Source organism: Zootoca vivipara, chromosome 12 (assembly GCF_965207765.1).
Source record: "Zootoca vivipara chromosome 12, rZooViv2.hap1.1, whole genome shotgun sequence".
In the NCBI taxonomy this organism is placed as follows: Eukaryota; Metazoa; Chordata; class Lepidosauria; order Squamata; family Lacertidae; genus Zootoca; species Zootoca vivipara.
The window spans coordinates 28,131,254-28,202,460 of NC_142595.1; the positions used below are offsets into that span (position 1 = coordinate 28,131,254).

Sequence of the window (71,207 nt, forward strand, 5' to 3'; positions counted from 1 at the left end):
TAATAATCAGTAGTAGTAATAATAGTAGTAGTAGTAGTAGTAGTAGTAATAATAATAATAATAATAATAATAATAATAAATATTTAATATAGAAAATAAATAAAATTCTATCAATAATAAATTATATTCTTCAAATCTCCAGTAAATTGTCAAGATTACTAAATGACCTTTGGCCTAATTACTTAACCTAATCTTAGACCTGTTCCACAGTGAAGATAGCCTGCTTTGCATGCAGAAGGTCCCTGGCATCTCTAGGTAGGATTGGGAATCTTCTTTATGAAACTTGTAGGTTCAATCCCCATATGGGACAGCCGCATATTATTGCATTACAGGGGGTTGGACTAGATGACCACTAGGGCCCCCTCAATCTCTGAGGTACTTTTCTGGGCAGAATAGTAGTGCTATTAACACCAAGGTTGCAGGTTCTATCCCCATATGAGAAAGCTGCATATTATTGCATTACAGGGGGTTGGACTAGATGACCCCCAGTGTCCCATCAAAACTTTGAGGTACTATTGCTGGGTTGACAGGATAATAGTGCTGATAACCCCTATGATGCAGGTTCAATCCCCATTTGGGCAAGCTGCATATTATTGGTTGGCAGGATAGTAGTGTTGATAAAGCCAAATTTTTACAGGCCCAATCCCCATATGGGATAGGTGCATGTTCTTGCATTACAGGGGGTGGGGCTAGATGACCACCAGGAGCAGATGTAGCTTGCTGATCGCTTAACACCATAATCTTCAACATTTTCTGAGGGAAAGAGGGGCACCCTGCCATACTCTCCTGCGGTGAAAGTACTCCTTAATTTTCCTACATCTTTAAAATATGTGGTTATTGAATTCAGTTTTGTTCCCGGTGAAGAGTTTGTGTAGCACAGTAGTCTGCTTTAAGCAGTGTACATGGTGGCAGGACTGTATATGCATTACTATAACCACGCAACTGCCGGTTTGTTTAGTCCAGGTACGTAAAAAGGCTGCACCAAACAAACCTCATCATTTTCTTCAAAACCAAGAAAAATGATATTAGTATAAGACATGTAAGTAGAATAGAAATTTTAAAAATATCAAGCAAATAATTGTAATAACTACCGTATAACTACCGTAATAAAACACTGCTATAATTATGTATAATAAAATTTTGGTTTCATTTGCCTTTTCCGTGCTGAAATGTCACAACCTGGATGACCATGGCTCCCCCCCCCCCTAGATTTGTTCCTGGGTACGCCCATGTACTGTATACATGTTTTTCTTATTACTGCACAAGGAAAATAGTTAGGGCTTTATTTCCCTTGACAAAATCTGAATATTCATTAAAGAATATTTCTAAGGAAGGAAGTCCCCCAAGTGCCCCACATCTGAGACTAGGGATGCAAGATTCCCATGTGAGTTTGGCCTAGATTTCAAGCTATTGTTCCCTCTCTGACAATTAGTCCCTATCTCTCAGTATGTTTACCTTTGATTTCTAATAATATATAGAACAATCAGGTAGAGACCGCTTCTTTCTGATAAAGCCTGAGATGAGAAGCATGTGATGGGATGCTAAAATAAATAAAGCAGCTATGGAGAAAGAAACTTCCAATCAAGTCTGTGAGGATGAACATAGAAGAAAACATACTCTACAACTTGCTCCTAAGAACAGCATCTCAGAAATTGCACTCAACACAAACTTCAGCTCCTCATTCCTTCATAATATAGGTATTTGCATTCAGTGCTAATTATCTGCAGGAACTAAAACTTTGCAATTAGTCCTTGGTTGTCAATTCCTCACTTTATTCAGTAGTAAGAAGTATGTGGCCACACTGAATGTTCTCTGTTTTCTTTGGTTGAGAGAGCACTGCTGAAGACTTCTGCGATTGGCTCTTAGGTCCCACTGAAATCCATAGGTTAATTTAGTCATGGGCACTAAATGCAATTCACTTAATCTGGCACCAGTCCATGGTCAAGGGCTGCTTCTGTTTAGTTGTATATTTACAAGCAAAATATCCAACACAGCAACAACAGTTATTCCTACAATAGTAGAAAAACTAAATCCATCAGCCAGCTCAGAATTCAAATCTCCCAGTCTCCTTACTTCTGCCATGATGGGAGCTGCTTATTCCATCTCAGTGCTTATCTGGCATTGCTCAATAAACAAAGCTATATAACCCCCAAATTTACCGAAGTGCATTCAAAATACATGATTTCTCTATCAAATTTTCCAGATGAAACCAATATCAAACATCAATACAGCCAAACTCGTAAGATCACCAGATTTAACTTAATGATACTTGTGAATTTTTCTCTCTCACCTGATTCTCTCTTAGGATTTTGGAGTTCCTTGTGCTATGGTCTTATAAGTTGATTATTTCCGTGTGTCCCCACCCTCTTTTACAATAAAAATGTAATATATTTAAATACTGTACATATTACAACGTATGCATTTTTAAATACATGTTAGCTGGAGATAACAATTTTAATGCCTTCAGGTACTTTTATGATGTTATTTTCATAGCTGAAAATGATATTGTACAATTCAGAAAAATATGAAATCCAAAGAATGTCCTGATCCATGAATTAATTCAGGAAGTGTCGATAAGGATGATCCTCCCACATTCCTAATTTCCCATATTTTTCCTCCATTGTTCAATTGTACAAAGCATTGCATCAAAATTAAATCAAGATTGTATCAAATGGCCTGTTATCCTCTAGTTGCTCTATTTTACCACTGAGTACTCCAACTAAATTCAGCATGCTGCCTTCTTGTTCAAAGTGCAGTCATTCAGATACAAGCAAAAAATGATATAATGAGAGGATACTTGTGATGCTGTGTCCCATTTACTGGTCAGGCACCAGTGTTACTTATGATTTTCTCAGTAAAGTTGTGGCCTGTTTTAAAAATCAACAAAGTTATATTGGTCTCCCTTCCTTCCTTCTTCTTCTTCTTCTTTGGCGATCATGCGTAGCCGAGTATTGTAAGATTGTTTCCATAGACACAGTTTTAAAAGTGAGTTTGTAAGTGACTGTGGAGGACAATTCTGGTTCCACACATCCTTCCACAGTGGGTAAAAAAGTTTCCGGGCGGGAGTTGATAAAGCTGAGAGTTTGCCAAGTGGAGCACTCACAGGCCACTGTTTCCGAGTTGTCAATGTTTATACCACATTTTTTTTTAAGATTTGGCCTGAGAGAGCCTTTCAACCTCTTTTGTTGACCACCAGCATTATGCTTACAATTTTTAAGTTAATAGTAGAGTAGTTCCTTTGGAAAATGATAATCAGGCATCCGCACAACATGACCAGTCCAACAAAGTTGAAGAATCATTGGTGATCTTTGTTTCTTCCAGTACACTGGTATTAGTTTGCCTGTCTTCCAAGGTGATGTGTATTCCCCCCCCCCCCAGAGAGACACGGTTTATGGAATCTTTCTCCCTTCCATTTCTTCACTCAGTGTTATTTAACTATTTTATAATGACCATCACTTTCATATTCCTTTCCAATTATCTTTCAGAATGTAGCATTTGATGACAACCACAATGCAGAGAAACCTGAGTGAAATCACAGAGTTCATCCTTCTGGGGTTTGGGGATCTCCCTCATCTGCACATCTTTCTGTTCCTTCTGTTTCTGGGGATCTACATTTTGACAATTGCTTTCAATATCCTCATGGTCTTTCTCATAGTGACTGATCATCACCTGCACACACCCATGTACTTTTTCCTGGGGAATTTGTCTTTTTTGGAAGCAGTCTACAGCTCAACAACGCAGCCCAGGATGCTAACCAGTCTCCTGACAGGGGACAAAACCATCTCTGTTAAAGGATGCCACATACAATTTTTTGTTGTTGCTCTCCTGATTGGTACAGAATGCTATCTGCTGTCTGTGATGTCTTATGATCGTTTCTTAGCCATATGCAGACCCCTATATTATGCAACTCTTATGAATGGTAAACTCTGCATCCAGCTGGCCTGTTGCTCTTGGATCAACAGCATTGTCTTGGTCACCATATGCTTGGTCTTGATGTGGCAACTCCATTATTGTGGTTCCAATGAAATTGATAATATATTCTGTGAAGCTCTTTCAATTGTTAAAATCTCATGTAGTGACACCGGTCTTGTGAAACAAGTCATTCTAATCCTGGCTTTTGTGTTCAGTTTTCCTCCTTTTCTTTTGACACTGATCTCCTACATATTTATTGTTGCTGCCATTTTAAAAATCCCATCCTCCACTGGGAAGCAAAAGGCCTTTTCCACCTGTTCTTCTCACATCATTGTTGTTTCTATCTTCTATGGGTCAATATTCCTTTCATATTTCACACCAAAAAATGAAAAAATGAGAAACCTTAACAATATATTTCCACTACTTTATATGGTCTTGCCCCCTTTAATTAACCCCCTCATATATAGCCTGAGAAATAAAGATGTCAAAGAGGCTCTGAGAAAGGCTACTGGAAAAATTTGGAATGGAAATTTGTGCCTCTTGGTTCCAAATACTGATGGCTCCTTTCTTCTAAGAAATAAAGCTGTATGGGTGTGGAAGATAAATGTCTGATTGTTCAGGCTCTGATTTTTAACCATGTCTATGCAGAAGTCCAACGCTGCGGGGCTTCTGGCAGTTCCCTCATTGCGAGAAGTGAGGTTACAGGGAACCAGACAGAGGGCTTTCTCGGTAGTGGCACCCGCCCTGTGGAACGCCCTCCAGCAGATGTCAAGGCAATAAGCAACTATTTTACCTTTAAAAGACAATTGACGGAGGCCCTGTTTAGCGACGTTTTTAATGTTTGGTTCTGTATTGTTTTTACTATTCGGTTGGAAGCCGCCCAGAGTGGCTGCAGGGTATGAATAATAAATTATGATCATGATGATGATGATGATGATGATGATGATGATGATGAATGGGACTTACTCCCAAATTAACAGAATTTAGATTACTGCATTAGCTATATAAACCCTCACCCATATCATTATCATGTCAGAACAAGAAATTATAGAAATTAGTTGAGTGTGGAATTTATGGCAGTTGAAAAATTTATAATATGTTGCTTGAAAGTTAATTTCAAGCATTTGTTTCAGTGTAACTGTTTCCTATGACCATATATATTTAAGAAATTACAATAGAGAATTAATCAGGGAAGTGGGACTTTGCTTGTTCTTCTTGGTGTCTCTTCAAATGTTGAAACCAGTGTAATGGTATCCTCCAGGAATGACACGGACTAATTGTAATTGGAGGCATTGTGTTACAGTGGTTTAGGTGCTACATCTGAAGACTAGCATTGACAGAGTGTTTTTCCAGAGGTTCTTTACAATGCATCTGAATATCTCACCTATCAGCATATAGCACCTCTGCTTAGAACATGCACTGCTTGCCAATTTGCTACCAGGCCTCCTTCAAGTTGTAAGTGCATAAAGCTTGGGATAAATTGAACTGTCAGATCACCTTACTCCATCTATGAGCACTTAACTGCATCAGTCTGTGCAACTGGGATTGTTAAAGGTGCCTCAAAAGTCTCATGCACACTTTTAAACTCTCTCCTTATTTACTTAAGGTAGGTCCCTTCACTGTACTCTTTTTTTTGGCACCTACCTGAAACATTTTCCTATAGGCAAGTGTATCACGGCATGTGGAATATTGACATGTATTTTAAATTGGATTTTAGCATACTGCTGCTCTTATTATTTTTAAAAAAGGTTTAAATCATTTTCTGTTTTTACTGATACTTTTTTCACTCTTGCTGAAACCACTCTGAGATTTTAATGCAATCCTGCAATATGTACATCTTATGAAATAAATGAATAAAGTAAAATAAATCCTATGGATGTCTAGGGATGAACTGCCCATTTCACTTCTCTCAGATCCTTATCCCCTCCCCACGATATAGTTGTAGATAGAGATAGATGAATCTGCCAGTTTTGGTTTCTCTTATTTTCTCATTTCCCCCCAATCTTAAATTCAGTTCTTCACATCTGCACCATTTTGGGGGGGGGGGAATAAATCCTAATGGCAGCATTTTGATGCACATTTTTCCAGAGACACACATTGCTGTATGTGAATATACATGGTTTTTTCAAGCATTTTCCCCTAATATTATGCATTCTGTATGTTATTTTCCCCAATATGCATCTTATCTTAGTGTATGCACTTCTGCACAGATGACTTGGCTGTAGAACTGCATTACAAAATTCAGAGAGGAGTGAATTAAGAAGGATGGCTGTGTGTTGGTTCATGTATTGTTCCCGGTTTCAGCTATAAGTTGGTCTGGATCAATGACCACATTCAGTTCAGTGCACTAGAGATGTCAAAAATTCATTTGTCCTTTAGGAAATCAGTATGTGGGTAAAAATTGAAACATAAAAAGGAGGATGCACCGCAATCTCAAAAGGTCTAATGAAACGAAAAGCACATAAGCTCATGGGTAACTGACAATCAAAACAATAAGTCAATACCACATTTATTGCCTTACTTTTCAATTAGGTTTTACGCTGCCTATTGCCCACATGCCCTCCCTGCTCCTTATAATTTAGTAAAAGAAAAAGAGGTAGCCTTTAAAGAAGAATTACTCTGAACGTTTAGGAAAGGAGTGGGAATATTTCTGAATGAGGGGAAACCCCACAGTGCCCTACTTCTGTGATTATGGGCCAGCAGTATCCCCGTGTGGCTTCAGTCTACCTTTGAAACCTACATTCCCTCTCAGATAATTAGTGTATCTCTCAAGATAGTTACCTTTTATGCTTAATAATAAATAACAATCAAACAGAGGCTTCCTCTCTCTTTTTATATATAAAGCCTGAGATGTGAAAAAAGCCATAGCAGACTAAACAGAATTCAGAAATTATGGGAGGGCAAGCTTTGTCCATTGAGATGCTTATGGAAGACAGAATGTAAAACTTGCTCCCAAGACCAACAGCTGCTCACTATTGACCTCACAAGAAACTTCGTTCATGAGAGAGGTAATGACATTCATGGTAAGTTATTTGCAATAACTGAAGCGCCGTGATAAATGTGTGGTTATGAACTGCTTGCTTTGAGTAACAAAGCTGTGACAGCACTGAATGCTTTCATTTTCTTTGCTTGAGAAAGATTTGGAGGCTTTTGGGGTAGGCTCCTCGACTGAAATGCATGGGTCAAACTTTTCATGGCTTCATAAGCCCAGAGATTTCAATGGGAACTACATTCAATTCACTTGATCTCGATCTAACCAATGGCCAGTTGGATCTCTGGCTAGTCAATTCTGTGAATTTTGGCTTCTCTCAATCTTTCATTTTCCCACTTCTAAGTTCAGTTTCCCAAATTTTCACATTGGTTTCTGAAATTTTTTTAAGCCCTCATAAAAGTTCTCTAAGCTTTTAGTTCAAATATCTCAAAATATGCATATATTTGTATGCAAATTTGCCTAAGATACTTCTTTTTTACAAATAAGTTCCCTGTAATGGAACACATTTTTTTGCTTGTTATTTCAAGAATATATGCATTTAAATGTACACTTTCCCCTAGTATACATTTTTTTTGCAATATAACTTGGGTGGAGAACTGTATTTTTGCAATATACACAGAAGTGCAAATTTCAATGGATGGTCGTGCTTTGGTCCATGCATTGTTTCAGAAACTACAAGCCTAGGCTTACCTTTCAATGTCAACTGAATTGATTTTCCCCCATCCCTAATATGACCATTGGTATATTTACATATAGCAGTTCAAAAGCACATCAAAATGCAAGTAGATAAATAGGAACTGCTACAGCGGGAAGGTAAACGGCGTTTCCATGTGCTGCTCTGGTTTGCCAGAAGCGGCTTTGTCATGCTGGCCACATGACCTGGAAGCTATACGCCGGCTCCCTTGGCCAATAATGCGAGATGAGCGCTGCAACCCCAGAGTCGGTCACGACTGGACCTAATGGTCAGGGGTCCCTTTACCTTTACCTTTATATTTACATATATACCATTAGACCACTGAAGGCAACAATAATAATGGCTATTCCTTTGAAACTATATGTTAATATCACATTCATTTGTGTTTAATAACATAATACTGTATGAAAACTTGCAATTAAATACATATACACCACAAAATTCCTTCAGTAGCACCTTAAAGACCAACTAAGTTTATATTTTGGTATGAGCTTTCGTGTGCATGCACACTTCTTCAGATCTGAAGAAGTGTGCATGCACACGAAAGCTCATACCAAAATATAAACTTAGTTGGTCTTTAAGGTGCTACTGAAGGAATTTTTTTATTTTACTTCGACTCAGACCAACACGGCTACCTACCTGTAACTATATACACCACAAGATAAACTTGAAATAGATATTTTAAATGTATGCATTTCTACACATATTTAATACATTTTATATTTTAATGCAGATTGGTATATTCTTTCATTTTCTCTATTACAAAATTCAGTCAATTATGAAATCCAAAGTATACTAATATCCTGAACCCTATTTTAGTCCAGGAACTGTGAATAAGGTTGTTTCTCCTATATTTATAGATTTCATATTTTTCCTCCCTCTCAACCATGATTATATCAGGTTGCCTGCAAGTCTCTATGAGTATTGTACCAGTATACCAATGAGTATTCCTACTAATTGCAACATGCCCCGATTAGATTGGAGTGCAGTAAGGTAAAAGACCCCTGGATGGTTTAGTCCAGTCGAATTTGACTGTGGGGTGTGGTGCTCATCTCTGCTTTCAGACCAAGAAAGCCAGCATAACTTTTCTGGGTCATGTGGCCAGCATGACTAAACCACTTCTGGCACAATGAAACACTGGGGTACCTTTTTATCTATTCATGCTGGTATGATTTTGAACTACTTTTGTTCACTCCACAGGCATTCTAGCATTGCAAGCTTTCAGAAAGGTTATAGCCTGCAAAACATCCCTGAGTCATTCTGCGCTTTCCCCACATCTTCCCTCAGCGGTAACTGCAAAATTCATGACTACAAATACCTTTTACATATCTTATGTTTCAGTTGTATTTCAGGATATGCTAAAACTTGGTTATACACATTTCATGACAACCATAATGCAGAAAAACCAGAGTGAAATTACTGAGTTTATTCTTCTGGGATTTGGGGAACTCCCTAATCTACAGATCGTCCTGTTCCTTGTGTTTCTGGTGATCTACATATTGACAATGACTTTCAATATTCTCACAGTCTTTCTCATAGTGACCGACCATCACTTGCACACCCCCATGTACTTCTTCTTGGGGAATTTGTCTTTTCTGGAGACAGTCTACAGCTCAACCACCCTGCCCAGGATGCTGACCAGTCTCTTGACAGGGGACAAAACCATCTCTTTTAAAGAATGTCATATACAATTATATTTCTTTGATTTCATGATTGGCACAGAATGTTATCTGCTCTCTGTGATGTCTTATGATCGTTTCTTAGCTATATGCAAACCCTTATATTATGCAACTCTTATGAATGGTAAGCTCTGTATCCAGCTGGCCAGTGCCTCTTGGATTAATAGCATGTTGTTTACTTCTATATACTTGATCTTGGTGTTGCAACTACAGTATTGTAATTCCAATGAAATGGATCATTTCTTTTGTGACTCTCTCGCATTGGTCAATATCTCATGCAGTGATACCAGCGTTGTGCAGTATGCCAGTGTAATCCTGACTTTTGTGTTCAGTTTCCCCCCTTTTCTTTTGACCCTAATCTCCTACATATATATTATTGCTGCCATTTTAAAAATTCCATCTGCCACTGGGAGGCAGAAAGCCTTTTCCACTTGTTCTTCTCATGTAATTGTTGTTTCCCTGTTCTATGGGGCATTAATCATTGTATATGTGACACCCAAAACTGAAGCAATGAGAGACCTTAACAAAATATTTTCTCTTTTTTATACGGTCCTTCCTCCTTTAATTAACCCCCTTGTATATAGCTTGAGAAACAAGGATGTCAAGGAATCTTTCAGGAAGGCCACTGGGAAGATTTTAGAAGGCCATTTTGTGAATAAGTGGTTCAAAGCTAAATAGTTATCCAAAGTCTTTTGCCAAGTAACATCGGTTCCAGGCTTTATGGGTATTTGTGTAGGAATTCCCTACTGAAGTTCCTTCCAATAATTCATCCTCTTCCCATGTCACAGTTTTCACTACCCATTGGACTGCTTCTTCCTATGGCACCAACAGGCATCACAACTTTTAAAGAGAGAGGGGATAATGCCTGTGAAGGTTACTCTCCTTCTCCATGCTCTCTCACTACTCACTCAGAGATGGCAGGTGAACAGGCAGCAATATCAGGAGGACAAATTTCAGGGCTAGGAGGATCCAGAGCTTGGCAGTAGGGCATTGCACATTTGCAATGAAGTTTGTATGTGGTGTTTGAGAATATGCACATCTACAAGAGTATGTGCATATGTGTTACTTTTGCATGCTGGTATGTGACCTTAGAGGCTGATTTGTGACCTGTGAAACAGAGCTGAAATTGCCTCCCTCACTTTGCCATATGTACTACTCCATGAACACCAATCTGTTCATGAAAGGAGCCTCCAATCATGAGTTGTACTCCAAGGGAATTTTCCTGTCATCAACATAGCTGAAATTTCTGAATGCACCAAAATGAAATCTTGAAAGAGATCGAAATGTAGGTTGGTCTGGTGTTTCTTACACACCCAACAGTTCAAATGAAGAAAATAATAATAATAATAATAATAATAATAATATAATTTTTTTAAAGAGGTGAATTTCCTTTCATTTCCCAATACATTTCTGATTAAGCAATAAAAAATATCGAAAAGTGAAAAATATTCAGTCTCTCTTACTCTCACCATTTTCCACTCACAGATATCATCTGTCTATAGAATGTGCTGATGTCATAGGCATGTCTTAGACTGTGTGCCCCTAAGAAACAGGATCGTGCAGGAACCTAGGGGGTTTCTAATAAAGTTTACATCTTGTTCTCTGTTGCATAAACTTTTGTTTCATATTCCAGTAAAAAAAAGATAATTTAATAAGTTATAAAATTTGTCCAATGACTCCCTCCCACTTTGATATACCATTTTCAATTCCATTTCTCTTATTTACATTATAACATAATTTCCTTCTCATTTGTTTCACAATTGTCATCTGCTGTAAGAAACTATGGTCAGTAGCCCATTTTGGCTCACCAATCAGTATCATTCTGGAGAGGGGGAGACTGAATTATGTGACTTCAATTGGAGGCCTACAATGTGTCTGCAAATGTGCAGCTGTCTAAATTTCAGGATTCCTAATTGCATGAGTAAAAAGGGTTTTAAAAAAGGGTGAAGGACACCTGAACAGTTAAGTCCAGTCAAATGTGACTATGAGGTTGCAGCGCTCATCTTGCTTTCTGGCTGAGGAAGCCAGTGTTTGTCCACAAACATAATAATAAGAATAAGAATTTTATTATTTATACCCCATCCATCTGGCTGGGTTTCCCCAGCCACTCTAGGCAGCTTACAGCACATAAAAAGTTGTAAAACATTAGAAATAAGGGAAGTTTTTAATTTTTGATGTGTTATCGTGTTTTTAATATTCTACTGGGAGCCACCCAACCAACCAGATGGACAGGGTATAAGAAATTTATTATTATTATTATTATTATTATTATTATTATTATTATTATTATTATTATTCCATTAAAAATTTTCTGGTACAGGGTTCCCTTTAGATGTCTTCTAAAAGCGATATCATTTTTTATTTCCATGACATCTGATGGGAGCTCGTTCCACAGGGCAGGAGCCACTACCCAGAAGGCCCTCTGCCTGGTTCCCTGTAACCTCACTTCTCACAGTGAGGGAATGACCAAAAGGCCCTTGCAGCTGGACCTCAGTGTCTGGGCTGAATGATGGGGGTGGAGATGCTCCTTCACGTATACTGGGCCAAAGCCATTTAGGGCTTTAAAGGTTAGCACCAACACTCTGAATTGTGCTTAAAAATGTACTGGGAGCCAATGTAGGTTTTTCAGGACCAGAATTATATGGTCTCCATGACCAATCCCAATCACCAGTCTAGCTGCAACATTCTTGATTAGTTGTAGTTTCCGGGTCACCTTCAGAGTTAGCCCTATGTAGAGCGCATTGCAGTAGTCCAAACGGGAGATAAATAGAGAATGCACCACTCTGGCGAGACAGTCCGCCGGCAGGTAGGTTTTCAGCCTGCGCACCAGATGGGGCTGATAGACAGCTGCCCTGGACACAGAATTGACCTGCGCATCCATGGACAGCTGTGAGTCCAAAATGACTCCCAGGCTGTGCACCTCGTCCTTCAGGCGAACAGTTACCCCATTCAGGACCAGGGAGTCCCCCATACATGATTGCCCCCTGCCCCCCCAAAGGTACTTCAATACATGCCACCCAAGGCCAACTCAAAGAAATAAAGTAACACCAATCCCACTCAAATAGCCTTACTTTTTAAGCGACCAAATCAACAGCATACTGTATGCATGTTTTTTCTTATTACTGCACAAGGAAAATAGTTAGGGCTTTATTTCCCTTGACAAAATCTGAATATTCATTAAAGAATATTTCTAAGGAAGGAAGTCCCCCAAGTGCCCCACATCTGAGACTAGGGATGCAAGATTCCCATGTGAGTTTGGCCTAGATTTCAAGCTGTTGTTCCCTCTCTGACAATTAGTCCCTATCTCTCAGTATGTTTACCTTTGATTTCTAATAATATATAGAACAATCAGGTAGAGACCGCTTCGTTCTGATAAAGCCTGGGATGAGAAGCATGTCATGGGATGCTAAAATAAATAAAGCAGCTATGGAGAAAGAAACTTCCAATCAAGTCTGTGAAGATGGGCATAGAAGATACTCTCCAACATGCTCCTAAGAACAGCATCTCAGAAATTGCACTCAACACAAACTTCAGCTCCTTAACCATTCATGATAAAGGTATTTGTATTCAGTGCTAATTATCTGCAGCAGGAACTTTGTTGTTGTTTAGTCATTTAGTCGTGTCTGACTCTTCGTGACCCCATGGACCATAGCACGCCAGGCACTCCTGTCTCGCACTGCCTCCCGCAGTTTGGTCAAACTCATGTTCGTAGCTTCGAGAACACTGTCCAACCATCTTGTCCTCTGTCGTTCCCTTCTCCTAGTGCCCTCAATCTTTCCCAACATCAGGGTCTTTTCCAAGGATTCTTCTCTTCTCATGAGGTGGCCAAAGTATTGGAGCCTCAGCTTCACGATCTGTCCTTCCAGGGAGCACTCAGGGCTGATTTCCTTAAGAATGGATAGGTTTGATCTTCTTGCAGTCCATGGGACTCTCAAGAGTCTCCTCCAGCACCATAATTCAAAAGCATCAATTCTTCGGCGATCAGCCTTCTTTATGGTCCAACTCTCACTTCCATACATCACTACTGGGAAAACCATAGCTTTAACTATACGGACCTTTGTCGGGAAGGTGATGTCTCTGCTTTTTAAGATGCTGTCTAGGTTTGTCATTGCTTTTCTCCCAAGAAGCAGGCGTCTTTTAATTTCGTGACTGCTGTCACCATCTGCAGTGATCAAGGAGCCCAAGAAAGTAAAATCTCTCACTGCCTCCATTTCTTCCCCTTCTATTTGCCAGGAGGTGATGGGACCAGTGGCCATGATCTTGGTTTTTTTGATGTTGAGCTTCAGACCATATTTTGCGCTCTCCTCTTTCACCCTCATTAAAAGGTTCTTTAATTCCTCCTCGCTTTCTGCCATCAAGGTTGTGTCATCTGCATATCTGAGGTTGTTGATATTTCTTCCAGCAATCTTAATTCCGGCTTTGGATTCATCTAGTCCAGCCTTTCGCATGATGAATTCTGCATATAAGTTAAATAAGCAGGGAGACAATATACAACCTTGTCGTACTCCTTTCCCAATTTTGAACCAATCAGTTGTTCCATATCCAGTTCTAACTGTAGCTTCTTGTCCCACATAGAGATTTCTCAGGAGACAGATGAGGTGATCAGGCACTCCCATTTCTTTAAGAACTTGCCATAGTTTGCTGTGGTCGACACAGTCAAAGGCTTTTGCATAGTCAATGAAGCAGAAGTAGACGTTTTTCTGGAACTCTCTAGCTTTCTCCATAATCCAGCGCATGTTTGCTATTTGGTCTCTGGTTCCTCTGCCCCTTCGAAATCCAGCTTGCACTTCTGGGAGTTCTCGGTCCACATACTGCCTAAGCCTGCCTTGTAGAATTTTAAGCATAACCTTGCTAGCGTGTGAAATGAGCGCAATTGTGCGGTAGTTGGAGCATTCTTTGGCACTGCCCTTCTTTGGAATCGGGATGTAGACTGATCTTCTCCAATCCTCTGGCCATTGCTGAGTTTTCCAAACTTGCTGGCATATTGGGTGTAGCACCTTAACAGCATCATCTTTTAAAATTTTAAACAGTTCAGCTGGAATATCATCACTTCCACTGGCCTTGTTATTAGCAATGCTTTCTAAGGCCCATTTGACTTCACTCTCCAAGATGTCTGGCTCAAGGCCAGCAACCACACTACCTGAGGTGTACGAGACCTCCATATCTTTCTGGTATAATTCCTCTGTGTATTCTTGCCACCTCTTCTTGATGTCTTCTGCTTCTGTTAGGTCCTTACCACTTTTGTCCTTGATTATGGTAATCTTTTTACGAAATGTTCCTTTCATATCTCCAATTTTCTTGAACCGATCTCTGGTTTTCCCCATTCTATTGTTTTCCTCTATTTCTTTGCATTGCTCATTTAAGAAGACCCTCTTGTCTCTCCTTGCTGTTTTTTGGAAATCTGCATTCAGTTTCCTGTATCTTTCCCTATCTCCCTTGCATTTTGCTTGCCTCCTCTCCTCCGCTATTTGTAAGGCCTCGTTGGACAGCCATTTTGCTTTCTTGCATTTCCTTTTCCTTGGGATGGTTTTCATTGCTGCCTCCTGTATAATGTTACGAGCCTCCATCCATAGTTCTTCAGGCACTCTGTCCACCAAATCTAAATCCTTAAACCTGTTCCTCACTTCCACTGTGTATTCATAAGGGATTTGATTCAGATTGTATCTTACTGGCCCAGTGGTTTTTCCTACTTTCTTCAGTTTAAGCTGGAATTTTGCTATAAGAAGCTGATGATCTGAGTTACAGTCAGCTCCAGGTCTTGTTTTTGCTGACTGTATAGAGCTTCTCCATCTTTGGCTGCAGAGAATATAATCAATCTGATTTCGATGCTGTCCATTTGGTGATATCCATGTGTAGAGTCGTCTCTTGTGTTGTTGGAATAGAGTGTTTGTGATGACCAGCTTGTTCTCTTGACAGAACTCTATTAGCCTTTGCCCTGCTTCATTTTGAACTCCAAGGCCAAACTTGCCAGTTGTTCCTTTTATCTCTTGATTCCCCACTTTAGCATTCCAGTCCCCTGTAATGAGAAGAACATCCTTCTTTGGTGTCATTTCTAGAAGGTGTTGTAGGTCTTCATAGAATTGGTCAATTTCATTTTCTTCAGCACCGGTAGTTGGTGCATAAACTTGGATTACTGTGATGTTAAAAGGTCTGCCTTGGATTCGTATCGAGATCATTCTGTCATTTTTGAGATTGCATCCCATTACAGCTTTTGCCACTCTTTTGTTGACTATGAGGGCCACTCCATTTCTGCTACAGGATTCTTGCCCACAGTAGTAGATATGATAGTCATCCGAACTGAATTCGCCCATTCCCTTCCATTTTAGTTCACTGATGCCCAGGATGTCGATATTTATTCTTGTCATCTCATTTTTGACCACATCCAGCTTACCTCCACTCATGGTTCTTACATTCCAGGTTCCTATGCAATATTTTTCTTTACAGCATCGGACTTTCCTTTCGCTTCCAGGCATATCCGCAACTGAGCGTCCTTTCGGCTTTGGCCCAGCCGCTTCATCAGCTCTGAATCTACTTGTACTTGTCCTCCGCTCTTCCTCAGTAGCATGTTGGACGCCTTCCGACCTGAGGGGCTCATCTTCCAGCGTCATAACTTTTATATGCCTGTTGTCTTTGTCCATGGAGTTTTCTTGGCAGGGATACTGGAGTGGCTTGCCAGTTCCTTCTCCAGGTGGATCACGTTTAGTCAAAACTCTCCACTATGACCTGTCCATCTTGGGTGGCCCTGCATGGCATAGCTCATAGCTTCTCTGAGTTATTCAAGCCCCTTCGCCACGACAAGGCATTGATCCATGAAGGGGGCAGCAGGAACTAAAGCTTTGTAATAAATGTGTGGTTGTCAATTCCTCACTTTATTCAGAAGTAAGAAGTATCTGGTCGCACTGAATCCTTTCTGTTTCTTTGGTTGAGAAACCACTGAAGACTTCTGCGATTTGCACTTAGGTCCCACTGAAATCCATAGGTTAATTTAGTCATGGGCACTAAATGCAATTCACTTAATCTGGCACCAGTCCATGGTCAAGGGCTGCTTCTGTTTAGTTGTACCGTGTTTCTCATATTATAAGACACGTCTTATATTTATTTTTTCCTCAAAAAAACACACTATGGCTTATTTTCAAGGGATGTCTTATTTTTTTCCTCCTCCTCCTGCCGCGGCCGGCATTGCTGCTGCGCCTATCACTATGTCTTATTTTCGGGGTATGGCTTATATTCCTTGAATGCTTAAAAATCCTTCTATGGCTTATTTTATGGGTATGTCTTAAAATATGAGAAACAGGGTATATATAAAAGCAAAATATCCAAGACAGCAACAACAGTTATTCCTACAATAGTAGAAAAACTAAATCCATCAGCCAGCTCAGAATTCAAATCTCCCAGTCTCCTTATTTCTGCCAAGATAGAAGCTGCTTATTCCATCTAAGTGCTTATCTGGCATTGCTCAATATACAAAGATATATAACCCCCAAATTGACTGAAGTGCATTCAAAATACATGATTTCTCTATCAATTTTTCTAGATGAAACCAATATCAAACATCAAGACAGCCAAACTCATAAGATCACCAGATTTAACTTAATGATACTTGTGAATTTCTCTCTCTCACCTGATTCTCTCTTAGGATTTTGGAGTTCCTTGTGCTATGGTCTTATAAGTTGATTATTTCTGTCTGTAGTCCTTCATAGTCCCCACCCTCTTTTACAATAAAAATGAAATATATTTAAATACTGTACATATTACAATGTATGCATTTTTAAATACATGTTAGCTGGAGATAACAATTTTAATGCCTTCAGGTACTTTTATAACTTTATTTTCATAGCAGAAAATGATATTGTGCAATTCAGAAAAATATGAAATCCAAAGAATGTCCTGATCCATGTATTAATTCAGGAAGTGCCGATAAGGATGGTCCTCCAACATTCCTAATTTCCCATATTTTTCCTCCATTGTTCAATTGTACAAAGCATTGCATCAAAATTAAATCAAGATTGTATCAAACAACCTGCTAGCCTCTAGTTGCTCTATTTTACCACTGAGTACCCCTACTAAATTCAGCATGCTGCCTTCTTGTTCAAAGTGCAGTCATTCAGATAAAAGCAAAAAAATTAACATTATGATATAAGGAGAGGATATGCTGTGTCCCATTTACTGGTCAGGCACCAGTATTACTTGTGTTTTCTCAGTAAAGTTGTGGCCTGTTTTAACAATCAACAAAGTTATATTGGTCTCCCTCCCTCCCTCCCTCCCTCCCTTCCTTCCTTCCTTCTTCTTTGGCGATCATGCATAGCCAAGTACTGTAAGATTATTTCCATAGACACAGTTTTAAAAGTGAGTTTGTAAGTGACTGTGGAGGACAATTCTGGATCCACACGTCCTTCCACAGTGGGTAAAAGGGTTTCTGGGCGGGAGTTGATAAAGCTGAGAGTTTGCCAAGTGTGTCTTCCTCTTAGTGTGTTTCTCCCTTTTGTCCTGATTTCGAGTTTCTTCAAAACAGATGACACCTTTGGTAAAGCCTGTTCTCCAATTGGAGCGCTCACAGGCCACTGTTTCCAAGTTGTCAATGTTTATACTACATTCTTTAAGATTTGCCCTAAGGGAGCCTTTCAACCTCTTTTGTTGACCACCAGCATTATGCTTACAATTTCTAAGTTAATAATAGAGTACAGTAGTTCCTTTGGAAAGAATCAGGCATCCGCACAACATGACCAGTCCAACAAAGTTGAAGAATCATTACTTCAACACTGGTGATCTTTGCTTCTTCCAGTACACTGGCATTAGTTTGCCTGTCTTCCCAGGTGATGTGTAGTTTTCCCCCCGGAGAGACACGGTTGATGGAATCTTTCTCCCTTCCATTTCTTCACTCAGTGGTATTTAACTATTTTATAATGGCCATCACTTTCATATTCCTTTCCAATTATCTTTCAGAATGTAGCATTTGATGACAACCACAATGCAGAGAAACCTGAGTGAAATCACAGAGTTCATCCTTCTGGGGTTTGGGGATCTCCCTCATCTGCACATCTTTCTGTTCCTTGTGTTTCTTGGGATCTACATACTGACAATTGCTTTCAATATCCTCATGGTCTTTCTCATAGTGACTGATCATCACCTGCACACACCCATGTACTTCTTCCTGGGGAATTTGTCTTTTTTGGAAGCAGTCTACAGCTCAACAACCCAACCCAGGATGCTGACCAGTCTCCTGACAGGGGACAAAACCATCTCTGTTAAAGGATGTTTCACACAATTTTTTGTTGTTTCTTTCCTGGTTGGTACAGAATGCTATCTGCTGTCTGTGATGTCTTATGATCGTTTCTTAGCCATATGCAGACCCCTATATTATGCAACTCTTATGAATGGTAAACTCTGTATCCAGCTGGTCAGTTGCTCTTGGATCAACAGCATTGTGGCGATCACCATAATATTGGTCTTCATATGGCAACTACGTTACTGTGGTTCCAATGAAATTGATAGTTTCTTTTGTGAATCTCTTTCCTTGGTTAAAATCTCCTGCAGTGACACCAGTCTTGTGAAATATGTCATTCTAATCCTGGCTTTTGTGTTCAGTTTCCCTCCTTTTCTTTTGACTCTGATCTCCTACATATTTATTGTTGCTGCCATTTTAAAAATCCCACCCACAACTGGGAAGCAGAAGGCCTTTTCCACCTGTTCTTCTCACATCATTGTTGTTTCTATCTTCTATGGGTCAATATTCATTGCGTATTTCACACCAGAAAATGAAACAATGAGAGACCTTAACAAAATATTTCCACTACTTTATATGGTCTTCCCCCCTTTAATTAACCCACTCATATATAGCCTGAGAAATAAAGATGTCAAAGAGGCTCTGAGAAAGGCTGCTGGAAATTTTTGGAATTTTTCCTCTTCCCATGTCACTGTTTTCACTACCCATTGGAATGCTTCTTCCTCTGGGACCAACAGGCACCACAACTTTTAAAGATACAGGGGGTAATGCTTGTGAAGGTTACTGTCCTTTTCTATGCTCTCTCATTACTCACTCAGAGATGGCAGATGAACAGGCAGCAATATCAGGAGGACAAACTGCAGGGCTAGGAGGATCCAGAGCTTGGCAGTAGGGCATGGGTATATGCACATTTGCAATGAGGCTGTAGGTGGAGCCTGAGAATATGCACATTTATGTGCATGTGTGTTACTTGTGCATGCTGATATGTGACCTTAGATGCTGATTTGTGACCTGTGAAGCAGAGCTGAAATCACCATCCTCACTTTTTCATCTGGACCACTCCATGAACACCAATCTGTTCATGAAACGAGCCTCCATTGATGAGTTACACTCGAAGAGAATTTTCCTGTCGTCAACACAACTGATCTTCCATGAAAATAGGAAAGACCTTACATCAACACAATGGCTAGTGTGGTTGGAGTGCCTTTTCATTCATGAATTGATCTGTCTATAAATGTGAAAGATTAAATAGCAGGCATTTGGCATTATTGGGGGGTGGGGTTCATCCAGAACTTTCCTTGATTGTCCCCATGCTAGTTCAGTTTGTTTATCTTTTTTCCATTGGCTATCATTGTAATTCCTAGCAAACAGTCTATTTCCCCCTCCTTGTCAGGATTTAATATGTCCCTCTCACAGGCCAGACACAGCAGGCTGGCGGGTATATTATGCTCCTCCTTGTCAGGATTTAAGATGTCCCTCTCACAGGCCAGACACAGCAGGCTGGCGGGTATATTATGCTTAGATTTATTAGTATTTACACAGTCGCTTCAGTCTGAGCTCACAGCTCAATCATCTTCAGATGAGGATGTTGGACTCACTAAAGGGTGGATTCTTCGCCAATAGTATATCCTCCACCATAGCTGTCAACTTCCGGACTGGAAAATAAGGGTCCCAGCAGCACGGCACCGGAAGTGGCTTCTGCACATGTCCAGACATGCGCAGAAGCGACTTCCAGTGCTGGGCTGCCTGTGTCTGCATGTCTGGGCACCGGGAATCGCTTCTGCGCATGTCCAGACATGCACAGAAGTGATTTTCAGTGCCCAGACATAGGCAGAGCGGAGATTTCCGGCAGCACTTGGCAAGTGAGTGAGCAGCCAGCCACCGAGTGAGGCGTTTTACCAGGCGGCGGCTGGTTGCTCGCTTGTGGGGGGGGCAGGCAGGCGCCGAGCCATCAAGGAGGGAGAGGAGCTGCTTCATTTGAAATCTGGTAAATTTCCAGGATATCGAACAATCCAGGGTTTCGGGGGGAAACGGATTTAAATTCGGGGGTTTCCTGCCAAAAACGGGAGAGTTGACAGCTATGTCCCCTACCGGCTCCCCCTCCTCCTGTTTAACTGACTTCACGCCTGGACTCTACTCCTTCGCCTTGTCCATGGAGACTCCGGGGCAGTCTGCCCCTCCCCCTCTTGAGCCATGTCTAGAAGCTGCAGTTCCTCTGAAGCAGCCTCTGTCTGACCTACGCTGTCTTGGGAATTTACAACTGGCGTTACCAAATGGGAGGGTCTTGCATCACTCTCAGTATGGGAAGGAATCAGGACTCTGCTTCCTCCAGCCTGCGTCCCTTCCTCTCTGGAGTCTTTGCTGTAGCTCTGGGAAGGGATGTCCCTGACACTCCTCAACAATAAGTCAATATCTCCTGAGATGCCACTGTTTTTTTTAGCTTTAAAAAGCAAGCTCTTTTTTATATATGGCATGAGATGTAAAGGAAAGCAGGAACACATCCATTCAAGAAATGTTTCTACGTCTATGAAGATGAGCACGGGAGATATACTGCACGTTTGTTTCTTGGACCAATGGATCCTTCATCTTATCATTTACACATAAGAGAGGTATTTAGAACACTGTCTTGTTCATGCACCCTGTGCAAAATATATCTGCTATGTGTATGGCCTCATCAGTTACCTTTCAAAAACTTTGCGAATGAGCCGTTTCATTCCAGAAAAAAAATAATTTACCGTAAACATCCTGTGTGGCTCAGCAGATTTAAATGTGTTTCTGCTTACATTAAATCTATGTGGCTTAAATCTATGTGGCAACAGTGTCTTCTATAAGCCAATTAAATATAAGAGTTTGTTCATACATGTAAGAATTTGAGTAAGCTGCGCTAGGCAGGACAGAAGATTAAATGGCAATACAGTGAGGCACTTAAAATTCTGATCACTGAAATAGTCCCATCATGGCATCTGCAGACATGCATTGAAGTGAGGAGGTTGGAAAACAGAGCTATATATAGCCATATGGCGATCCTTCCACAAATTGGTTTGGTCCACCTCTAAGACAAATTTTGACCACCAATTCTAAGTTGGCTGCTTTTATTTTGAAAATAGCAAACTATGCTTTGAGAAAGTAGTGTCTTATTTTGTTCTCTTTGCATCCTGTGATCCATTTGCCACTAATAATCTGAATTAAAATGTAAGCAGTTTCTGTGTCTGAAAGCATAGTTCACTTATTTTAAACATTTCAGTCTTTAACTGAACTCAGTTTCTACAACATGAAATGAAGGACTATAGTAAAAAGTGGGGGTTAGATTTACGTAGGTTTGGTATTCGTTGTTAGTATACTGACAGGAAACCCACTGAAATAAATGGATTTAAGTGCGGTAACTTAGATCCATTTATTTTGATGAATCTCCTATAAGTTATGATTTAGTTTAAAAGGTAAATTCCTGCATGACATTTGGTGTCCCTTCCAACCTTACAGTTCTGTGATTCTTTGAGGGTAAAAGGTAAAAGGACCCCTGACCATTAGGTCCAGTCATGACCGACTCTGGGGTTGCACCGCTCATCTCGCTCTATTGGCCGAGGGAGCCGGCGTACAGCTTCCAGGTCATGTGGCCAGCATAACTAAGCCGCTTCTGGTGAACCAGAGCAGCACACGGAAACACTGTTTACCTTCCCGCTGAAGCAGTACCTATTTATCTACTTGCACTTTGAGGTGCTTTCGAACTGCTAGGTTGGCAGGAGCAGGGGCTGAGCAATGGGAGCTCACCCCGTCTCAGAGATTCGAACCGCCGACCTTCTGATCGGCACTCCCTAGGCTCTGTGGTTTAACCCACAGAACCACCCATGTCCCCTTGATTTAGTTGGATATCACCAATAACACTGCCAGTCAGTGGGCTTCATCCATCATATGTTAGATTTTTACTGAGATATTTATATACTTGCTGTTCACAAAATATATGAAATTAGTGTGCGACAATTTAAAACAACCAAACTACACAACTACATGAAGATCTACACCTCATACAACAGACCAATAATAAATAGAGCTAAGTGAATGAGCTAGGGATCATGTTTTGCAACTGGTTTTGTGAAAAATAATATCTTAAACTACTGATGGAAACATATCCCCGAGGATGCATGCCAGATCTCCAAGGAAATTCTGCTACATAATGTAGGTGCTAATAGCAAGAGGACCTTTTTCCTGGTTGATGCCAGATGAAGCAAGGCAGGCTGTATTGTCACCAGAAGGGGCACTCTCAAAAAACTGGGTCCCAAGCGGTGTAAGACTGAGTAGCAAATTGGCAACCAGTGTCTGTGTTAGATGGAAAATTGTAGTACATAGATAAACAGAAAAAACATTCTCAGTCAAGTGTTCTGATAGAAAAGTTCCAGATTGAATAAGAATTTTGTTGCATGTATATCCCACTCTATGTAATAAAACCACGATTAATGCTTCTGAAATACAACCATATAGAAAATCACTTAGGTCTCTCCTGTTCAAACATTTTTTTCAGGACCTGAAAAAACTTCACTAGGTATATTTAACATAGTGAACACAATGCAGAGAAATCTAAGTGAAATTAGAGAGTTTGTCCTTTTGGGATTTGGAGAACTCCATCACCTGAAGATCTTCTTGTTCCTAGTTTTTCTGGTGTTATACATTTTGACCATGGCTGCCAACATTCTCACCATTCTTCTGATAGTGACTGATCAGCACCTGCACACCCCCATGTACTTCTTCCTAGGAAATTTGTCCTGCTTAGAGACTTTCTACAGCTCAACCATCCTACCCAGGGTTTTGGTGAGCCTCCAAAAGGAAGACAAAACTATATCCATGAAAGGATGCCTTGCGCAGATGTACTTCTTTGCTTTCCTGGTTAGCACAGAATGCTATCTCCTCTCTGTAATGTCATATGATAGATATTTAGCTATATGCAAGCCTTTACATTATGAAAATGTAATGAACAGGAAACTCTGTATTCAGTTAGCTGCTGGCTCCTGGTTCAATAGCATTGTGTTTACGTATATATTTTTGGGTATTTTCTTAAAAATACAATTCTGTGGTCCTAATGAAATCGATCATTTCTATTGTGATTCTCTCCCATTATTAAAGCTTTCCTGCAGTCACATCAACCTTGTGAAACAAGTCTCTGTAATATTCTCTTTTGTATTCACTTTCCCTCCTTTTATTTTGACTCTGGCTTCTTATATCTATATTATTGCTACCATCCTCAGAATCCCATCAACCACTGGGAGAAAAAAGGCCTTTTCCACCTGTTCTTCTCACCTGATTGTCGTCTCTATTTTCTATGGGGCATTGATCATTGTATATCTGATACCCCAAACTAAAACCATGAGATATTTCAATAAAATTGTTTCTGTTCTCTACACAGTCCTTCCCCCCATAGCTAACCCTCTTATATATAGTTTGAGAAACAAGGATGTAAAGGAAGCCCTGAAAAGGCTACTACAAAAGTTTAGGAAGGGCAATTTGTGAATTTGGATTTGCGGTCTCCTTTATGTTTATAAATAAAACTGAATGCATGCAAAAATAAAAAATATGAGTGGATTTTTTAATTGCGTGGTTATACAATGTCCTCTGTAGCACTTCTTGTATTGATGTATAGCAAACAGAAATAATAGTACAATGCCACATTATAAATATCTAAATCAAGGGTGGAGTACAGCAAGGATAAAGAACCTGTGGTTTTCTTGGTGTTGTTGGACTCCAACTCCTAATTTCCATGACCATTGACCATGCTGATGGGGCTGCTCAGAGTTGGTGACAATTTCAATCCAGTTTTCTTTCTTTTTCTTTCTTTTTCTATTTCAGTCTAAGCACCCAAAGATGTGTAATGAAGGTGCCAGGTGAGAAGGAAAGATAACTGAGTTGGCTTGATTTCAAATGCCACATTCACAAATTTCAGAAATTATAGGGAGAACCTGAAACCCAGGAATTTTAGGTGATCATTACCTCTTGCAAACACATGATAATATAATATACCCTTCACATGGGCTTGTGTGTGTGTGTGTGTGTGTGTGTGTGTGTGTGTGTGTGTGTGTAGATATATAGATAGAGATATCACATTTAAAGAAATCACAGCAGAAAGATGATTTTTGAAGGCAAAAAGGAGGAGGCAGAGCAGTGGAGAAAAGGTAAGGGGAAAGAAAAATACATGCCACCCAAGGCCAACTCACACAAAGAAAGGAACATCAATTCCACTCAAATAGTCTTATTTTTAACTGACCAATTCAACAGCATATTGTATGCATGCTTTTCTTATAACTCCAAAAGAGGGCTTTATTAAGGCTTTGTTTCCCTTATTAAAATCTGAATATTCATTAAAGAACATTGCTAAGAATGGAAGTCCCCAAAGTGCCCCACATCTGTGACTAGGGATACAAGATCCCCATGTGAGTTTGGTCTAGATTTCAAGCTAATATTCCCTCTCTGACAATTAGTCCCTATCTCTCAATATGTTTACCCTTTGATTTCTAATAATATATAATAACCAGCTAGAGACATCCTCTTTCTGATAAACCCTGAGATGAGAAACTTGTCATGGGATGCTAAAACAAATTAAACAGCTATGGAGAAGGAAACTTCCAATCAAGTCTGTGAAGATGGGCATAGAAGAAAAAAATACTCTCCCACTTGCTCCTAAGAACAGCACCTCAGAAATTGCACTCAACAGAAACTTCAGCTCCTTATCCATTCATAAAGGTATTTGTATTCAGTGCTAATCATCTGCAGGAACTAAAGCTTTGTAATAAAAGTGTGGTTGTCAATTCCTCACTTTATTCAGAAGTAAGAAGTATCTGGTCGCACTGAATCCTTTCTGTTTCTTTGGTTGAGAGATCACTGAAGACTTCTGGGGTTGGCTCTTAGGTCCCACTGAAATCCATAGGTTAATTTAGTCATGGGCACTAAATGCAATTCACTTAATCTGGCACCAGTCCATGGTCAAGGGCTGCTTCTGTTTAGTTGCAAAGAGAAGCCAAGTTGCAGGGAACCAGGCAGAGGGCCTTCCCAGTAGTGACGCCTGCCCTGTGGAACGCCCTCCCATCAGATGTCAAAGAGAAAAACAGCTACCAGATTTTTAGAAGACATCTGAAGGCAGCCCTGTTTAGGGAGGCTTTTTATCTTTAATTGATTATTTTATTCTTCTGTTGGAAGCCGCCCAGAGTGGCTAGGAAACCCAGCCAGATGGGTGGGGTATAAATTATTTATTATTATTATTATTATTATTATTATTATTATTATTATTATTATACAAACAAAACATCCAAGACAGTAACAACAGTTTATTCCTAAAATAGGTTCCCAAGTAGAAAAACTAAATCCATCTCCCAGCTCAGAACTCAAGTCTCCCAGTCTCCTTACTTCTACCAAGATAGAAGATGCATATTCCATCTCAGTTCTTTTCTGCCATTGCTTAATATACAGGGTGAGTCTTTTAAACGAGGCCCCATGGAACAGGTATACTTTGAATCCACGTAGCCTCTTTTAAAAGGACTCACCTTGTATAAACTTCTATATCCCCCAAATTGACTTGTGTATTAAAACTATGTGATGTGTCTATTAAGTGTTCCAGATGAAACCAACATCAAACATCAAGGCAGCCAAACTTATAACACCGCCAAATTATATTTAAGTTAATGATACTTGTGAATTTTTTTCTCACCTGATTCTCTCTTAGGACTTTGGAATTCCTAATGGTATGGTCTTATTTTCAAAGTTGAACTCATTAGGAATAACACTTTGCAACATTGTTTTATTTCTGATATGTGTGTGTATTCCTTCATAGTTCCCATCCTCTTTACATTAAAATCAAAATATATTTAAATACATATCACAATGTATGCATTTTTAAATATATGTTATCTGAAAATAATAATTTTAATGCCTTCAGGTACTTTTATCATTTCAATCTCATATGAAATCTAAAGAATAATTACATATGTAATTATGCATGTTGCCTTCTTGTCCAAAGTGCAGTCATTCAGATAAAAGCAAAAAATTAACGTTACAGTGGTACAGTGTACAGTGGTACAGTGGTTAAGAACTTAATTCGTTCTGGAGATCCATTCTTAACCTGAAACTGTTCTTAGCCTGATGTACCACTTTAGCTAATGGGGGTCTCCCGCTGCGCTGGCGGAGCACGATTTCTGTTCTCATCCTGAAGCAAAGTTCTTATCCCGAGGCACTATTTCTGGGTTAGTGGAGTTGGTAACCTGAAGCGTCTGTAACCCGAGCTACCACTGTATATATAATGAGAGGATACTTGTGATGCTGTGTCCCATTTACTGGTCAGGCAGCAGTGTTACTTGTGCTTTCTCAGTAAAGTTGTGGCTTGTTTTAAAAACCAACTAGATTATATCGGTCACCCTTCCTTCTTCTTCTTCTTTGACGATCAGTTGTAGCCGAGTAAGATTGTCTTCCATAAACACGGTTTTAAAAGTGAGCCCGTAAGTGACTGCAGAGGCCAATTCTGGATGCATACGCCCTTCCACAGTGGGGAAATAGGTTTCCTGGTGGGGGTTGATAATGGTGAGAGTTTCCCAAGTGTGCCTTCCTCTTAGAGTGTGTCTCCCTTTCGTCCTGAGTTCAAGCGTCTTCAAAACACATGACACCTTTGGTAAAGACTGTTCTCCAGTTGGAGCGCTCGCAGGCATTACGCTTGCCATTTCTAAGCTCAGAGTAGAGTAGTTGATTTGAAGACGATAATCAGGCATCCACACAACATGACCAGACCAACAATGTTGATGTTGAAGAATCATTACTTCCACAATGGTGATCTTTGCTTCTTCCAGTACATTGGCATTAGTTCACCTGTCTTCCCAGGTGATGTGTATTCCCCCCCCCCCCAGAGAGACCGTTGATGGAATCTTTCTCCCTTCCATTATGTCACTCAGTGGTACTTAACTATTGTATAATGGCTATCACTTTCATGTTGTTGTTTAGTCGTTTAGTCGTGTCCGACTCTTCGTGACCCCATGGACCATAGCACGCCAGGCACTCCTGTCTTGCACTGCCTCCCGTAGTTTGGTCAAACTCATGTTCGTAGCTTCGAGGACACTGTCCAACCATCTTGTCCTCTGTCGTCCCCTTCTCCTAGTGCCCTCAATCTTTCCCAACATCAGAGTCTTTTCCAAGGATTCTTCTCTTCTCATGAGGTGGCCAAAGTATTGGAGCCTCAGCTTCACGATCTGTCCTTCCAGGGAGCACTCAGGGCTGATTTCCTTAAGAATTGATAGGTTTGATCTTTTAGCAGTCCATGGGACTCTCAAGAGTCTCCTCCAGCACCATAATTCAAAAGCATCAATTCTTCGGCGATCAGCCTTCTTTATGGTCCAGCTCTCACTTCCATACATCACTACTGGGAAAACCATAGCTTTAACTATACGGACCTTTGTCGGCAAGGTGATGTCTCTGCTTTTTAAGATGCTGTCTAGGTTTGTCATTGCTTTTCTCCCAAGAAGCAGGCGTCTTTTAATTTCGTGACTGCTGTCACCATCTGCAGTGATCAAGGAGCCCAAGAAAGTAAAATCTCTCACTGCCTCCATTTCTTCCCCTTCCATTTGCCAGGAGGTGATGGGACCAGTGGCCATGATCTTGGTTTTTTTGATGTTGAGCTTCAGACCATATTTTGCGCTCTCCTCTTTCACCCTCATTAAAAGGTTCTTTAATTCCTCCTCGCTTTCTGCCATCAAGGTTGTGTCATCTGCATATCTGAGGTTGTTGATATTTCTTCCGGCAATCTTAATTCCGGCTTGGGATTCATCTAGTCCAGCCTTTCGCATGATGAATTCTGCATATAAGTTAAATAAGCAGGGAGACAATATACAACCTTGTCGTACTCCTTTCCCAATTTTGAACCAATCACTTTCATATCACTTTCCAATTTTCTTTCAGAATGTAGCATTTGAGGACAACCACAATGCAGAGAAACGTGAGTGAAGTCACAGAGTTCATCCTTCTAGGATTTGGGGATCTCCCTCATCTGCACATCTTTATGTTCCTTCTGTTTCTGGTGATCTACATTTTGACAATTTCTTTCAATAGCCTCATGGTCTTTCTCATAGTGACTGATCATCACCTGCACACACCCATGTACTTCTTCCTGGGGAATTTGTCTTTTTTGGAAGCACTCTACAGCTCAACAACCCAGCCCAGGATGCTGACCAGTCTCCTGACAGGGGACAAAACCATCTCTGTTAAAGGATGTCTCACACAATTTTTTTTTGTTGCTCTCCTGGTTGGTACAGAATGCTATCTGCTGTCTGTGATGTCTTATGATCGTTTCTTAGCCATATGCAGACCCCTATATTATGCAACTCTTATGAATGGTAAACTCTGCATCCAGCTGGTCAGTTGCTCTTGGATCAACAGCATTGTGGCGTTCACCATAATCTTGGTCTTGATAGGGCAACTATGTTACTGTGGTTCCAATGAAATTGATAATTTCTTTTGTGAATCTCTTTCCTTGGTTAAAATCTCATGCAGTGACACCAGTCTTGTGAAATATGTCTGTCTAATCCTGGCTTTTGTGTTCAGTTTCCCTCCTTTTCTTTTGACTCTGATCTCCTACATATTTATTGTTGCTGCCATTTTAAAAATCCCATCCTCCACTGGGAAGCAGAAGGCCTTTTCCACCTGTTCTTCTCACATCATTGTTGTTTCTATCTTCTATGGGTCAATATTCATTGCATATTTCACACCGGAAAATGAAACAATGAGAGACCTGAACAAAATATTTCCACTACTTTATATGGTCTTCCCCCCTTTAATTAACCCCCTCATATATAGCCTGAGAAATAAAGATGTCAAAGAGGCTCTCAGAAAGACTGCTGGGAAAATTTGGAATTTTTCCTCTTCCCATGTCACTGTTTTCACTACCCATTCGAATGCTTCTTCCCCTTTGACCACAAGGCACCGCAACTTTTAAAGATACAGGGGGTAATGCTTGTGAAGGTTACTGTCCTTTTCTATGCTCTCTCATTACTCACTCAGAGATGGCAGGTGAACAGGCAGCAATATCAGGAGGACAAACTGCAGGGCTAGGAGGATCCAGAGCTTGGCAGTAGGGCATGGGTATATGCACATTTGCAATGAGGCTGTAGGTGGAGCCTGAGAATATGCACATTTATGTGCATGTGTGTTACTTGTGCATGCTGATATGTGACCTTAGATGCTGATTTTGAACCTGTGAAGCAGAGCCGAAATCACCATCCTCACTTTTTCATCTGGACCACTCCATGAACACCAATCTGTTCATGAAACGAGCCTCCATTGATGAGTTACACTCCAAGAGAATTTTCCTGTCGTCAACACAACTGATCTTCCATGAAAATAGGAAAGACCTTACATCAACACAATGGCTAGTGTGGTTGGAGTGCCTTTTCATTCATGAATTGATCTGTCTATAAATGTGAAAGATTAAATAGCAGGCATTAGACATTATTGGGGGGTGGGGTTCATCCAGAACTTTCCTTGATTGTCCCCATGCTATTTCAGTTTGTTTATCTTTTTTCCATTGCTATCATTTTAATTCCTAGCAAACAGTCTATTTCCCCCTCCTTGTCACGATTTAATATGTCACTCTCACAGGCCAGACACAGCAGGCTGGCGGGTATATTATGCTTAGATTTATTAGTATTTACACAGTCGCTTCAGTCTGAGCTCACAGATCAATCATCTTCAGATGAGGATGTTGGACTCACTAAAGGGTGGATTCTTCACCAACAGGATATCCTCCACCATAGCTGTCAACTTCTGGACTGGAAAATAAGGGTCCCAGCAGCACGGCACCGGAAGTTGCTTCTGCACATGTCCAGACATGCGCAGAAGCGACTTCCGGTGCTGGGCTGCCTGTGTCTGCATGTCTGGGCACCGGGAATCGCTTCTGCGCATGTCCGGACATGCACAGAAGTGATTTTCAGTGCCCAGACATAGGCAGAGCGGAGATTTCCGGCAGCACTTGGCAAGTGAGTGAGCATCCAGCCACCGAGTGAGGCGTTTTACCGGGCGGCGGCTGGTTGCTCGCTTGTAGGGGGGCAGGCGGGCACCGCGCCATCAAGGAGGGAGAGGAGCTGCTTCATTTGAAATCTGCTAAATTTCCAGGATATCGAACAATCCAGGGTTGCGGGGGGAAACGGATTTAAATTCGGGGGTTTCCTGCCAAAAACGGGAGGGTTGACAGCTATGTCCCCTACCGGCTCCCCCTCCTCCTGTTTAACTGACTTCGCGCCTGGACTCTACTCCTTCGCCTTGTCCATGGAGACTCAGGGGCAGTCTGCCCCTCCCCCTCTTGAGCCATGTCTAGAAGCTGCAGTTCCTCTGAAGCAGCCTCTGTCTGACCTACGCTGTCTTGGGAATTTACAACTGGCATTACCAAATGGGAGGGGCTTGCATCACTCTCAGTATGGGAAGAAATCAGGATTCTGCTTCCTCCAGCCTGCGTCCCTTCCTCTCTGGAGTCTTTGCTGTAGCTCTGGGAAGGGATGTCCCTGACACTCCTCAACAATAAGTCAATATCTCCTGAGATGCCACTGTTTTTTTTAGCTTTAAAAAGCAAGCTCTTTTTTATATATGGCATGAGATGTAAAGGAAAGCAGGAAAACATCCATTCAAGAAATGTTTCTACGTCTATGAAGATGAGCACGGGAGATATACTGCATGTTTGTTTCTTGGACCAATGGATCCTTCATCTTATCATTTACACATAAGAGAGGTATTTAGAACACTGTCTTGTTCATGCACCCTGTGCAAAATATATCTGCTATGTGTATGGCCTCATCAGTTACCTTTCAAAAACTTTGCGAATGAGCCGTTTCATTCCAGAAAAAAAATAATTTACCGTAAACATCCTGTGTGGCTCAGCAGATTTAAATGTGTTTCTGCTTACATTAAATCTATGTGGCTTAAATCTATGTGGCAACAGTGTCTTCTATAAGCCAATTAAATATAAGAGTTTGTTCATACATGTAAGAATTTGAGTAAGCTGCGCTAGGCAGGACGGAAGATTAAATGGCAATACAGTGAGGCACTTAAAATTCTGATCACTGAAATAGTCCCATCATGGCATCTGCAGACATGCATTGAAGTGAGAAGGTTGGAAAACAGAGCTATATATAGCCATATGGCGATCCTTCCACAAATTGGTTTGGTCCACCTCTAAGACAAATTTTGACCACCAATTCTAAGTGGGCTGCTTTTATTTTGAAAATAGCAAACTATGCTTTGAGAAAGTAGTGTATTATTTTGTTCTCTTTGCATCCTGTGATCCATTTGCCACTAATAATCTGAATTAAAATGTAAGCAGTTTCTGTGTCTGAAAGCATAGTTCACTTATTTTAAACATTTCAGTCTTTAACTGAACTCAGTTTCTACAACATGAAATGAATGACTTTTGTAAAAAGTGGGGGTTAGATTTACGTAGGTTTGGTATTCGTTGTTAGTATACTGACAGGAAACCCACTGAAATAAATGGATTTAAGTGCGGTAACTTAGATCCATTTATTTTGATGAATCTCGTATAAGTTATGATTTAGTTTAAAAGGTAAATTCCTGCATGGCATTTGGTGTCCCTTCCAACCTTACAGTTCTGTGATTCTTTGAGGGTAAAAGGTAAAAGGACCCCTGACCATTAGGTCCAGTCGTGACCGACTCTGGGGGGTGCGGCGCTCATCTCGCTCTATTGGCCGAGGGAGCCGGCGTACAGCTTCCAGGTCATGTGGCCAGCATAACTAAGCCGCTTCTGGTGAACCAGAGCAGCACACGGAAACGCTGTTTACCTTCCCTCTGAAGCAGTACCTATTTATCTACTTGTACTTTGAGGTGCTTTCGAACTGCTAGGTTGGCAGGAGCAGGGGCTGAGCAATGGGAGCTCACCCCGTCTCAGAGATTCGAACCGCCGACCTTCTGATCGGCACTCCCTAGGCTCTGTGGTTTAACCCACAGAACCACCCATGTCCCCTTGATTTAGTTGGATATCACCAATAACACTGCCAGTCAGTGGGCTTCATCCATCATATGTTAGATTTTTACTGAGATATTTATATACTTGCTGTTCACAAAATATATGAAATTAGTGTGCGACAATTTAAAACAACCAAACTACACAACTACATGAAGATCTACACCTCATACAACAGACCAATAATAAATAGAGCTAAGTGAATGAGCTAGGGATCATGTTTTGCAACTGGTTTTGTGAAAAATAATATCTTAAACTACTGATGGAAACATATCCCCGAGGATGCATGCCAGATCTCCAAGGAAATTCTGCTACATAATGTAGGTGCTAATAGCAAGAGGACCTTTTTCCTGGTTGATGCCAGATGAAGCAAGGCAGGCTGTATTGTCCCCAGAAGGGGCACTCTCAAAAAACTGGGTCCCAAGCGGTGTAAGACTGAGTAGCAAATTGGCAACCAGTGCCTGTGTTAGATGGAAAATTGTAGTACATAGATAAACAGAAAAACATTCTCAGTCAAGTGCTCTGATAGAAAAGTTCCAGATTGAATAAGAATTTCGTTGCATGTATATCCCACTCTATGTAATAAAACCACGATTAATGCTTCTGAAATACAACCATATAGAAAATCACTTAGGTCTCTCCTGTTCAAACATTTTTTCAGGACCTGAAAAAACTTCACTAGGTATATTTAACATAGTGAACACAATGCAGAGAAATCTAAGTGAAATTACAGAGTTTGTCCTTTTGGGATTTGGAGAACTCCATCACCTGAAGATCTTCTTGTTCCTAGTTTTTCTGGTGTTATACATTTTGACCATGGCTGCCAACATCCTCACCATTCTTCTGATAGTGACTGATCAGCACCTGCACACCCCCATGTACTTCTTCCTAGGAAATTTGTCCTGCTTAGAGACTTTCTACAGCTCAACCATCCTACCCAGGGTTTTGGTGAGCCTCCAAAAGGGAGACAAAACTATATCCATGAAAGGATGCCTTACGCAGATGTACTTCTTTGCTTTCCTGGTTAGCACAGAATGCTATCTCCTCTCTGTAATGTCATATGATAGATATTTAGCTATATGCAAGCCTTTACATTATGAAAATGTAATGAACAGGAAACTCTGTATTCAGTTAGCTGCTGGCTCCTGGTTCAATAGCATTGTGTTTACTTCTATATTTTTGGGTATTTTCTTAAAAATACAATTCTGTGGTCCTAATGAAATTGATCATTTCTATTGTGATTCTCTCCCATTATTAAAGCTTTCCTGCAGTCACATCAACCTTGTGAAACAAGTCTCTGTAATATTCTCTTTTGTATTCACTTTCCCCCCTTTTATTTTGACTCTGGCTTCTTATATCTATATTATTGCTACCATCCTCAGAATCCCATCAACCACTGGGAGAAAAAAGGCCTTTTCCACCTGTTCTTCTCACCTGATTGTCGTCTCTATTTTCTATGGGGCATTGATCATTGTATATCTGATACCCCAAACTAAAACCATGAGATATTTCAATAAAATTGTTTCTGTTCTCTACACAGTCCTTCCCCCCATAGCTAACCCTCTTATATATAGTTTGAGAAACAAGGATGTAAAGGAAGCCCTGAAAAGGCTACTACAAAAGTTTAGGAAGGGCAATTTGTGAATTGGGATTGGCGGTCTCCTTTATGTTTATAAATAAAACTGAATGCATGCAAAAATAAAAAATATGAGTGGATTTTTTAATTGTGTGGTTATACAATGTCCTCTGTAGCACTTCTTGTATTGATGTATAGCAAACAGAAATAATAGTACAATGCCACATTATAAATATCTAAATCAAGGGTGGAGTACAGCAAGGATAAAGAACCTGTGGTTTTCTTGGTGTTGTTGGATTCCAACTCCTAATATCCATGACCATTGACCATGCTGATGTTGGTGACAATTTCAATCCAGTTTTCTTTCTTTTTCTATTTCAGTCTAAGCACCTAAAGATGTGTAATGAAGGTGCCAGGTGAGCAGGAAAGATAACTAAGTTGGCTTGATTTCAAATACCACATTCACAAATTTCAGAAATTATAGGGAGAACCTGAAACCCAGGAATTTTAGGTGATCATTGCCACTTGCAAACACATGATAATATAATATACCCTTCACATGGGCTTGTGTGTGTGTGTGTGTGTGTGTGTGTGTGTGTGTGTGTGTGTAGATATATAGATAGAGATATCACATTTAAAGAAATCACAGCAGAAAGATGATTTTTGAAGGCAAAAAGGAGGAGGCATAAACCCTGATAAACCCTGAGATGAGAAACTTGCCATGGGGTGCTAAAACAAATTAAACAGCTATGGAGAAGGGAACTTCCAATCAAGTCTGTGAAGATGGGCATAGAAGAAAAAAATACTCTCCCACTTGCTCCTAAGAACAGCACCTCAGAAATTGCACTCAACACAAACTTCAGCTCCTTATCCATTCATAAAGGTATTTGTATTCAGTGCTAATTATCTGCAGGAACTAAAGCTTTGTAATAAATGTGTGGTTGTCAATTCCTCACTTTATTCAGAAGTAAGAAGTATCTGGTCGCACTGAATCCTTTCTTTTTCTTTGGTTGAGAGACCAGTGAAGACTTATGCGATTGGCTCTTAGGTCCCACTGAAATCCGTAGGTTAATTTAGTCATGGGCACTAAATGCAATTCACTTAATCTGGCACCAGTCCATGGTCAAGGGCTAATTCTGTTTAGTTGCAAAGAGAAGCCAAGTTGCAGGGAACCAGGCAGAGGGCCTTCCCGGTAGTGGCGCCTGCCGTGTGGAACGCCCTCCCATCAGATGTCAAAGAGAAAAACAGCTACCAGATTTTTAGAAGACAGCCGAAGGCAGCCCTGTTTAGGGAGGCTTTTTATCTTTAATTGATTATTTTATTCTTCTGTTGGAAGCCGCCCAGAGTGGCTAGGGAAACCCAGCCAGATGGGCGGGGTATAAATAATATATTATTATTATTATTATTATTATTATTACTATACAAACATCCAAGACAGTAACAACAGTTTATTCCTAAAATAGGTTCCCAAGTAGAAAAACTAAATCCATCTCCCAGCTCAGAACTCAAGTCTCCCAGGCTCCTTACTTCTACCAAGATAGAAGATGCATATTCCATCTCAGTTCTTATCTGCCATTGCTCAATATACAGGGTGAGTCTTTTAAAAGAGGCCCCATGGAACATGTATACTTTGAATCCACGTAGCCTCTTTTAAAAGGACTCACCTTGTATACATTTCTATATCCCCCAAATTGACTTGTGTATTAAAACTATGTGATGTGTCTGTTAAGTGTTCCAGATGAAACCAACATCAAACATCAAAGCAGCCAAACTTATAACACCGCCAAATTATATTTAAGTTAATGATACTTGTGAATTTTTTTCTCACCTGATTCTCTCTTAGGACTTTGGAATTCCTAATGGTATGGTCTTATTTTCAAAGTTGAACTCATTAGGAATAACACTTTGCAACATTGTTTTATTTCTGATATATGTGTGTATTCCTTCATAGTTCCCATCCTCTTTTACACTAAATTCAAAATATATTTAAATACATATCACAATGTATGCATTTTTAAATATATGTTATCTAAAAATAACAATTTTAATGCCTTCAGGTACTTTTATCATTTTAATCTCATATGAAATCTAAAGAATAATTACATATGTAATTATGCATGTTGCCTTCTTGTCCAAAGTGCAGTCATTCAGATAAAAGCAAAAAATTAACGTTACAGTGGTACCTCGGGTTAAGAACTTAATTGGTTCTGGAGGTCCATTCTTAACCTGAAACCGTTCTTAACCTGATGTACCACTTTAGCTAATGGGGGTCTCCCACTGCGCCGGCGGAGCACGATTTCTGTTCTCATCCTGAAGCAAAGTTCTTATCCCGAGGCACTATTTCTGGGTTAGTGGAGTTGGTAACCTGAAGCGTCTGTAACCTGAGCTACCACTGTATATACAATGAGAGGATACCTTTGATGCTGTGTCCCATTTACTGGTCAGGCAGCAGTGTTACTTGTGCTTTCTCAGTAAAGTTGTGGCTTGTTTTAAAAACCAACTAGATTATATCGGTCACCCTTCATCTTCTTCTTCTTCTTTGACGATCAGTCGTAGCCGAGTAAGATTGTCTTCCATAAACACGGTTTTGAAAGTGAGTCCGTAAGTGACTGCGGAGGCCAATTCTGGATACATACGCCCTTCCACAGTGGGGAAATAGGTTTCCTGGCGGGGGTTGATAATGGTGAGAGTTTCCCAAGCGTGCCTTCCTCTTAGAGTGTGTCTCCCTTTCGTCCTGAGTTCAAGCGTCTTCAAAACACATGACACCTTTGGTAAAGACTGTTCTCCAGTTGGAGCGCTCGCAGGCATTACGCTTGCCATTTCTAAGCTCAGAGTAGAGTAGTTGCTTTGAAGACGATAATCAGGCATCCACACAACATGACCAGACCAACAATGTTGATGTTGAAGAATCATTACTTCCACACTGGTGATCTTTACTTCTTCCAGTACATTGGCATTAGACTTTTCGGGTTGGCTCTTAGGTCCCACTGCAATCTGTGGGTTAATTTAATCATGGGAACCAAATGCTATTCACTCCTGGCACGTTTCTCCCTTTCGCGCTGAGTACGAACATCTTCAAAAAAAAGATGACACCATTGGTAGAGGCTGTTCTGCAACCAGAGCACTCACAGGTCAGTGTTTCTCAGTTGTCAATGTTTATACTACATTTTTTTTTTAGATCTGCCCTGCGAAAGCCTCTCAATCTCTATTGTTGACCACCAGCATTATGCTTAACATTTTTAAGTCCAAAGTAGAGTAGTTGCTTTGGAAGACGTTAATCAGGCATCCACACAATATGACCAGACCAACAATGTTGATGTTGAAGAATCATTACTTCCACACTGGTGATCGTTGCTTCTTCCAGTACATTGGCATTAGTTCGCCTGTCTTCCCAGGTGATGTGTATTTTTTTCCCCAGAGAGACCGTTGATGGAATCTTTCTCCCTTCCATTATGTCGCTCAGTGGTACTTAACTGTTGTATAATGGCTATCACTTTCATATCACTTTCCAATTCTCTTTCAGAATGTAGCATTTGAGGACAACCACAATGCAGAGAAATGTGAGTGAAGTCACAGAGTTCATCCTTCTCGGATTTGGGGATCTCCCTCATCTGCACATATTTCTGTTCCTTCTGTTTCTGGTGATCTACATTTTGACAATTGCTTTCAATAGCCTCATGGTCTTTCTCATAGTGACTGATCATCACCTACACACACCCATGTACTTCTTCCTGGGGAATTTGTCTTTTTTGGAAGCAGTCTACAGCTCTATCACCCTGCCCAGGATGCTGGCCAGTCTCCTGACAGGGGACAAAATCATCTCTGTTAAAGGATGTCTCACACAATTTTTTTTTGTTGGTTTCCTGATTGGTACAGAATGCTATCTGCTCTCTGTGATGTCTTATGATCGTTTCTTAGCCATATGCAGACCCCTATATTATGCAACTCTTATGAATGGTAAACTCTGTATCCAGCTGGTCAGTTGCTCTTGGATCAGCAGCATTGTCTTGCTCTCCATATGCTTGGTCTTTATATGGCAATTACATTACTGTGGTTCCAATGAAATTGATCATTTCTTTTGTGAATCTCTTTCATTGGTTAAAATCTCATGCAGTGACACCAGCCTTGCAAAATATGTCATTGTAATCCTGTGTTTTTTGTTCAGTTTTCCCCCCTTTCTTTTGACCCTGATCTCCTACGTATATATTATTGCTGCCATTTTAAAAATCCCATCCACCACTGGGAAGCAGAAGGCCTTTTCCACCTGTTCTTCTCATGTGATTGTTGTTTCCCTATTCTATGGGACATTAATCATTGTATATGTGACACCAAAAACTGAAGCAATGAGAGACCTTAACAAAATATTTTCTCTTTTCTATACGGTCTTTACGCCTTTAATTAACCCCCTTATATATAGCCTTAGAAACAATGATGTGAAGGAATCTTTCAGGAAGGCCACTGGGAAGATTTTAGAAGGCCGTTTTGTGAATTAGGGGTCCAATGGGAATTATTCAACTAAATCGTTATCCAAGGCCTTTGGCCAACCAGCGTCGCTTCCATGCTATATGGTTAAAAAGTTCCTACTAAGGTTCCTTTCAAGAATTCTTCCTCTTCCTATGTAACTGTTTTCACTACCCATTGGATTGCTTCTTCCTCTGGCACCAATAGGCATCACAACTTTTAAAGAGAGGGGGTAATGTTTGTGAAGGTTACTGTCCTTCTCCATGCTCTCTCACTGCTCACTCAGAGATTGCAGGTGAACAGGCAGCAATATCAGGAGGACAAACTGCAGGGCCAGGAGGATCCAGAGCTTGGCAGTGGAGCATGGGTATATGCACATTTTCAGTGAGGTTGTATGTGGAGCTTGAGAATATGCACAACTGCATGAGTATGTGCATATGTGTTACTTGTGCATGCTGGTATGTGACCTTAGTATTAGTATTATTTATTATTTATACCCCACCCATCTGGCTGGGTTTCCCCCACCACTCTGGGTAGCTTCCAACAAATAGCAAAATACAATAAAATATCACAGATTAAAAACTTCTCTAAACAGGGCTGCCTTTAGGTGTTTTCTAAATTTCAGGTAGTTGTTTGTCCTCTGATGGGAGGGCGTTCCACAGGGCGGGTGCCACTACCAAGAAGGACCTCTGCCTGGTCCCTGTAGCTTTGCTTCTCGCAGTGAGGGAACTGCCAGAAGGCCCTCGGTGCTGGATCTCAGTGTCCAGGCTGAACAATGGGGGTGGAGACGCTCCTTCAGGTATATAGGACAGAGGCCATTTAGGGCTTTAAAGGTCAGCACCAACACTTTGAATTGTGCTCGGAAATGTACTGGTAACCAATGTAGGTCTCTTAGGACCAGTGTTATGAGGTCTCGGCGGCCGCTCCCAGTCACCAGTCTAGCTGCCACATTCTGGAATAATTGCAGTTTCCAGGTCACCTTCAAAGGTAGCCCCACGTAGAGCGCATTGCAGTAGTCCAAGCGGGAGATAACTAGAGCATGCACCACTCTGGTGAGACAGTCTGTGGGCAGGTAGGTTCTCAGCCTGCGTACCAGATGGAGCTGGTAGACAGCCGCCCTGGACACAGAATTAACCTGTGCCTCCATAGACAGCTGTGAGTCCAAAATGACTCCCAGGCTGTGCACCTGGTCCTTCAAGGGCACAGTTATCCCATTCAGGACCAGGGAGTCCCCCACACCCACCCGCCTCCTGTCCCCAAAAAACAGTACTTCTGTATTGTCAGGATTCAACCTCAATCTGTTAGATGCCATCCATCCTCCAACTGCCTCCAGGCACTCACACAGGACATTCACTGCCTTCACTGGTTCTGATTTAAAAGAGAGATAGAGTTGGGTGTCATCCGCATACTGATGAACACCCAGCCCAAACCCCCTGATGATCTCTCCCAGTGGCTTCATATAGATGTTAAAAAGCATGCAGGAGGGAATGGAACCCGAGGCACCCCACAAGTGAGAGCCATGGGGTCTGAACACTCATCCCCCACCACCACTTTCTGAACACGGTCCAGGAGGAAGCAGCGGAACCACTGTATGACAGTCCCCCCAGCTCCCAAACCCTCTAGATGGTCCAGAAGGATGTTATGGTCGATTGTATTAAAGGCCACTGAGAGATCCAGCAGAACTAGGAAACAGCTCTCACCTTTGTCCCTAGCCCGCTGGAGATCATCAACCAGCACAGTCCCAAGGCAGTTTCAGTCCCATGATGAGGCCTGAATCCTGATCGGAAGGGATCCAAATGGTCCACATCCTCCAGGCATGCTTGGAGTTGTTCAGCAACCACTCGCTCAATCACCTTGCCCAAGAATGGGAGATTTGAGACTGGGCGATAGTTGGCCATATTGGCCGGGTCTAAAGATGTTTTTTTAAGAAGCGGTTTAATGTCCGCCTCTTTCAGCGGGTCTGGGAATACTCCCTCATAGAGGGAAGCATTTACCACCCCGCGGAGCCCATCACCCAGCCCTTCCCGGCTCGCTTTTAGTAGCCAGGATGGGCAAGGGTCAAGGAGACAGGTGGTCGGTTTCACTCATCCAAGCAGCCTGTCCACATCCTCAGAGGTAACAGATTGAAATTGATCCCATGAAACATGACTAGACAGGGCTCCAGCACTCTCCCGCCCTGGCCCTGCTCCCATGGTGGAGTCTATCTCCCTCCGAATCTGAGTGACTTTATCTGCAAAAAACTTTGCAAAAGCATTGCAGGACATATTGTGATCCCTACCAGGCCCCGATGATGAAGGTGGTTCGGATAGATTGCAAACCACCTGGAACAGTCTCCTGCTGCTGTTTTCTGCAGTTGCGGTAGAAACGGTGAAGACGGTCCTCTTCGCCGTCGCCATTGCCACTTGGTAGGCTCAAAGTTGAGCTCTAGCCCATGTCCGGTCTGATTCAGAATGAGTTTTCCGCCACCGGCGCTCTAGCCGTCTCAGGGACTGTTTCATCACCCTCAGCTCCGGGGAAAACCACAAGGCTGTCCGGGCTCCATGCAATCGGAGAGGGCGCTTCGGAGCCAGACAGTCAATAGCCCTGGTTAACTCCACATTCCTGCGGGCCACCAGGGAATCAGCTGAAAGGCCATCAACATAGGATAAAACATCCCCTACCACTCTCTGGAAGCCAATTGGATCCATTAAGTAGCGGGGATTGGCAGTCTCCTCCATGTTTATAAATAAAACTGAATGCATGTAAAAAAAAAAATAAGAGTGATTTTTTTAAAAAATTGTGTGGTTATACAATGTCCTCCATAGCACTTCTTGTATTGATGTATAGCAAACAGAAAAAAATAGTACAATGCCACATTGTAAATATCTCAATCAAGGGTGGTATACAGGAAGGAGAAAACCTGTGGCTTTCTTAGTGTTGGACTCCAACTCCCATAATCCATGATCATTGACCATGTTGATGGGGCTGCTCCAAATTGAAGTCTATCAAACTCTGGAAGCCACAGGTTTCCCATCCCTGCTTTGCAGGTCCAGTATACAAATTCATATTTCTTTCCCTGTACAAAACTTGATTTTTAGTTTCAAACCATTTCTTTCTTTCTTTTTCTATCTTCATTTTTTGTTTTTCCCTTCATAATACCATGTAGTTTGAGCAAAATGGAAGAGAAGTTGAAAATCTTCCAACTTTAACTTTTAAAGTACATGTCTATACTCAAAATATGCTGGTGGGGTCATTATAGAACCTGACAGAATCCCACTGAAACAGAGTGTTTCAGAAAGAAAGTAGTGTGCCAATTCAGCTGGGAATCCCCAGTCAAATAGTGAGAATTGAAGCAGTGTACCCACATTATGTGAATTGGTCCAAAGCACCATCTTCAGGGGTTTCCTTTAGTAATGCAACATCCCTATGTTATTTCAGTCTAAGTTCTTTTCTTTTCTTTTCTTTTTTTTGCCTGAACTCTCACTGGAGCTCATAACTAATAATTGGCAATCTCTCTGCAACCATTGCTAATAAGTTATTGCAAGGCCACCTATTTTCCCCAATAATAAATAACAGTCAAGGGGAGACTTCTTCTTGTTGATGAAACGAGAAATGATAAACCATCAGATAAAGAAATTACACAAGGAACTAAGAAAATGTAGGCGAAATATCATGAATCTTTGAAAAGGATGGAAAAGGTACAGCTTTCTTCCAGGACCAACAAATAATAGAAATTGGACCTTCTGTAAACTTACATATCCTCATTCATCTGGGATAGAGGTACTTAACACAGTCTTTTGTTCACACTACCTGTAAAATGAATATTATGTGGTATCATCACATATTAGAAAATATTAGTAAATATTAGTAAATATTAGTATATTGTCTATACTCAAAATAAGTGTGCATGCACACGAAAGCTCATACCAAAATAAAAACTTAGTTGGTCTTTAAGCTGCTACTGAAGGAATTTTTTTATTTTACTTCGACCCAGACCAACACGGCTACCTACCTGTAACTAGAAAATATTAGGAATAATTGTGCTCTTCTAATACCAAATACTGGTGTCCCTGTGCCTATCAGTTTCAAAATAAGGTCACAGTAAACAGAAGCTAATGCTTTCATACTTCTACAAGCTACCATATAGGCACACATATATTAGGGTCTAAATTAAAATGGGGAGAAGGTTTAAATAATAACCCAAGGAGGACCTATGCTCAGTTGTCTAAGATGTCTGAAATACTGAGGATGTAATTGGAAAGGGGAATGGGGGAATTGGTCTAGTCGAGCACTAACATAATATCATGGCTTAGCGTTGGGGTGGGTAGGTTCACAGTGAAGTTATACACTATAAATAGTTCACTATACAGTTTTTGTTCTGGAAGGAGGAAGAGGAACATTAATTTCCTCTTCTAGTATTCAAAAACTTCTTCCTTTGTTATACAACAATAAATCTCCAAAGAGAGAGTACTGGAAACTTGTGGTCAGTGTGGTGTAGTGGTTAAGAGCGGTGGATTCGTAATCTGGTGAATCAGGTTCGCGTCCCTGCTCCTCCACATGCAGCTGCTGGGTGACCTGGGGCTAGTCACACTTCTCTGAAGGCTCTCAGCCTCACATAGTGTTTGTTGTGAGGGAAAGGAGATTGTTAGCCGCTCCTTAAAGGGAGTGAAAGGTGGGATAAAAAGGAAAAGGGACCCCTGACCATTAGGTCCAGTCGTGACCGACTCTGGGGTTGCGGCAGTCATCTTGCGTTATTGGCCGAGGGAGCCGGCATACAGCTTCCAGGTCATGTGGCCAGCATGACAAAGCCGCTTCTGGCGACCCAGAGCAGCACACAGAAACGCTGTTTACCTTCCTGCTGTAGTGGTACCTATTTATCTACTTGCACTTTGAAGTGCTTTCGAACTGCTAGGTTGGCAGGAACTGGGACTGAGCAATGGGAGCTCACCCCGTCGCGGGGATTCGAACCGCCGACCTTCTGATCGGCAAGCCCTAGGCTCTGTGGTTTAACCCACAGCACCACCCACAGGATATCAAGTCCAAATTCTTCTTCTTCTTCTTCTTCTTCTTCTTCTTCTTCTTCTTCTTCTTCTTCTTCTTCTTCTTCTTCTTCTTCTCCTCCTCCTCCTCCTCCTCCTCCTCCTCCTCCTCCTCCTCCTCCGCCTCCTCCTCCTCTGTAAATGTCTGTTTGGTTTATATATGTCAGAGTTGCAGAACCTGTGGACCTCCAGATCATGCTGTACTCTCATCATTCCACGTCAGCGTGGCAAAGCATCAGGGAAGAGGGGAGTAGCAACACCTGAAGAGCTGTTTGTTCTCCACCTCTGATATATACAACCAGAGCCAACTCACTTATCTTTCCTACTCACCTGGCACCTTCATTACATATCTTTTGGTGCTAGGTGAAAATATTACTCTTCTCCTGGGCCTTTGGCTAATTAAACAATCTGTGGCTTTTTAAACCGGGGGCGGGGGGCAGGCGGTGTTGTTTCGTTTGCTATTATGTTATATATTTTCTTGTTTTATACTGTATGATCCTCAGATGAAGGGTGGCATATAAATTTAATTAATTAATTATTTAGTAATGCACTACCTCTCTCCAAATCTCAAATATCAGAGCCTTCAAAAATGAGCCCCTGGTCACCATCAGTGTTGTCAGAGAAAACCGCACTAATAGACTCCGTCACAATAATCAAGACTGCCAAAGTCCTAGCAATTTATTCAATTAGATTCAGAATTCCATAATCTAGATTTTGTTCTTGAAATGCTGCCACTAACAGAAGAGAAAGGAATATATATATATATATATATATATATATATATATATATATATATATATATATATATGATTTCTTCTGCAACCCTTGAACATCTCTGCAAATATGCTCTGGAGAGGACCATTGACTATCTGGAACCATTTCCTTTAGAAATATGCTGGATCTCTCATATTGATGTCATAAAGACATGTTATCTCTTTTCTGTTTTCTTAGATTTACAAATGAGAGTCAACAAGAGCATGGTGAATAGCTTCCTGCTAGTGGGGTTTTCTGATCTGCCAGGTCTGGAGGGTTTGTTCTTCTCCATTTTCCTAAGCATCTATGCTTTGACCCTGATTGGGAACATCCTCATAATAGCTGTCACACTGGCTAACCAGGCACTCCACAGTCCCATGTATTTCTTTCTCAGAAACTTGTCCTGTCTGGATATTGTCTGCACCTCTGTCATTATTCCCAAGATGCTTGAAAACCTCCTATCAAAGGACAAAACTATTTCATTTGTTGGTTGTGCCTTTCAAATGAGTGGCTTCCTCATCACAGGGGCAGCAGAGTGCTTCCTCTTGGCTGCCATGGCATATGACCGCTATGTTGCCATTTGCCGGCCCCTGCATTACACCCTGATTATGAGTAGTAGTGTGTGCTTTGGACTGGTTGCAGCTTCGTGGCTAGCTGCCATTCCAGTGCAACTTGGGCAGACTTTCCTGGTGTTCACCTCTTATTTCTGTGACTCCAAAGAAATTAACCACTTCTTCTGTGACTTCCCTGCTGTGGTCAAACTTGTATGTGGAGATACATCTACAAATGAGAAGATGTCTCTGGTGGAGGTAGCTTTACTTGGACTAATACCCTTTGCATTGATCTTCATGTCCTACATGTGCATTGCCTCCACCATTTTCAAGATGCCATCTGTGGAAGGGAGGCAAAAGGCCTTCTCAACATGCTCCTCACATCTCATGGTAGTGATGTTGTTTTACGGCTCTGGAATAACTGTGTATTTGAAACCTAAAAGCCATTTTCATGACACAGACAAAAGCCTTTCACTCTTGTACACTGTCCTGCCACCTTTGTTAAATCCTCTTATTTACAGTTTGAGGAACAAGGAAGTCAGAGTTGCTCTCAGAAGTGTATTTTCCACTCATCCCTAACTCATATGAAATATGGAAGTGTATACAAAAAATGGGGGGGGGGATTAAGCTGTAAATTCTGGTTAGACATCCTGTTCTGTAAACCCTGTTCTGTTGGTACATTTATGTGTGGTGTTTGATTATGTTTCTATGATGAGGATGTACAGAAGCAGTCATCCAATTATCATAGATATTTCTGAACACAACAAATAATTCTGAACACAAATGTCAGAAAGGTTAAAAAAAAAAAGGTTAAAAGACCCCTGGACGGTTAAGTCCAATCAAAGGCATTTCTCCACAGATAGCTTTCTGGGTCATGTGGCCAGCATGACTAAACCGCTTCTGGCACAACAGAACACTGTGACAGAAACCAGAGTGCATGGAAATGCCAGAATTATCCTAATGATGTAAGATCATCAAAAGTGCCCTGCTAATTTAGACCAACATCCATCTAGTCTAGCATCCCATTTCATACAGTGGAGAACTAGATGCATCTGGGAAACCCATAAGCAGACAGGAATACCAACTTTCTCTCACACTCTTACTCCCTAGCAACTGGTACTCAGTGGCGTATTGCTACCATAGTTGGATGTTTCATATAGTCATGACTAGTGACTACATTTAGACCTAATCTTCATGAATTTATGCAAAAGATCTCTGGTATCAACTATTCTTTTCTAGTGGAACTAAATGGTATTGTGTGGAATAGTTTAAGATTAAAATTTAGATCTGGTAAATTTTAGAACGGGTGCTACCGGTAGTTATGCCATCCAACTTCCTTCAGGCATATCCGTAAAGCCAATGGTTAGGGATGATGGGAGATGGAGTCCAGCAACATACTGATGGCATAGACCACAGGTTACTCACTCCTGAGTTATAGAGTGGTGTGTGAAGAAGCATGGTCAACTCCATCATGGACACCAGCCTCTCTTTCTCAGTGAATCTCATTAAGATTTGAAATGTTCCATTGCCAAATATTTAAAAGCATAACAAAATGACTCACAAAAATGTATACAGTGGTACTTGCTTGTCAAACTTAATCCGTTCCAGGATTCCATTCGATTCCTAAAACTGTTCAAAAACCAAGGTATGGCTCTGATTGGCTGCAGGAGCTTCCTGCACTGAAGCAGAAGCCGTGCCGGACATTTGGCTTCCGAAAAACGTTTGCAAACTGGAAGATTTACTTCCGGGTTTGTGATGTTTGGGAGCCGATTTGTTCGGGAGCCAAGCCATTCGAGTACCAAGGTACCACTGTAATTAGCAAGCAATTAACATAACATCCAAAAATAAACCACTTGTATTTGGGGAAACGGAGCATGTGTGACATGAGAGATGAACCCAAGGAACAAAAAATATGACTCCCTGGCAACTTGCAGTTCATAACTAATGTTCAATATTCCTGCTTCAACAAATAGCCAAAATCTCTTGAGACGTTCAGCTCAATTTCTTGATGACAAATTTCAACCCAAGGGGGTCTTTTGTGATCTGAAACAAGCCCAGAGGGACAGGAAGACTATTAGAGAGGTCATAAGACTTCAAAATATTAAGTGAGTCTATACCTCAATAAATGAGTCAAGGAGGCCTGCTGTGCACAGACCCACTGCAAATGGCAGTTCTCCATTTACTTGTGGCAGAGGTATTGTATCTTGCACACTATACATTTGTGGTTATTTTTTAGAATTTTCAAAACATAAATAATAATATATATACATTGCATTATCTTTAAAACAAAAAAAACCCTATTTTGATTGAAGATTAGCATTAATGTACATAAAAATGTACACATGTGCCTATATGTATATGGATTTATATATATATATATATAAAAGTTAAAGCACCTCGGCTTAACTTCTGCTTCATATAATTAATAGATATGTTCTACCACCCAACATACAATGTTTCCTTTATTACAACTTAGTCACCCATCTTAATGTTTCGGAGAAGGAGAGGGAGACATGAGATGGGCACCAGGGCAGTATATTAGATCAGAATAAAAAAGAATAAAAAAGAAAGAAATCATAAACAGAGCAAGTAGGCAATTGATTTTACTTGTGGAGTCTGGAGGTGAAGCATAAACAACTCAGAAAGTACCTACAACCATTATCTAAAACTGAAAGTCCTTTCCTCCCATCCTAGAATAACTATACACTTTGCTGTTAAAGCGAAACAGCAAATGAATGTTTTATTTCCAATCATATTTCTTCTTCTAAAAAGTTTGGTGTTGAAAATCCGATGAATCTGTAAGCCAAAACTATATATTTAATTTCTTACAGTCTGCCATTTTTATTTTGAAATGAATAAACTATATGGCACATTTGATATCCTTTTTAAAAAATCACATCCAAATAAACAAAGAAAATCATTTTCCCCCCAAACATAATTTCTTATCTAGGCTTATATAACCACAATTAAAATTGCAATAAGAAATGAAGCACCGTCATTAATACCGTAGTAAACTGAGACCCAAATCTCTGCCAAATCAATACATTTTAGTAAACATTCTCAAATTAAAGGAAATTGGTAATCCTCCACCCCCAATATTCCTCCTACCAATATTGGGTCTTTTTTCTTATGAGAAAAAGGAATTGTAAAGCATAAGTTATACAATGACATTAAACTGTTTGTGTGTGACAGAGAGTGTTTAAGGTGAATTTATACTGTGCCATTTGTGAATGTATACCTTCATAGAAGCATTAATTGAATTTTATCTTCTCAATGTTTTTCAGGCTATGAGATAATTTCACAACATGCCTATTATGAAAAAGACCACATAGAACAGCAATCACAGAGTGTAACCAAACAGCAATCACAGAAAGATCTCTGACGTCTGCAGTTCTTTCTGTTGCTAACATTTATTTTTTTTAAAAGGGGAAAGTGCCCAGGGGGAGAAAACCAATTCTGCATTTTCACCCTGACTATAACCATTCAGCAACTGCAAACTTCACAGATGGGCTTCAGTCTGGGGGATTTGTGCAATGAATGTTCCTGAAGTTCATGCCCCTATAGCAGCACTTCATATCTCATGTTCAAATATTACTTTAGTACTGTGTGTATGTTGGATAGAAAACATAATGCAGAGAAACCAGTCTGAAATCACTGAATTTATCCTTCTGGGATTTGGGGAACTTCATCATCTTAAATTCTTCCTGATCCTTGCATTTTTACTGATCTACATTTTGACCATGGCCTCCAATTTCCTCATCATTCTTCTAATATTGACTGATCAGCACCTGCACACACCCATGTATTTCTTCCTGGGGAACTTGTCATGCTTGGAGATGATGTACAGTTCAACTATTCTGCCCAAGATGTTATCTGCTCTTGTGACAGAGGACAAAGCTATTTCCATTAAGGGTTGCTACACACAGTTTTATTTTGGCTCCTTTTTGGTTTGTACAGAATGCTATCTCCTCTCTGTGATGTCTTATGATCGTTTCTTAGCAATATGCAAGCCTCTACATTATGCAACACTGATGAATGTTAAGGTCTGTGTCCAGTTAGCAGGGAGCTCTTGGATCAATAGCATTGCAGTCATCTCTATATATTTGGGCTTGATGTTACAACTACGGTACTGTGGACACAATGAAATAGATCATTTCTTTTGTGAAGCTCTGCCATTGGTAAAACTATCCTGTAGTGATACATTTCTTGTGAAACTTGTCACCTTTGCTGTGGCGTTTATAATCACTTTCCCTCCTTTTATTTCAACCTTGGTCTCTTATATCTATATTATTGCTGCCATCCTGAGGATCCCTTCCACCACTGGGAGACAAAAGGCTTTTTCTACCTGCTCTTCCCACCTGATTGTTGTCTCTATATTCTATGGGGCCATATTTATCGTCTATCTGATACCAAAAACTGACACAGTGAGATATTTCAATAAAATATTTTTTCTTTTGTACACAGTCCTGCCCCCTTTACTTAACCCCCTCATATATAGCCTGAGGAATAAAGATGTAAAGGATGCAATGAGAAAGGCTGCTGGGAAGATTTTGAAAGTGAAATGCATGCATCAGAAATTCAAAATGTAATAGAACTCTTCTCTTATAAATAAAACTGAATGGATGTTCACGGAAATTGCCAGCTATTTAGGCTACAATTCTAACCATATCTACACAGAACTAAGACCTTATGAATTTTGAGTAGGCATAGTTAGGATTCCACTTAATTATGTAAACACTTCCCCATAGAACCATTATATATATCCTAATTCAAAAAATCAGGAGACAAGGCATGTAAATTGAAAACATTTTGCTTAGAGGTATAAGGCTGTTATGTTGTTGTATATCAGGATATACTGTACAAACTGGGATGTCATATAGCAGTTGTGTGCTTAGCATTGCACACCCCCTGGGCTGCCAGAACATACTGGTTCCCTTTGGAATAATAGAAATGTGTGATCACTGGCACATTACTTTTAGCAGCATTAATAGCAAATTCTGTGACCCAGCCAGCCTTATAATGAAAATAAATGCCTACACATTTAAACTTGCTCAATGATGTTTCCACTTATCACTCACTTATGCACTCTCCATGACTTTGCAAGGACCATGTTTGTTGACTTCTCAGAACTTAGCGTGCACTCGCAATACTCCAAAAAGTGTAGCAATAAGTGGTTTAATCCTCTCTGTGAGTGTGGAAGTACCACCACATCATCCAAATATAAAAGTTGCAGAACATGTCTTGTGATGAGTGTTCACTTAAAAATAAGTGTGCCTACTGGGGGCTCATCTTTCCCCCCAACCATGATGATTGACTAACGGAAATCTGTAATAAAACATCACCAGCTATGTTTTCTATGTTTATTTAATATCTTTAATACAGGAATTGATGCAGAGAGGTGGAGGTATGTAATTTAAGACAGAGTCTTCTGTTCCCTGATTATAATTCAGGTATCTGATATCCACAACAGAATTCTGGACTCAGTGGACCTTTGGTCTGATCCAGCCGGGCTCTTCTTATTTTCTTCTCATTCTTATTTAGAAACATTCATCAGTCAGAATATTTTTAATGCAATGGTAATCTAGTAACACAATAATGGCAAAACCTACTTCTCCTCACAACCACATACACACTAAATGGTCAGCACTACCACAGAGGCTAGCTTAGTTACCAAAGCCCTTAGTGAATGAAAAGGTCTTAGCCTGGCACCTAAAAACTGAACATGATGGTATGTATTTTCCTGTGAAGAGCATTCTACAGCCATTCCAAGCTCTTCCTTCTGGAGTGAGAAAAGGGAAGAAGTTGTAAATGGACTGAAGTTACAGCAGCTAGTCCATTGATCTGAAGAGTGTTGTGGTAGGTGGCATTATAAATCTCCATTTGGAACAAAACCACCATCAAAGAAGTGGTAAGGAGAAACACACACACACACCACACACACACACACACACACACACACACACACACACAGTGGTACCTCGGGTTACAAACACCTTGGGTTACAAACACTTCAGGTTACAGACTCCCCTAACCCAGAAGTAGTACCTTGGGTTAAAAACTTTACCTCAGGATGAGAACAGAAATCAGACAACGGGAGGCCCCATTAGCTAAAGTGGTACCTCAGGTTAAGAATGGTTTCAGGTTAAGAATAGACCTCTGGGACAAATTAAGTTCGTAACCAGAGGTACCACTGTATATATATATATATTCCACACAGGGGTTCTGTTCCCACCCCCACCCCATATCAGCAGAGCATGTATATGCATGACCCACTCCATTCCATCCGCCCCCATTCTACCCTCTTCCGAGTACAAACGGACCCACACGTCACCGATCGTACATCAATTGCATCTGATCGCTAGGACTTTGTGCCAGATCCACCCAAAACCTGAATCCTGAACTGAATCAGGTTAATTTTGGGAGATCCAGGCTTGGACCAAGTCAGGTCTGTTCTCAGTCAGGTGGCAGTGGATGAGAATCAGCATCTCCTTCTTTCATGTCCCGCCTGACTGTATGTTTAGTCAGGGGTTTAAAAAACCCTAATTACACATTAGCTTCCCCCCCCCAATGAATTGGATGAGATTTGGGTGCAGCAAGTAGTGCCCAGATCAGGTTACAGGTGCAGGGCAGTACTGATCCAACTCCCTCCCTGGTCTTCCTTTTTTCTCTCCCCTACTTGTCTTTAACGCTAAACAAGTTAGCTAGCACATTTTGAAATATTTTTAAATTTGCTATCCTATTTTTTGCCTTTCTGAATGCCCTTTTCACCTCTTTATTTCTCAGGCTATATATGAGGGGGTTTACTAGAGGAGGAAGAACTGTATACAAAAGAGAGAAGGCCTTGCTCATTGAAGAGGACTTTGGTAAGAGATACACAGCTGTTAAAGAGCCATAGTAAGTTGAAACAACAATGAGGTGAGAGGAGCATGTGGAGAAGGCCTTTTGCCTTCCAGTGGTCGATGAGATTCTTAGGATTGCCTGAATAATGCATATGTAGGATGCTAGAGTCAGTAGAAATGGAGGCATAGTGTATATAAACAGCAATGTTAAATTGACATGCTCTACCAAATTTGTGTCACTGCATGAAAGTTTTTTAAGTGGAACGGAATCGCAGAAGTAGTGATCGATTTCATTGGGGCCACAGTATGTAAGCTGCAGCATAGCAGCCATGATTATGGAAATGCCTATGAAACCATTTGTCCAGGACACAGCTGCTAATTGGACACACTTCCTGGTGTTCATAGCTGTTGCATAATGCAGTGGCTTACATATTGCTAAATACCTGTCATAGGACATCACAGACAGCAAATAACATTCTGCACCCAAACAGTAGCCAAAGAAAAATAACTGCAGGAAGCAACTCTCAAATGAAATGACCTTTCCATCCCTCAAGAAGAGAGTGGTAAGCAATACAGGGATGAGTGTTGAGCTGTAGCAGATCTCTAAACAAGATAGGTTTCCAAGGAAAAAGTACATGGGGGTGTGAAGGTGCTGATCACTGACTACAAGCACAAGAATGAGAAGATTCCCTGCCATGGTGACAATGTAGATAGCAAGGAATCCCAGAAACAGAAGGCCCTGCAGATTCTTTAGCTCTCGGAATCCCAGAAGGATGAACTGAGTGACATGAGTTTGGTTTTCTCTTACAGGCACTTCCATTCATTTCATTTCCTTTCTCTTATGATTCCATTTGGGTGCTACAGTAGAATAAAACAACCAACACTGTTACTATATTACAAATAGCCAAGTTTTCAGAAATTAAGCACATTTACAATGTAATTCATTTGCTGCACATTTCTTGCCAGCCCCGCATTTCCACATCACAACAGTTTCAAAACTATTTTTATTGACAATTCCTGAAAAACTGACCTCACCTTTAGAAGCAGTTTGATAAGCAGGAATCAGCAGGTGAACCTTTTTGAGACATTAAGATAACAATTATCACCTGCTTATGTTTTTTTGCTGACCCAGGTGGCGCTGTGGTTAAACCACAGAGCCTAGGGCTTGCTGATCAGAAGGTCGGCGGTTCGAATCCCTGTGACGGGGTGAGCTCCCTTTGCTTGGTCCCAGCTCCTGCCAACCTAGCAGTTCGAAAGCACATCAAAATGCAAGTAGATAAATAGGAACCGCTATAGCGGGAAGGTAAACGGCGTTTCCATGTGCTGCTCTGGTTCACCAGAAGCAGCTTTGTCATGCTGGCCACATGACCTGGAAGCTGTCTTCGGACAAACGCCGGCTCCCTCGGCCAATAATGCGAGATGAGCGCACAAGCCCAGAGTCGGTCATGACTGGACCTAATGGTCAGGGGTCCCTTTACCTTAACCTTTATGTTTTTTGCAAGAAGTGGGTGTTAAAGGCAGTGGCTTGGCAGATGTTTAAAAACTTAACACCCCAAGCCATGTCTTGAATAAAAATAGAGTTGAAATCAGGAATTCATTTAAGTTAATTACAAATGTAATGTAGTGATCCTTTAGTAAATCAATAATAAATGTTATTGATACATTTAAGGTTTTTTTTTAATGCACTGATGTAAAATATGCAATTCAGCCATCTGAAAAAGATTGTTTGGTCTCAGTGGCATTGTCTAGAATTATTTATGAATCTTTATCTCCATTCAGTTAATGGCTAAAATCAGTGATGTTCTTCCACATGAGCAAGTCTTCTCTTTTATATTATTTCAGTTGTACATGCAATCACCATCAGCAGCAACTCTGACAGTATACAATAAGTTTTAAGGGGTAAAAAAACCTGGACACCTGGATTTAGACCCCACAAATTAGGTCAGGAGTTATAGTGCTGACTGGTTATTTCTTTTGCAATCAATGAAGGTGTGCTGCATGCTTCCACAGGTGGTGGGTGAGATCACCCTCCCCATATAGAAGGAACCTTCATGCCTAATGATTGAGAAACAATTTTAATGACTGATAAGAAGACTCACACATATCTCTGATTTTTCACATGGACAGACACCTCCACCACCCATTGTATATTATCTCATGAATACTTTGCTTGTTGGGTGGAAATGGTCTTCCAGACTCACAAGTACTCAAAAAGTAGGGAAAGATGAAATAAGATAACCTGCTCTAAGTTAATAATATATGTCAAATGTCAAAAAACAAAAACAAAACATGCTTCCCACAAATTGTCAATTGCAATGTCATTCTTTACATATCTGTGGAGAAGTAATCTACATAATTTTTAGTAGGGTAAGTGAGTATATAATTTGGAGCTGCAATTTATCAAAGAACAGGTTACCTTCATTTTGGTTATAAAAGTTGATATAGTCTTTCTGAAAGAGCAAACGAACCACCTGGAGGAATGAGAAGGAAGAGGAGAAGGGAAAGATCTATTCTGTTCTCGCAACAAGGGATATAGCTCTATGATTGTGATTTGTTGTTCTTGTTTTTTTTTTTTAAACCCTCCTTTCAGATGCACTAGAAATAAATGGGACTTGAACAGAACTCTAACCTTCTTTTTAAGAAATATATATCTAGTGACATTTTGTTTGTACAGTACCTTTATGTGATGAAAAGCATATCCAGAGCTCCTGTTCAGTTTGATTTTTTAAAAGATCCAGATTCCAATTTATTTTTAAAAAAAATTGTTTCCTTATCTTTTCATGGATGGTGTGCCTCAACCCTCTGTCTTCTTGAGCTTATTGTATTATGTGTGAAAAATCAAGTGTATTATTTATCCTACAACATGCAAACATGGAACCTGTCTCCAGATATTACTAGATGCCCCAATTTGTAAATCTTCTAGAAATTATATTTAATTGGACATCTCAGGGGGGGGGGGATTTTGAAATAGCAATCTAAAAATAGTTTTAGATGATTTAGATGATCTCATCAGGTGATCATTAGCTTACTGTTTTGGACAATAATTTGGAAGTGCAATCCAGGTGTTATTTCCAAATCATGAAAATGTTTTGTACAACATTTTGAGGAAGAAAGCTTTATGACCTTTCATTTCCTGCTCTTACCTAGTAGCCTTTCAACCAAGATACAGATCATATTAGCACTTGCTTAGCATCATGTACTTCAGGGTTATGGAACACACACATACAGACGTTGATGGATTCCAGCCCCTGCTACCCATAAATGATGGGTACTCAAGCATGGAAGAGGTACAGCATTCATCCCTGAAAGAAAATGAAAATAAAGGAACTCGGAGAATTGTAACCAGGCAATATTAAATGACAATAATACAAAATCATACAATGACAATCATACACACCTCTGGCACAAGTTATTGATGTATGAATTTAGATTTATCTGGCATCCTCAGGAACTACAAAAACTGGTGGGTGTGATTGGTCAAAAATTAAAGATACATGAGAGAAGAATGAAAATAGCTTTAGAAGTCTACATTTCATAGAGATCTGATAAGAAACTGCCATTAATGGGTACCGAATGTTGACTTTCCAGTATTGTTTTTGGACCATACTAGAGGAAAGCATACTAGAGACGCAACTGTATACAAGGTAGAATCTAGACACATATAAAGAACGTTGTGAAAATGCTTTTTTTTAAAAAAAAGTTTTGAAAACAAAATACTGAATTTGCCATAGCTCACCATCGTCATCTAGTGTCACATTTGTATAATGCACTTTATGGCACACTAAAAATGTTTTATTTCCAGCTGCATATTGTGTACTTAGAGTAATGCATCACTGCCACTTGCTGTGATGCTGAAGGATGGCAGGGTGTTGGGGTTATGTGAATGCATCAGAGGAGCCAATCTGCAACTCCCTCTGGTGCAGCTGTGGAACCCTGACCTTGCCACCTCCCTGCCCCACCCTTCATCATCCTCTAAGAAGAAGCAGTAACACTGTTTGAAAGTGGCAGCATGGCACTGACCCCTATACAATCACTCCTGGGTGTATTTCAGTTCATACTGACCATATGTCAGATATTATCTGTCATGAATGAGCCAGCCCCTAGGGAAAGTTTGCAACCAGCTCCCAGTGAAGGAAGTAGCCAGGAAGAGAGAGGGTTAACTGCAAGACAGGATGCTTATAGCCGAGAGTCAACTTCCCCGCCCTTAGGAATGTCAACTGATAGCAGAGTTGAGGAGAGTCAGTTGGCAGCTTGCCAGCGCACTAGTGAAGGACAAAATGCAGGGGCTAGAAAGGAAAGCAGCTCAGAGAGCAGGGAGGACCACAGAGGAACTGTTCCAGAGAAGGAAGAAGAGGTGGGAGCTAACCCCCTCAGTCCAAGGTCTAGACGTATGGGGGTCTTCAAGACAGAATACGTCACAAGAGGAAGTTCAGCTGTTCTCACTGGAAACACTCGCCTTAGAAGGGACATATTTGATTTATGGATGGACGGCTGTGATCACTGCTCCGGTGTACTCTGTTTTTTGCAATAAATCTTCTTAATTAACTACACTCGTTTGTTATCAAGACTCCCTGATATTATCTCTCTCTCTATCAGAAATCATCTTTAATTGATACTTTCATTGTTTTATTAGTTGTGTAAACCACTTTGAGGGTCTTTTTTATAAACAAAGGATGCATAATATTTAATAGCTAACTAAATAAATTGAGACTTCCCTTGACTGTTGAGGTTTAGTTTGTTTCATTCAATGAATTTGGTTGTTTATATGAATAGAAGATCCTCCATTTTGTTATCTTTTAATAAATACTAGCTGTACCCAGCCACGTGTTGCTGTGGTTCATCCCTTAACCCACTCCACCCCGTCCCGTCCCGTCCCATCCTGTCCTGACCCATGACCCGTCCCGAACCCGTCCTGCCCCTATCCCCAACCCAGGCGAGCACCCACCTCAATTGAGCCCAGTCTGCTGTTTCATTTCATTTCATTCAGCTGAACCCGAGCTGAGCTGTTTTGGAAAGGGAAGCTTTTCTAGCTGCAGTACCAGCCACTAGAGGGCGATGTTTTGCAACCTCTCATGCTCCTGTTTTTTCTGGTTTTTCAAACCAGGTGTGACATCTGTATAATCTTAAGTTTATACATACACTCGCCTATTCACATGTGACGTTGTGTCCAAATTTCAATGCAATCGGTTAAATGGATTTGGAGAAAAGTGGAATATTACCAACATGGACAGGTTTCGGAGAAAAGTGGAATATAACCAACATGGACAGCTCACATTTATATATATATAGATAACATTTCAACCATTTCATATCTTGAGTCTTCTTTCAGGATTTTGGGGGCTAATTGTCCCTTATCTTGTACATTATTAGGTTTTTGTGTTATTTGCAAGATTCTGTTTCACAGATGACTCTGTTCACCTCGTACTAAAACCAGGATCCTGGGAGAGCAACATTTTGTCATTATAGACCATATTCCCTTGAGCAGAATATTTTTAAAATAGTGTATGAACTTAAAGTAAATGTCCCTAAGAGTGCTGCTGTTCTGGTGGGGCTGAGACAGTAAATGCTTATTTCTTTTGCTTAAAAGCACAGGTTTTGCCATCTTAATATTTGTACAACACAAGATGTGCTACACAGGACATCAAAACTGATGCACATTGTCTGCATGCATAAATCCCTATATCAAGAGGACAGTGATATTGGATGACTCAAGGAGAAGGAAGAGACTTAGAATGCCTTCTTCTATTCTCAATAAACAGATAACATGGATCAGTAAAATAGTGCTGAGAAATATCATCGAAAGGTAAATGTTTATTACTCTTAATTATGAAGGAAGCTATCACTTTCCCAGTCTTACTGGTTCTTCACATTCCTGCATTGGTTTGTATGCTTTATATATATGTCGTCAAAACCATCTGTGTTCATTTTAGGGCATTTTTGGAATTCATTTCTGACTGATATACACATTACAAAAAGCAATTTTTATAACATTCTGCATTTTATTTTCACTTGTACATGCATTATCATTCCAAGAATCTACATGTTGTACATAGTATTTGGTTGGAGAACTGAATTACAAAATAGGAAGAAGCTCAGATTTCAAAGTTCTACTACAGCCCATAATGCTTGAACATTGACTATGTTTATTGAGGGTGATGGGAGTTCCAGTCCAACAGCATCTGGTGTGTCCCAGCATCCATAGCCTTTCAAATGCTTCTGGGCTACAGATCCCAATATTCCTGGCCATTGACCATGCTTGGTGGGGATGATGGCCATCTGGTGAACCACAGCTTTCCCAAAAACAATATTTCTTTCTTGACATCAGTGTCTATGTTGTCATTTCTGTTTTTCTAGCTTTGCTTTTGCAGTGGGAGGTGGGCAGCCAGCAAGGAGTTGATTTCAAATAAAGGACTGGACTTTAAAATATGGGATGTACCTAAAATATAGGCATAGTAGGAAATACCCTATTAAGGGGAATGCCTGTGATGAGCATTTGAAATAATGGGGTTTGAGATTTATTTATGATCTCTGTGCACACATAGAGGAAGAACTTTACCACTTCACAAGTTATCAATGGTTATTTTATTTCGTTTTCTACTCCTATTTGTAATATTCATTGTGTTGATCATTGGTCCCCCCCTTCCAAAAAAAAGAAGAAAGAAAACACATCAACAAAGGGATTAAAAGAGCAGGACTGATACCTGAAGAAAACTATAGGTCTTTGTGTTTGTTTTTTTTGGCAGGATGTGAATTACCTATATATAAATTTAGGATTTCAAAAAAGTTTTCTAAATGTTAGGATTATAGAGGCATTGATTAATAGTGCAGGAAATAATATTAGAGAATAGTACCTCATTTTGTTTCCAAATATAATTGGTTTTTTAAAAAAGAAATTTATCTTTAATAAATGACGAAATAAATGTCTGAAAATGAGCTAGGAGGTAGGGTTCTTCTTCTTCTTCTTCTTCTTCTTCTTCTTCTTCTTCTTCTTCTTCTTCTTCTTCTTCTTCTTCTTCTTCTTCTTCTTCTTCCAGTCCCAGTCATACCTCGGTTTAAGTACGCTTCGGTTTGAGTACTTTCAGTTTAAGTACTCCGCGGACCCGTCTGAAACAGATTAATCCACTTTCCATTACTTTCAATGGAAAAGTTCGCTTCAGGTTAAGTACGCTTCAGGTTAAGTACAGACCTCCGGAACCAATCGTGTACTTAAACCGAGGTACCACTGTATTATTATCTGAATATGCATCATCATGATGGAGAAGTGAACAGGAAGATATGTTAGGTTGAATTCCTTTTGCTAATGTTTTCTCCACTGTAAAATTCCTACTTAGGTTTTTTACTACCTGATGATATAACATTTCAGTGCATCTATGGTGTAGCATAATAGCTAAATCAGTGCCCTGCACTGGTGAAAGATGTTACACAACCCCAAGACGAACTGTGCTCATTCTATTCAATGACACTAATACACAAGCTCTACCACTTGTATGGCAACATCAGCTCTCAAACCTCTTGCACTAATGTGACAATGGACTCATCAATTATTTCTATTATTTGTTATTCCTTTTTTTTTAATAGAATCTGACATTTCTCAATTAGATGAAGTTGGAAAACCAGTCAAAGACTGAGGAATTCATCCTCCTGGGATTTGTGGAATTCTATGAAGTGCAGACACTCCTCTTCCTGACATTTCTAGTAATTTATGTTGTGATGATGGCTGGAAACACTCTCATTGTTGTCCTTATTGTTTTTGATCAGCATCTTCATACACCGATGTATTTCTTCCTGGGAAACCTCTCCTTCTTGGAGGCTTGCTACAGTTCCAATGTATTTCCACGGATGCTTTCATCCCTCTCCACCGGAGATGGAAGACTTTCTGTCACCAGCTGTTTTATACAGTGGTATCTTTGCAGTTCCTTGCTTGCTGCAGAATGTTGTTTACTTTGTGTGATGTCTTATGATCGGTATCTAGCAATCTGTAAACCACTGCATTATTTTACAACCATGAACACCTGGACTTGCATCCAATTAGCAGTTGCATCTTGGGTCAATGGATTTATAGCTTTCCTGATATTACTCAGTCTGATGTTGCAGTTAACGTTTTGTGGCCCCAATGAAATTAATCATTACTTTTGTGACTACTTCCCGCTCCTTAAGCTCTCTTGCAGTGATACCAGCTTGATGGAAATGTTGGGTTTCCTTGTGGCTATTATATTCACACTCCCCCCTTTTCTTTTAACTTTAACATCTTATGTATATATAATTGTTGCCATCTTGAAAATCCCTTCCACCACTGGGAGGCAAAAGGCCTTTTCCACCTGCTCCTCTCACTTGATTGTGGTTTCGATCTTTTATGGTTCACTAATGATTGTGTACATGTTACCAAAGGGGGAAGGCAACAGAGAGGTGCAAAAAATTTCCTCCCTCTTGTATTTAGTTTTGCCCCCTCTAGTCAACCCATTTATATACAGCCTGAGAAACAAAGAAGTCAAAAATGCCTTGAGAAATAATATTGGTAGCCTTGTATCATGCAAAGCAACTGCTAAGAAGCTTTTGAATGTGTAAAAGAATCAACATTCTATGTACTGTCCTTTGCCTCCATAAGTGTTTATTGTGGAAATGATAATAGTTGTGCTATGGTTGTTGTTATATATACCATCTTTTGTGTGTGTGTGTGTGTGTGTGTGTGTGTGTGTGTGTGTGTGTGTATCTCCATCCCGTCTTGGCCTATAAGCCTCACTTTTTTTTCCAAATACCGAGCATGAAAAGTTCAAGTGCGGCTTAAATTCACAACCTTACAAAAATTGGCTTTTACGATATCGCTGCTGAAACAAACATATGATAAAATGAAACATGTGTGAGTGCCTGCAGAATTCTAAGGGAGCAGTTTATATTCAGGTATAATTCTGTATTACTCAGTCTAATGCTACAGTTAACGTTTTGTGGCCCCAATGAAATTAATCATTTCATTTGTGATTATTTCCCACTTCTTAAGCTCTCTTGCAGTGACACCAGCTTGATAGAAATGTTGGGTTTGTTTGTGGATGCCATAGTCATACTCCGTCCTTTTCCTTTAACTTTAACATCTTATGTGTATATAATTGTTGCCATCTTGAAAATCCTTTCCATCACTGGGAGGCAAAAGGTCTTTTCTACCTGCTCCTCTCACTTGATTGTGGTTTCAATCTTTTATGGTTCACTAATGATTGTGTATATGTTACCAAAGGGGGAAGGCAACGGATAGATGCAGAAAATTTCCTCCCTCTTGTATTTAGTTTTGCCCCCTCTAGTCAACCCATTTATATACAGCCTGAGAAACAAAGAAGTCAAAAATGCCTTGAGAAATAATATTGGTAGCCTTGTATCATGCAAAGCAACTGCTAAGAAGTTTGTGAATGTGTAAAAGAAGCACCATTCTATGCATTGTCCTTTGTCTCCATAAGTGTTTATTGTGGAAGTGAAAATAGTTGTGCTGTGTGAGTGTTTGGAGGCAGTTGGAAGATGGATGGCGGCTAACAGATTGAGGTTGAATCCTGACAAGACAGAAGTACTGTTTGTGGGGGACAGGAGGTGGGCAGGTGTGGAGGACTCCCTGGTCCTGAATGGGGTAGCTGTGCCCCTGAAGGACCAGGTGCGCAGCCTGGGAGTCATTTTGGACTCACAGCTGTCCATGGAGGCGCAGGTCAATTCTGTGTCCTGGGCACCTGTCTGTCAGCTCCATCTGGTACACAGGCTGAGACCCTACCTGCCCGCAGACTGTCTTGCCAGAGTGGTGCATGCTCTAGTTAACTCTTGCTTGTACTACTGCAATGTGCTCTATGTGGGGCTACCTTTGAAGGTGACCCGGAAACTACAACTGATCCAGAATGTGGCAGCTAAACTGGTAATTGGGAGCGGCCGCCGAGACCACATAACACCTGTCTTGAACGATCTCCATTGGCTCACAGTACGTTTTCGAGCACAATTCAAAGTGTTGGTGCTGACCTTTAAAGCCCTAAATGGCCTCGGTCCAGTATACCTGAAGGAGCGTCTCCACCCCCATCGTTCTGCCCAGACACTGAGGTCCAGCACCAAGGGCCTTTTGGCGGTTCTGTTGTTGCGAGAAGCGAGGTTATAGGGAACCAGACAGAGGGCCTTCTCGGTAATGGTGCCCGCCCTGTGGAATGCCCTCCCATCAGATGTCAGGGAAATAAACAGCTATCCTGATTTTAAAAGACACCTGAAGGCAGCTCTGTTTAAGGAAGTTTTTAATATTTAATGCTGTATTGCTTTTAACACTCAATTGGGAGCAGCCCATCAGATGTCAAAGAGAAAAACAACTACCAGACTTTTAGAAGACATCTGAAGGCAGCCCTATTTAGGGAGGCTTTTAATCTTTAGTAGATTACAGTACTGTATTTTATTTTTCTGTTGGAAGCCGTCCAGAGTGGCTGGGGAAACCCAGCCAGATGGGTGGGGTATAAATAAATTGTTGTTGTTGTTGTTGTTGTTATACACACACACACACACACACACACACACACACACACACACACACACACACACCGTATTGGCCTGAATACAAGCCTCACTTTTCCCCCAAATTCCAACCATGAATAATTAAAGTGTGGCTTAAATTCACGACCTTACAGAAATTGGCCTTTATGATATTGCATCAAATAGGCTTTTACGATATTACAGGTATACGATAAAACGGAATGGGTGTGAGTGCCTGTGGAATTTTAAGGGAGCAACTTATATTTGGGTATTTTCTTTTTTTCTCCACCCACCCCCCTTGAATTTTAAAGATGTGGCTAATATTCGGGTGCGGCTTATATTTTGTTTTGATGTTTTGTTAAGAAAACCTGCCATAAAGTCTATGATATCTGTGAAACACTGTTAGTTTTGATATGTAATTTAGATTTTAAGTAACAAATTGTAAGGCTGATTATGATCTCTCACAATAAAAATTGTTTTTGTCATTAAATTTTTGTAAATAATGACCATTCTCATACAATTTACGCTTTGTATCTAAGTGCCCCGTAGGTGGGGCAGAATGATACAAAACCCATTGTTTATGCATGTCATTATATTCTCATTATCTTCTATGGTAACTTTAATGGTTCTTTTGATTGCTATTATAAAATTGATTTGTTTATGCCATGCATAAAGCAGGGTTGTTGTTTTTTTGACTCATTTTTGTTACATAAAATATGTAATTGAAAAAAAAAATCCCATTAACATTTGTATGCACCTTTTTTCTGGAGCCCCAAACCTTAAAGCATTTACAGAATAATTTTGTTTCATAAAGTGACTGGCTTAGCCCATTTTTATTTTTATTTTACATATAACAAATATGTCCCACTAATTTGTTCTTTGAATGTCCCTAGATCATCTCTTCACATAATTTTATTGGCAGTTGCTTTTAATAGAATATAGTACACAGGCACTAATACAGGCCACAAAGTGTGTTCTTCATATCCTCCCACATTTTGTACCTGAAATCCGCACAATGTTCACAGACACTGTTCTCCTTTTGGTGCACTTGTTTCTGGTAAACTATTGGGATAGGTCATCCTATGCTCTCTCAATTCACTTCTTGCCAGCATGTTCCTGGTTCTTCTGAACAGCTTAATTGGCTCATCCTGACAACCAGATATGTGTTGTTCTACATGCCAGTGTTTCTTTATGCTACCCTGAAAGTTGTTTCTGGTGTTATTGACTATTACCTAAATGGCAATTTAAATAGCTAGAAGGTACCTTTGCTCTTTTTCTTGAAAGGTCAGCTTGTAATGTTTGTGAAGCTTTACTTAAGGCTGCTATTACCCACTACTCTCTTAGGGTATGCTCTGTCAAGCTTGGTTACTCAACATAGGATTCTTATATATAAAATCCTGCTCTGACAGCTTTCCCAAAGGCTCAAACGCACACATCTGTTTTAGTGGCAATAAAAAATCAGTGCCTGAGAAACTTTCCTTTTTCCATTTTCTGAGTGCTTTGAAATATTTTATTTCCCAGATGGCTCTGTCCCTTAATAAAACCAACATCCTGGGAGAGTCATATTCTGCCATCATATTCTCTTAAGGACAGCATTTTTAAATACACTTACGCACTTAAAATATGTGTCCGTAAAAGTGTTTGTTGTTCTAGTAATTAGAAGTGGAGGGAGTAAATTATTATTTCTTTCACCTAAAAACACCTGAAGACACCTTGTAATCTCACAGGGCAACAAAACTGCTTTACATATTTAGATATGCATAACTCCCGATAGTGAAAGAGGCAATGATATTAGATGACTTCAGGAGAAGCAAAGGACCTTATAATGTTTTCTTCTGTCCACAATAAGCAGGGAACTTATGGATCAGTAAAATAGCACTGAGAAACCTCACCGGAAAGGTAAACATTTCTTACTTTTTGGCATATACAAAGTTATCACTTTTCTAGTCTTAAGAATTCTCCAATTTTTTGTATCAGTTTGAATGCTTTTCAATATATGAAAAATAAACAAAAGACGCCATGAAAATTCATCAATACGTTTGTGCATTTTTGTCTGCATTCCTGATGGAGATATGTAACTTTGCAAACAAGTTTCACAATTATAATGCATTTTGCATGATATTTTTTACTGATATGTGCATTTTTATTTATTCACATTTCTCCTTAATATCTACATTTTGCTTTGTGTGCTGCGTATTAAAATTTGGAGAATGCAAATTTTCAGCTCACATAATTCAAAAAAAAATTCTTAGAGAAATTGATGAAGCTGTCCGCCCATCCCCCATTTTATTTATTTATTTGTTTGTTTGTTTTTAATAGTTAGTTGCTTTATCTTGCCCAGGGCAACCCAAAGCAACCCACCTGTATAAGGTATTGTTGAACTTATATTTTGTTTTCCATTCCTATTCTTAATATTAATTCATCATTAATATGATGTTGATCATTGATTCCAAATAAACTCAGCAATGAGATTAAAAGAGTGGTACTGACAGCTGAAGAAGACTCTAGGTTTTTTTTTAAAATGATATGAAATCCATATAAATAAAGTTAGGATTTCACAAAAAGGTTTCTACATGTTAGAAAACTGTCATCTCTATTTTCTATGGGGTATTGATCCTTGTATATCTGATACCTCAATGAAAACCATGAGATATTTCAATAAGATTGTTTCTGCTCTCTACACAGTCCTTCCCTCCATAGCTAACCATCTTATATACAGTTTGAAAAACAAGGATGTAAAGGAAGCCCTGAAAAGGCTACTACAAAAGTGTTGGAAGGGCAATTTGTGAATCAGGATTGGCAGTCTACTTCATGTTTACAAGTAAAACTGAACGCATGAAAAATCAATACCACAGGACATTATGTTATAGAAAAGTACTTCATTAGTTTCCAATTTTTTGAAAGACATTTATTTTTTATATAATTTCTCATATTCACATATGCATTGTGAATTTCTCAGTGCATTGCTATAATAGACCATAACCTAAGCTCAAGAAGCAACAGTGTTCAGGGTAGTTCTTCCTTCCTCCATCCCTACCTACCATGGGATTCTGAGCATGCATCATGACCATGGTAAGGTGAATATGAAAAGAGATTAGGTCAAGTGCCTTCAACTAATGTTTTCTCCATTGAGCCTTACATCAGCTTCTCACTACCTGTTAATATAATGTTTCAGTGTGCCTATGAAAATGAGTGAAACCCGTTGTAGTAGCTTACTCACACAAAAGCTGTTTTACTGGCTTAGCACAGCAGTCTAATTCAATGGATATCTTGCACTTTTGAAAAATGTTGCACAATCCCAAGGTTGTTATTATATGGCAATGCTCTACCACTTGTGTGACAACATCAGATCTCAAACTTATTGCATTAATGTTACAATGGCACTCATCCATTATTTCATTTCTAAAAATTGCTCTTTTCAATAGGATTTGACTTTTTCCCTATTAGATGAAGCTTGAAAACCAGACAGAGATTACAGAATTCATCCTCCTGGGATTTGGGGAATTCTACGAAGTGCAGACATTTCTCTTCCTGGCATTTCTAGTGATTTATGTTGTGACAATGACTGGAAACATTCTCATTGTTGTCCTGGTTGTTTTTGATCAGCATCTTCACACCCCAATGTATTTCTTTCTGGGGAATCTCTCTTTCCTGGAGATGTGCTATTGCTCCAATTTATTTCCAAGGATGCTGCCAGCTCTCTTGACTGGAGATAGGAGGATTTCTTTCACTGGCTGCTTAATTCAATGGTATCTCTGTGGATCCCTAGTAGCTACAGAATGCTGTTTACTTTGTGTGATGTCATATGACAGGTATCTAGCAATCTGCAAGCCACTGCATTATTTTACAATGATGAGCACCCAAACTTGTATCCAATTGGCAGCTGCATCTTGGTCCAATGGATTTATAGCCTTCCTGATATTGCTCAATCTGATGCTACAGTTAACATTCTGTGGCCCCAATGAAATTAATCATTACTATTGTGACTACTTTCCTATTCTTAAGCTCTCTTGCAGTGACACCAGCTTGATGGAAATGTTGGGTTTTCTTGTGGCTGCCATATTCACACTCCCTCCCTTTGTTTTAACTTTAACCTCTTATGTATATATAATGGTTGCCATCTTGAAAATCCCTTCCTCCACTGGGAGGCAAAAGGCCTTTTCCACCTGCTCCTCTCACTTGGTTGTGGTATCCATATTTTATGGTTCACTAATGATTTTATATTTGTTACCCAAGGCTGAAGTCAACAGAGAGATGCAAAAGATTTATTCTCTCTTGTACACAGCTTTGCCCCCTTTGGCCAACCCCTTTATATATAGCCTGAGAAACAAGGAGGTCAAAAATGCCCTGAGAAATAATATTGGTAGGTTTGTGCCACACAAAGGAAGACACATGAAGTGTGGTCATGTGTGATAGAAGCAACATGCTATGTGTTGTCTCCATGCCGCCCCCAGCACTTTCCTTATGTGGGTGGCACAGATTTCAGAGTTAGGGATCAGCTGATTCCTCTATTTACACTCCAAGTCAGTTTCAAATGTATACATTCATAAACCCAATCCAACTTGTTTCCATTACTCTGTAAAAAAAAAAAAGTATGAAAATTCATATTAAATGTTCAAGGTGGTCAGGAGCTGGGACTGAACAATGGGAGCTTACCTCGTTGCAGGGATTCGAACCGCCAACCTTCCGATCGGCAAACCCTAGGCTCTGTGGTTTAAACCACAGCGCTACCTGAATCCCCTGCTCAACTAGGTAGATATTTAAATTAATCTTTTATCTCACATATTTCTAGACACACTCTATTCTAATATACACATTTTTACACATTTTGGTATGGCTTTCAATCCAAGACATATACTGAAATGTTTGGAGAAGGGTAATATCCAAATACATTCTAATCTTTGTGTTACTCTGGAAATTGTCGATTTTTTGCTTACATTGTGGACCAATCAAACTTCAGTTTCACCCCTAAACTTTGCTGATGTTTCAAAATACTGAATAGTTTTCTTCTTGTGCTAGGGTTCATTACTTTTTATCTGTTAGCTCTAATACTTATACATAAAAATGAATATTGCAATCTATTGTCATGTTCCTTTGTAGCCTTATTTGCTAATAAGGGTCCTTAAGTTGCGCCCAGGCAGGGGCAGGGACAGTCAATAACGACACCGAGGGTTGAATCCAGAGAAAGAATTTAATTCTTAAATTTAAGAGACTGTTGGTGATCACCTTCACGACAAGTGTAAAGACAGACAAATTTGCAAAGATTCTTATACACTCCTTGGGCTCCTTCCCCACCTCCTCAGGAATCCACTCTGTAAGTGTGCGCACACAAGAGGGTCATAGGTTACAAGTACATATATGGATCTTCCTGTGTCCGGTCCTTCTTGTAAACACATGCTGACTCAATAAAGCCTTCAGTAAGACTAGTTTATGCGTCAAGCTAGCAACTTCCAGCGTCAAGCTCATCCGCTGATAAGCCTTTCTCTGCCTCTCCTTCTGTGTTCCAGACAAGGCCAGCTTATTCAGCCTTGAAGGAAGCTGTCTCACTGTTCCTTTTGCTTACATTACACTTTGACACACAGAGAGGCAAAGAGGAAAACATTTTAAGAAGCATTTTAGGAGGAAAGCATCCCAGGGATATGGGGGGGCTAAGCCATACAATCAGAATTATACAATGCAAACTATATGATCAGATTTAGCTCAATAACACAATTGGCAAATCTCTCCCTTCACCTTTACACACTTACAGATAAAGCCCAATGAATAGAAAACATAACCTTTTTGCCCCTGTGTGAGGGGCAAGTTAAGGAGTATTTCCCAGGGTGGGAGGCTGGGGGAAGAGGGAGGAACTCCCAGGTGAGAGCTAGGAGGGCTTACCCTCCTTTGTGTAGAATAAAGGTTAAGATTTATTTTTATTTAGGCTAGTGTGGCTTTTATTGTATTCTGTGTTGAAAACTTTCAATAAAAAATGATTATAAAAAGAAACTATACTCTTCATTATACAACTATATTCAGTGCTTTTTATATAAAAAATGTTTAGGGGTACACTAATCTTCCTACTCATATTGAAATAATGTCCCTCAATGAGGCCAAACTTAGATTCACAAAATGTTTAGGGGCATGCGTACCCCTGCATCCCCCCAGAAAAAAAAGCTCTGACTATGATACTTATCTTTAACATCCCCTCACAGCTAGCCTTAATTTTGTTTATCTTGTTTTCATCATTACATCACAACATCCCATACGTCCAGTAACTCCTACCTTGACTGGTGGTACCACCATCCAGGTGGGCACAGCTAGGTAAGGTCAATCTCCTCCTCCCACTGCCAACTTACCCAGTCAGATTTTGGTAATGGACACCAAGTCAGTCACCACATGCCATATCAGTTCATGGATGATAGTTTTGTTTGGGGCACTGACATGACATTAACAACACCACAAAATAAGAGCACAGGCTCTATGGGATGGGGGCTCAGCACCAACGACCAACATTAAGTATCTACGTCCCCCTCTCCTCTGATAATTTTTCCTCGCCCCCATTGCATACTTCTGCTTCCCAAGGCCATAGAATTAGAGACACCTTATATCTTCCCACATATTTCCCCTCTGACCCAGACACATGATACCTTGGTTGCTGGTTTTTTTTGTTCGTGTATTGTGTTTTGATTTGTTTTCTTCACCTGAAGGCATCTGCTTCACTTATGGCATCCACTTTGTGTTTTGCCAAGCCCCCATACACAAGATGGTCATCTTGTATATACAATACATGTTCCTGTCACAAACAACACTTTCTCAAAAGCCCAACTGTAGCCACTGGACCAAAATGGTTGATGAACCTGGTATAATTTCACCATGGAGAATTTGAGCACCAAGAATGGGAGCTAGAAAAAGGGGGTTTGAAAGTTGTAAATATATTTCCAATTGACAGTTACATTAGATTTTGTTTTGGTGGTGAAACACAGGGCAAGCATATGGAAATAAACTGATATTCCTACATCTTCTTCTTCTTTGGCGATCACTCATAGCCGAGTAAGATTGCATTCCATAAACACGATTTTAACAAAGGGTCCGTAAGTGACTGTGGAGGCCAATTCTGGATCCACACGTCCTTCCACAGTGGGGACATTGGTTTCCAGGTGGGAGTTGATCACGGTGTGGATTTGCCAAGCGTACCTTCCTCTTAGCATGTTTCTCCCTTGTGTCCTGAGATCAAGTTTCTTCAAAGCCCATGACACCTTTGGTAAAGGCTGTTCTCCAACTGGAGCGCTCACAGGCCAGTGTTTCCCAGTTGTCAGTGTTCATACTACAATCCTACATAAAGGTAAAGGTAAAGGGACCCCTGACCATTAGGTCCAGTCGCAGACAACTCTGGCTGGGGTTGCGGCGCTCATCTCGCTGTAGTGGCTGAGGGAGCTGGCGTACAGCTTCCGAGTCATGTGGCCAGCATTATTATTATCATTATTTAGACTCAAAGGCATCCCTTACTGGAATAGATTATGCCCTTGTGGCCAGAAAGAGGTAGACTCTATGGCTCACATGATTCTGGACTGTCCCCTTTCCAATTTTTTCGACTTTGGTCCCCCTCTATCCTTTATAAGACCTGGAACCCTCCCCAACAAGGAAACAGTGGTCCAGCTCTTGTTGAGGGATGACTTCCCCGAAATTACCAGAATTATGGCCCACTACTTGTCCAGAATTTATGTAATTAAAATCAATACATCTAGCCTTCAACAATGATAGCTGAGGATCCCTTGTGTGCCTTTCTCTCCTCCTGCTCTCCATTATTTCTGTATGATGTAGAGTGACTATTTATACTAATGACCTATATGTGATGTATGTTTTGTCTTTGTTTTTATATTATATATATATATGCCAATAAAGGTGTTGAAATATTATCATTATTATCATCATTATTATTATTTATTTATTTATTTATACCCTGCCCATCTGGCTGGGCCTCCCCAGCCACTCTGGGCAGCTTCCAACAGATTAAAATACAATAATCTATTAAACATTAAAAGCTTCCCTAAACAGGGCTGCCTGACTAAGCTGCTTCTCGTGATCCAGAGCAGTGCACGGAAACGCCGTTTACCTTCCCACCAGAGCGGTACCTATTTATCTACTTGCACTTTGACATGCTTTCAAAGTGCTAGGTTGCCAGGAGATAGTCCTACATGTACGTACGTAAATCTACTTTTGGTATTCTATCCTTCAAAGCTACTTTATAGTATGGTTAGGGACAAGACCTCCTGGAACAGTGCTTATTATGATGGGGAAAGCTGCTTCTAATATGTTCAGAAGTAATATTAAGACTGAATTTATGCAGGATCCCTCCTCCTAATTTACAGGTGGCAGGCTTATCCCATAGCAGATTATAAAAACGCACAACAGCTCCCAAATGGTTATGTCAAGTCAAGGATAGGGAATTCCTACCTGTTCCCTAAGAGTGTTGAACTCCAAAGAACTTATTTCTCAAGGTAGGCATGCACTCCCAGCAATAAAGGTAAAAATCTAATCAACCAACTGATTTACCAATCAACCAACTGATTGACCAACTGATTCCCTGATGTTGCAGGGTAAAGAGATAGGCAAAGAGATAGATACAGACTCTCAAAAGGACCAGAGGGTTGTCATATGATCTTTGGGCTCAGAGGGGTGCAGTGTTCTGTCCTTTAATTTGCTTCACTGAATTCCCTCACTCCCCATCCAATACATTACCATGTTGCTTGTTTTTGCAGTATATTATCTCCCTGATGATTGAACAGTCACTTCTGTATTTTTCTTAATAAAACCAACATCCTAGAGTACACATATCCCCACTTTGTATTATTGGCATAGCATTCATGTCACAGAACTGAGATTTATACTATCGTTGAGTGTGATGAGATGAAGAGAAGGATCTGGGAACTGCTAACAACCAGTTACCAGTTGTCATGATAGTGTATATTAGCATGGAAAAAAACAGCAGCAGAGTGAAACCATTGTAAGAACATAAATGAAGAGAGGTGAGTAACCATCAGAGCATGGGGTCTTTTCAAGGGTGGTATTTCAG

General features: G+C 40.3%; 11 protein-coding genes across 11 annotated transcripts; 10 read left to right on the top strand and 1 right to left on the bottom strand.

Annotated features, from left to right (window-relative positions):
- The first annotated feature begins 8,992 nt into the window (after window positions 1-8,992).
- On the top strand, window positions 8,993-9,955 carry LOC132593125 (olfactory receptor 5AR1-like). Its single transcript, XM_060282139.1, has one exon. It carries the CDS (start codon window positions 8,993-8,995, stop codon window positions 9,953-9,955), a length of 963 nt encoding a protein of 320 aa, XP_060138122.1.
- Window positions 9,956-18,245: 8,290 nt separating this feature from the next.
- On the top strand, window positions 18,246-19,253 carry LOC148683864 (olfactory receptor 2AP1-like). Its single transcript, XM_088655833.1, has one exon. The coding sequence runs from the start codon at window positions 18,246-18,248 to the stop codon at window positions 19,251-19,253; it is 1,008 nt and encodes a 335-aa protein (XP_088511959.1).
- A 3,807-nt stretch (window positions 19,254-23,060) lies between these two features.
- On the top strand, window positions 23,061-23,999 carry LOC132593126 (olfactory receptor 9K2-like). Its single transcript, XM_060282140.1, has one exon. It carries the CDS (start codon window positions 23,061-23,063, stop codon window positions 23,997-23,999), a length of 939 nt encoding a protein of 312 aa, XP_060138123.1.
- Window positions 24,000-28,443: 4,444 nt separating this feature from the next.
- On the top strand, window positions 28,444-29,451 carry LOC148683865 (olfactory receptor 2AP1-like). Its single transcript, XM_088655834.1, has one exon. The coding sequence runs from the start codon at window positions 28,444-28,446 to the stop codon at window positions 29,449-29,451; it is 1,008 nt and encodes a 335-aa protein (XP_088511960.1).
- A 3,735-nt stretch (window positions 29,452-33,186) lies between these two features.
- Window positions 33,187-34,125, top strand: LOC132593127 (olfactory receptor 10A7-like). Its single transcript, XM_060282141.2, has one exon. The coding sequence runs from the start codon at window positions 33,187-33,189 to the stop codon at window positions 34,123-34,125; it is 939 nt and encodes a 312-aa protein (XP_060138124.2).
- A 3,480-nt stretch (window positions 34,126-37,605) lies between these two features.
- LOC118077926 (olfactory receptor 5AR1-like) lies at window positions 37,606-38,550 on the top strand. Its single transcript, XM_088655835.1, has one exon. It carries the CDS (start codon window positions 37,606-37,608, stop codon window positions 38,548-38,550), a length of 945 nt encoding a protein of 314 aa, XP_088511961.1.
- A 5,945-nt stretch (window positions 38,551-44,495) lies between these two features.
- Window positions 44,496-45,419, top strand: LOC118077927 (olfactory receptor 10C1-like). Its single transcript, XM_035101648.3, has one exon. The coding sequence runs from the start codon at window positions 44,496-44,498 to the stop codon at window positions 45,417-45,419; it is 924 nt and encodes a 307-aa protein (XP_034957539.3).
- Window positions 45,420-48,469: 3,050 nt separating this feature from the next.
- On the top strand, window positions 48,470-49,429 carry LOC118077928 (olfactory receptor 5AR1-like). Its single transcript, XM_035101650.3, has one exon. The coding sequence runs from the start codon at window positions 48,470-48,472 to the stop codon at window positions 49,427-49,429; it is 960 nt and encodes a 319-aa protein (XP_034957541.3).
- A 2,083-nt stretch (window positions 49,430-51,512) lies between these two features.
- On the bottom strand, window positions 51,513-52,499 carry LOC118077929 (olfactory receptor 10A7-like). The gene has a single exon (XM_035101651.2). The coding sequence runs from the start codon at window positions 52,497-52,499 to the stop codon at window positions 51,513-51,515; it is 987 nt and encodes a 328-aa protein (XP_034957542.1).
- A 6,779-nt stretch (window positions 52,500-59,278) lies between these two features.
- Window positions 59,279-60,244, top strand: LOC118077930 (olfactory receptor 2AP1-like). The gene has a single exon (XM_035101652.3). It carries the CDS (start codon window positions 59,279-59,281, stop codon window positions 60,242-60,244), a length of 966 nt encoding a protein of 321 aa, XP_034957543.3.
- A 5,358-nt stretch (window positions 60,245-65,602) lies between these two features.
- On the top strand, window positions 65,603-66,568 carry LOC118077931 (olfactory receptor 2AP1-like). The gene has a single exon (XM_035101653.3). The coding sequence runs from the start codon at window positions 65,603-65,605 to the stop codon at window positions 66,566-66,568; it is 966 nt and encodes a 321-aa protein (XP_034957544.3).
- The last annotated feature ends 4,639 nt before the right edge of the window (window positions 66,569-71,207 follow it).

Excerpts from the sequence above, each read along its gene's own strand:
- LOC118077927 (XM_035101648.3), top strand. The coding sequence starts at position 44,496 with ATGAGAGTCAACAAGAGCATGGTGAATAGCTTCCTGCTAGTGGGGTTT.
- LOC118077930 (XM_035101652.3), top strand. The coding sequence starts at position 59,279 with ATGAAGTTGGAAAACCAGTCAAAGACTGAGGAATTCATCCTCCTGGGA.
- LOC148683864 (XM_088655833.1), top strand. The coding sequence starts at position 18,246 with ATGCAGAGAAACCTGAGTGAAATCACAGAGTTCATCCTTCTGGGGTTT.
- LOC118077931 (XM_035101653.3), top strand. The coding sequence starts at position 65,603 with ATGAAGCTTGAAAACCAGACAGAGATTACAGAATTCATCCTCCTGGGA.
- LOC118077929 (XM_035101651.2), bottom strand. The coding sequence starts at position 52,499 with ATGGAAGTGCCTGTAAGAGAAAACCAAACTCATGTCACTCAGTTCATC.
- LOC132593127 (XM_060282141.2), top strand. The coding sequence starts at position 33,187 with ATGCAGAGAAATCTAAGTGAAATTACAGAGTTTGTCCTTTTGGGATTT.
- LOC148683865 (XM_088655834.1), top strand. The coding sequence starts at position 28,444 with ATGCAGAGAAACGTGAGTGAAGTCACAGAGTTCATCCTTCTAGGATTT.
- LOC118077928 (XM_035101650.3), top strand. The coding sequence starts at position 48,470 with ATGCAGAGAAACCAGTCTGAAATCACTGAATTTATCCTTCTGGGATTT.
- LOC118077926 (XM_088655835.1), top strand. The coding sequence starts at position 37,606 with ATGCAGAGAAATGTGAGTGAAGTCACAGAGTTCATCCTTCTCGGATTT.
- LOC132593126 (XM_060282140.1), top strand. The coding sequence starts at position 23,061 with ATGCAGAGAAATCTAAGTGAAATTAGAGAGTTTGTCCTTTTGGGATTT.
- LOC132593125 (XM_060282139.1), top strand. The coding sequence starts at position 8,993 with ATGCAGAAAAACCAGAGTGAAATTACTGAGTTTATTCTTCTGGGATTT.